This window comes from Sceloporus occidentalis, unplaced genomic scaffold (assembly GCF_023333645.1).
Source record: "Sceloporus occidentalis isolate IW3139 unplaced genomic scaffold, rSceOcc1.0.p SCAF_268, whole genome shotgun sequence".
NCBI classification, from domain to species: domain Eukaryota; kingdom Metazoa; phylum Chordata; class Lepidosauria; order Squamata; family Phrynosomatidae; genus Sceloporus; species Sceloporus occidentalis.
Window position 1 is genome coordinate 73,829 of NW_028317248.1, and position 71,697 is coordinate 145,525.

General features: G+C 43.8%; 2 protein-coding genes across 3 annotated transcripts; both read left to right on the plus strand.

Moving 5' to 3' along the window:
* The first annotated feature begins 4,767 nt into the window (after nucleotides 1–4,767).
* LOC149275735 (uncharacterized) lies at nucleotides 4,768–10,100 on the plus strand. The gene is made up of 3 exons (XM_089504371.1): nucleotides 4,768–4,809; nucleotides 8,379–9,469; nucleotides 10,094–10,100. Exons 1-3 carry the CDS (start codon nucleotides 4,768–4,770, stop codon nucleotides 10,098–10,100), a joined length of 1,140 nt encoding a protein of 379 aa, XP_089360497.1.
* Nucleotides 10,101–41,659: 31,559 nt separating this feature from the next.
* On the plus strand, nucleotides 41,660–52,272 carry LOC149275736 (uncharacterized). 2 transcript variants are annotated; one of them, XM_089504361.1, is made up of 4 exons: nucleotides 41,660–41,734; nucleotides 47,461–47,630; nucleotides 48,657–48,777; nucleotides 51,143–52,272. In XM_089504361.1, the coding sequence occupies exons 2-4, from the start codon at nucleotides 47,556–47,558 to the stop codon at nucleotides 51,790–51,792; spliced, it is 846 nt and encodes a 281-aa protein (XP_089360487.1). In that variant the 5' UTR covers nucleotides 41,660–41,734; nucleotides 47,461–47,555; the 3' UTR covers nucleotides 51,793–52,272. The 2 variants fall into 2 exon arrangements, with proteins under 2 accessions (XP_089360487.1, XP_089360488.1); XM_089504362.1 differs by lacking the exon at nucleotides 41,660–41,734 and adding an exon at nucleotides 43,528–43,597.
* Nucleotides 52,273–71,697: the final 19,425 nt, after the last annotated feature.

Here is a 71,697-nt window from a genome sequence, read left to right on the forward strand (position 1 = left end):
AACTCTCCTGCTTCCATCCTATGGAATCCTGGGATTTGTAGTTTGTTGTGGCATGAGAGCTCTCTGGCAGAGAAGGCTAAGTGTCCCAAAGGTACAATTCCAGGATTCCATAGCACTGAGTGGTTAAAGCGGTGTCAAAGTGCCTTATTTCTATAGTGCGGATGCAGCCTTCTTGGGAAAGGGGCTGATGCTGGGGAAAAGAGGAGGAATGCAGAAGGAAAGGAGGATGGACGGACGGACGGACGGATGGACGGACGGACGGACGGACAAACAAAGAGCCACCTGCAGCTGGACTGGCCTCCCTGAGCGGTCAAGACCTGAGCTGGGCTGTGGATGATGGGCACTATTAATATTAATATCTTTCACTATTGATTGAAGTTAAGGAGGGGATCAGGTTCCTCCTTTCAATAGCTTCAGGAAAATGTTTAGATGTTGTTAAGGTTTGGAAATCCTGTTTAGGGACATTTTTTGTTCTCACAGCCATCGGGTGCCATCATGAAAACGTTTCTGTGTTGTTTAGGTTCAGAAATCCTGTTTGGGGTCCCTTCCGACTTTGGGGCCTTTTCATCCTCCATTTTGGGTTCCCTGAAGGCCTCAAACTGCCAACTGCCAAGCACTGAGACTCAGGAGGCCATTTTGGGTGCAGGCAGCCATTTTGTGCTACTGGTGACTGTGGGAAATAATGTTCCAGAACCTTCTCTGAGGCCTCAGTTAAACAGAGGCCTCTCTTTCTCTCCTGAGGCTCCAGAGAGAGAAGGAGGCCAGGCTTCTTGGGCCAAAAGGAAGGCAGTGTGTCCCTTTGTGCCTCTGGCCCTCCATTTTGGAGTGAAGGAAGGAAGGAAGGAAGGAAGGAAGGAAGGAAGGAAAGAAGGAAGGAAGGGGTCTGTGGGAGTCTGAGCAAGGGAGGCAGGGACCCAGGGCCAGTGGGGAGGCTGGGCTTTGGGGGTTGGGAGAGAGAGGTGGGGAAAGAGACCCTCCCTTTGGGCCCTAGCTGGGGAGGGTCCACCGGTCCTTGCCTCCCCCTTTGGGAAAGGAGACCCCCTCAGCCCCCTGGACTCACTCCTGCCACTCATTCCTAGGACTGGGACTCAGAGGAGTTTCCTAGGCATTGTCACCTTCTGCCCTCCATGGCCATTGGCACTGACCTTTCCCCATTGCCTTCCCTCCCTCAGCCCTTGGACCTCCTCCTCCTTCGCACTCAGAGCAACCCTTCTCTACGGCTGAGGAGACGGCCTCTGACCCAGGGAAGCTCCAGACATAAAGGACTGCAGAAGAGACCTTTCTGGGGCTGCAGGAATCAGGGTCTTTGTACTGAAGGTAGGTCTCTATTCCTGGAGCTGAAAGAGGACATTTGTTTAAATGTTTCAGTCCAGAATGGTATGGAAAGGTTGCAGCTGAGAGACTGAGCCCATGATTTGCAGGCATTAAGTCCCAGATTCAGTCTCTGGCAGCACTGTCTTCCCAGAAGATGGAAGTGAGATTTCCAGACCCAGACACACAGTAAGTCCTTTGTGTGGGGACTGTGTGTGTACGTGCTGTTTACTAGAGCTTTGTGAGATATTTGTTTCATGGAATTTACATATGATTTCACTTCTCAAGAATGACCACAGTCCAGGGTGCAATGTTCCATCAAAGACCTATACATTTATAGACTTTTGTTTTTTCAAATGCACCACATTCAGCATTGTGCAGACTTTTTAAAAACATGCAAGGTAAAGTGAAGTGAATGTGATTTTGACAATAGGTTCATTCAGAAACAGTGCACACAAATGTACATGCATCAATTTCTGCGTGCCTTCAGGAAACAAAGAGAGGTGATGCACACCTCATGCTCCATCTCTGACCGAAATATAAACACAGCAGTTAAGCTCAGATAAATGGTCTCATTTGCAAAAAAATAAAATAATTATTTTCACCAGTGTGTAAATGAGGAGGGGCCATGATGAGAGGAGGCCATGGATCAGATCCTTAAGGTAATGCAGGTCTTATCCAGCCCAGGAGCTAGAGCTTCTCCACCTGGGACATAAAGAAGGTCCTCCACCTCTTCCTCTGTGTGAATGAGAAGTCAAATTCTCATCAGTGATGATGACACAGCCTGAAAAATTTGCATTCCTGCATTTAAAAATCTGAGGAGTCCTGAATCCTGTTGGTTAACCCTTGAGTGTAGACTCACTCAACCCATAAGTGACTGCTGATGTCCACATATAGATAAATCCAACCAATTCAGTGATTCTACTCTGATCAGGACTAAGCATAGGATACAGACTATGATTTAGGCCAGCATGTGCCTAGAACAGGATACTCCCAAGCCAAGATGGCCAGGCAACAGTTTGGAAAGTGGGCACTCTCCACATGGGAAGAGACACTCTCCGAATTGTGACTTTTTTGCATGCAGAAGGCTGCCATGGGAATTGGGTGCTTCCTTCCCATCAGCTCAATCCTCGGATGCCCCCTGATCCTGGGAGGAGGGCTGGTTACCATGGAAGGGAAGAAACTTGAGAAGAGAGAGCTCCTTTCCTGCCCTGCCTGGCCAGGGGCTTCACTGGTCAATGGAGTGCAACTGGTTTGGCCACTGGGAGAATGAGGGTCCACCATGGTGGGAGAGTTGAGTGTGAGGTATTAGAGAAGGATCCAGCTGTGTTTTGGTAGCCAGAAGGAAAGCATATGTGACCTGCATATGTCACCAGCAGGATGACGATCTTTGTGACTTTGAGTGCTGCAGGGTTTCTTGCCAAACCAAGCCTAACCCTGGTCTCTTTTCTCAGGAACTTCATCTTGGCCCCCTTGTACACTGCTTTGGGGTATCTTTTGCTGGACGTGATCCAAGTGCAAGGCCACCAAGACCTCTCTACCTAATGGCCGACACAGGGGCCAAGCGGAGGGAGTTGGGCTCCAAGAGAAAGAGGTTGCCGAGGTACAACAACTCTTTTGTAAGTTGCCACCCTGACTATTAATTTCTTTTTTTAAAGTTTTTATTGAAAATATTAAAAATTACAAATGACAAAAAGACATATGACAATCCAATTACATTATCAAGCAAACCCTTTTATCTATTAGACTTATGTAGATTTCTTTAAATAAACTTCCTGGTTCTCCAGATCTCTCCAAAAATAAAAACCATTTTATTTTAACTGAACTCTTATCTCTTTACCAACTATTTACCAATGGCTTCTTAATACTTCTGAATAAAGGCTTGAATACCCGTTATCACGTTACTTTTCTATACTTTTTTCATTCCACCTTATACCATATACTATGTTATCAATATCACCACTGTGTTGTTTATTTATTTTTCTTCATATATTTACCTTCATATGTTCTATATTTCATATTTTCCAATATCATTTCAACTCTTTTGGCATATTCTACAATACTCATCCCAAACATTCCACTCTTTGTAGAAATTATCTAATGATTTATTATTTACAAAGTAAGTCAATTTATTCATTTCGAAAAAATCTTAACATTTTCAATCCCCATTCTTCAATTGTAGGACATTCTTCTTTTTTCCATTGTTTTGCAAACACTGACCTTGCTGCTATTATAGCATAGAGAAGAATTTTCTGACTATTAGTTTCATTTGTGTCCCTGCTGGGCCACCTCATGAAAGCAAGGGAAGAACATACTGTCCCAGTGTGGCAGAGAGAGTCCTGGATAATCCTCTGTCACCTCATTTTTTCAGGGGCTTTGAAAATGTCCTAGTTCTCTCTCCTCCTCGCACTTTCTCCCTTCAGTTCAGTTGCTGCAAAATGTGTTCCAAGTTCAAAAGATGTGTGCAGCTCAACAACTCAAAAGAGGAGAAGGGAGGAGAGAAGGGGCAGGGTCTTGCCCTTGCCAGGAGTTGGGGGCCAAATCAAACTGCTGTACCCTTCCTCACTTTTGTGATCTTCATCATTAACAACTTTGGCCATCTTGACCCCCTTTTGGTGTTGCTTATCCAGATGTGTCTTTCTTTCCCCATCTGTGAAATGCTGAGGGATATGGAAGAATATATCTGGAGCTAAATTGAGGGTGGGCCCAGTGGCCCTCAAGGCCAGAGTACTCCCCAGAACTGTTTTTTAAAAATGAAATTTGCCTCTGAAATTAGGTGAGATATGGCTAAATGCACTATAATTCATTGGTGACTAAATGTACTATACATGTCTGGATAGTCAGTATCTTAATCAATCAATAATATCCCAGAAATGGCCTAAATTATATTCTTTATTATATTGTATATTATATTGAAAGGGTTCAAGACAATCTGGATCTCAGAGGCTGTAGCTTTTTGCTTGCTTGCAGAATTTAAAGTTTATTTGCTGGACTGAATTCTGAAGTGTTGAAATAATATTTGCAATGCACCATGTGCTTCCCCCCCCCCCCCCTTTTATTGGTCATTCTCTGGATGAGGGCTATTTTCTATTGCAGGTGACCTTTGCGGATGTGGCGATATATTTCACCGAGGAGGAATGGAAACTGTTGACAAAGAAGCAGAAACTTATGTACAGTTCTGTGATGATGGAGAATTATGAAAATGTGGCCTCTGTGGGTAAGGAAGCTGAATCCATTGCCCTTCCTGTGGAGACTGAGGGCCCTTTCATAATTCAATGTCAGAACGCTATAATTCCACTTTAGAATTATTGAATCAAAGAGTTGAAACAGACTGCAAGGACCATCCGGTTCAATCCTCTGCCATGCAGGAATAGACATTCAAACCATCTCCGAGAGATGGCCATCCCGTCTCTGTCTAAAAACCTGCAAAGAAAGAGCACCAAACTCTGAGGGAATATGGCGCAGTACAGACCGTCAACAAGCGGCGTACCAGCACCGGTATTAGGGTTGGGAAGAGCGCATCATGTACATGCTCCCTAACCGTAATACATACCAGCAGCGCCATAATGCCAGCGCCCTGTGTACATGGGCACTGCTATTATGATGTCACGCACGCACCATGTCTAAACCTGAAAGAGCTCCTTCTGGGCACGCACCTCGTTCTCACAGCCACCAAACGGCTGCGAGAATGATGGCAGGGGGAGAGGCCCCTTTCTGCCATAGCTCTGGCTCCCATGGTGTCCAGGGGCATGAAGCCCCAAGGACATCCATTTCCAGGCCACAGGGAAGCAGCATTTTGCCGCTTCTCCATGGCCTGGAATTGTGGTGGATTGGGGCCTCTTGGCTGCCAGTACCGCTGCCCTGGCCCAAATCCTCCGCGGAAAGGGGCAGCTGCAGACCACCCCTTTTCCATGGTCAGTACTGGGCCTATATTCCACTGTTGAAGAGCTCTTACTGTCAGGAAGATCCTCCTAAAGTTTAAGTGGAATCTCTTGTCCCTGTGGTTTGCATCCATTGTTCCATGGTCTTTTTCTGGAGTAGCAGAAAGCAAGCCTGCTCCATCTTGAATATGACATCTCTACAAATATTTCAACAGGGCTGTCATGTCCCCTCTTAACCTTCTCTTCTCTAAGCTAAACACACCCAGCTCCCTAAGTCATTCCTCAGAGAGCATGGTTTTCAGACCATTCACCGTTTTGGTTTTCCTTCTCTGGACATGCTCCAGCTTCTCAGCATTTGTTTGACTTGTGGTGCCCAGAACTGGACACAGGATTATTGCAAGTGAGCCCTACCAAAACAGAATAGAGTGGCATTATTATTTTCCTTGATCTTGACACTGTACTCCTATTGATACAGCCTAGGATCACATTGGCCTTTTCAGCTGCTGCATCACACTGTTGACACATGCCCAACTTGTGCTCTACTACCATTCCTAGTTCCCTTTCACACATTATTTAATTGTCAAAACATATTCCTGTGGAATCTTGGAATTTTTAGTTTTAGTGAGGCACTATTGTTCTCCACTTTGTAAGGCTATCCAACCCTAAACTGCTAATTCTGGAATTTTGTGGGAAGGAGCCATGGATATTAATGCTTTTTGCCCCTAAATGGTCCTCAGCCCATTCCTGAACAAGTTTCCTGGCTTTTGTTTCCACTTTTCCAGGCTCTGGAGAGGCTTTGTGGGAAAAAGGCCTCCCTTGGCCCTGCAATGGCCCAGAGAGGGCCCAGCAGTGCCAAATGGCCTCCACTTCCCCAAAGGGATGCTGTGGGATATTGAGGGGCAAAATATTATGCCATATTTTTAGGCAACACAATGTGGGGTTGCCTCAAGATCCTGTGGCGGCCAATGTGACTCTCCCCAGTCCCCAACAGTAGTCCATCCCTGTCTTGGAGTTGTCTTAAAGCTGTTTTAAGGCTCTCCTTGAACCTCACCAAAACTGGAATCCAGGTCCCAGCCCCTTTATTCTGCTTTTCCTAATGCATTATTTGTAAATTGATTGTCCTGCCTTTCTCAAGAAATGAGTCTCAAAGTGTCCCTTTTGTGCATCACACTCTGTGGGTGTGTGTCTGTGATAGAGATGGAGGCAATGTGAAAAACAGAAAAGCAGGAAAGAGATGGTGAAGGTGAAATGCTGAAGCAGTGCAGATGGGCAAGAGGCAGGGTTGGAGAGCAGAGGGAGTAAGTGAAGGGGATCAGGCCTCTGGGAGCCAGGAGGGGAAGGCAGGAGCAAAGCCAGGATTGCCTAGCTCTGTGCAGACAGGAAGGGATCTCTAGGAAGGGCCAGGAGAGGGGCCTTGGGGATTGGGAGGCAGCCACCAACTCGATAGATTTTAAGACCTGAACTGGTGAGAACTGGTTCAGGCCATTGTTTTCTAACATATTTAGCAATTATGAGCAATGTCTATGAAGAGGGACAGAAAAAATTTCCTTTTTCTCTGATGTTTCTTTTCCAACCTGAGCTTGCTTGGCTCCATGGTTGATTCCAGAAGTGCTTTGTTACCTGAAATGCTGGAGTCTGGGGAGGATACTCCCAAGTGCTATGCTTTTAGGGAAATTTCATGCTTAGCTCAAAGGAGAGATTGGGGCAACAGTGATCTCGGGATTCATCCCAACTATATCAGGCCCCAAAGCACACAGAATTCCAAAGGCATTTCAAATAGGTTTCTGTGTTTTATTTAAGGGGAAAGCAAAACACACACACACATACATCTAAGTGTTCATGAACATACACAAGAACTAGGTAACAAAGGTGGTCGTGGTGAATAGTGCAAGGCTTTGCTAATGGTAATACATTACCTAGATGGAACTTGATTGCAATTGCTGAGGGTCCAGAATGGGGAGAGAAGTCAGTAACTCCCATGACAAGTGAGGCTGGCGAGTGTAGTGAGGTGTTTAGCAATGTAAACCAATGGAGTGTCTCTCTGCAACAGGACTGATGCTGATGCTGGTTTAAATTGCTTTAGAATGTTTCCTGGGTGGGGAAAGAATTGTCTGAAACTGAATTAAATGCAGTGGGTCCTTGGTGGAAATTCTTCAGCCAAAAAGGATCATCACACTGGCTCTCAGGTCCTTCTTGGCTCTGAATTTGGGTCCCATTCACAAGCCAATGTATAGCACAATCTGAAGGCGACACTCCCAGAGATCAACAATAACATAGCAGAGAACAGAAGAAAATCTCCAGATATAGGTATTGGCAATGCACTGACTATTTGCCACACTTAAAAAGAACTCATAGACACAGTTGATTTCCTCCAAGTCCTTGGAGGTTCTTTATCTTGAGTTGGAATAGAAAACAAATATGTACCAGCTCTCCTCACCGACTTCCATCAACTTCATAATCTCTTCTACACCCAACTCCAACCCACATCAATCCGCATGTGAGCTGTATACTGTATTGGTTGTGAGTCATCTCCTGGTGTCACACAGCATGAAGCATCCTCTGCAGTTAACTTGCATCATGCCTTGGGCTCTGGATCAGGACTCTATGGCCGTCTCACAAGATACGATGCCACTTTTCAATCAAAATGTTTTAACATATATTTAATAAAAAATTTTAACTGCCTGATTTTCTGCTTCGACTGATTTCCTTATGGCAGTTTCCCTACAATCTCTTCTTTGCAAGCTCCTATAAGTTAGGATACAATCGTTATATGGATTTGGGGGCATCCAGAACAGGGTCATGTCGGGTCACTCACACCAACTTTATTAATTTAACCTGAAATAGGGAGGGGTGAACGTAGGGCTAAATCTTGGGGTAACACCTTCCTCTCTTAACGCTGAGATTCAGTCTTCTCTGTCATTGTTCTCCTTTACAGAAGAACTTGTCAGTCGTGAGCGAATCCACACAACAAAGAAGTTACATAAATGCCATCACTGTGGGAAAAATTTTGCTTACAAGTCAGTCCTAGTCATGCATCGGAGAGTCCACACAGGAGAGAAGCCATACAAATGCTGGCATTGTGGGAAATGTTTCTCTCAGAAGTCAGACCTAGTGAAACATCAGAGAGTCCACACAGGAGAGAAGCCATACAAATGCCAGCATTGTGGGAAATGGTTTTCTTCGAAGTCACCCCTAGTGACACATCAGAGAGTCTACACAGGAGAGAAGCCATACAAATGCCAGCGTTGTGAGAAATGTTTTTCTTCGAAGTCACCCCTAGTGACACATCAGAGAGTCCACACAGGAGAGAAGCCATACAAATGCCAGCGTTGTGAGAAATGTTTTTCTTCGAAGTCAGACCTAGTGAAACATCAGAGAGTCCACACAGGAGAGAAGCCATACAAATGCCAGCATTGTGGGAAATGTTTCTCTCAGAAGTCAGTCCTAGTGACACATCAGAGAGTCCACACAGGAGAGAAGCCATACAAATGCCAGCGTTGTGAGAAATGTTTTTCTTCGAAGTCACCCCTAGTGACACATCAGAGAGTCCACACAGGAGAGAAGCCATACAAATGCCAGCGTTGTGAGAAATGTTTTTCTTCGAAGTCAGACCTAGTGAAACATCAGAGAGTCCACACAGGAGAGAAGCCATACAAATGCCAGCATTGTGGGAAATGTTTCTCTCAGAAGTCACACCTAGTGACACATCAGAGAGTCCACACAGGAGAGAAGCCATACAAATGCCAGCATTGTGGGAAATGTTTCTTTCAGAAGTCAAACCTAGTGACACATCAGAGAGTCCACTCAGGAGAGAAGCCATACAAATGCCAGCATTGTGGGAAATGTTTCTCTCAGAAGTCAGTCCTAGTGATGCATCGGAGAGTCCACACAGGAGAGAAGCCATACAAATGCCAGCATTGTGGGAAATGTTTCTCTCACAAGTCACACCTAGTGACACATCAGAGAGTCCACACAGGAGAGAAGCCATACAAATGCCAGCATTGTGGGAAATGTTTTTCTCGGAAGTCAGTCCTAGTGACACATCAGAGAGTCCACTCAGGAGAGAAGCCATACAAATGCCAGCATTGTGGGAAATGTTTCTCTCAGAAGTCAGACCTAGTGACACATCAGAGAGTCCACTCAGGAGAGAAGCCATACAAATGCCAGCATTGTGGGAAATGTTTCACTCAGAAGTCAGTCCTAGTGATGCATCGGAGAGGCCACACAGGAGAGAAGCCATACAAATGCCAGCATTGTGGGAAATGTTTTTCTCGGAAGTCAGTCCTAGTGATGCATCGGAGAGGCAACACAGGAGAGAAGCCACACAAATCCCAGAAGTGAACTAACATTATTTTTGTCAAGAATTGTGATGTTTTTTGTTAGGTGTGTCTGTCTGTATGTCTGTTTATACTTTAAAGTTGTATTTTGTTAGGTTTAGGTTTTAATTGCTATTAGTATATATCATTGCTTTAGTTTATAAAATTGACTGGGGATTTTTGATCGTGGTATAGGTTAGCTGAATAGAGGAATCGGATTTGTTGCAGCTGGCTAGTATAGTTATGGCAATGATAGCTCTTGGAATTTGTGGGATGTTGGTTGATGAAAGTTAGAGGCCAATATTAACAGAAAGGGCTAGTCTCTGGGAATGGCAAAAGGGGCCTTGTTACCTGTGGGGCATAGACTGTGCGTATTGGAGGTGGGGGCTAGGTTTGGAAGAGAGTGGAGTTTTAGGTTTTGGGGTTTAAATGTATTCTTTGGCTTGGGGTGGGCAGTTCTGACTTAAATACTGAATTTCTGACTATGTGTTCTTAATAAAGTTCTTTGTTGTTTCAACACACTGTACTCATTGATGCACAGAAGTTCTGCATTTGCACAAATTTGACATTTTCTTCTTTCCTCAGGCCTTAGATCCTTTTCTAGCCACAAAAACAGAGGCAAACACACACACATTTATACACACACAGAGAGAGAGAGAGAGCTATATGTACAAAGCAGAGCCTTCCCAGCCTTTCCCTCCTTAGTCCAGCTCTGCAGCATGGGCTCCATTCTGGAAGGAAGGAAGGAAGGAAGGAAGGAAGGAAGGGCGTACTCCTTCCCTTCTTCCAAAGGCCGACAGTGGAAAAAGCAGCAGCAGCAGCAAGGGCCTTTCGATCCCTGTGCATGCTGAGGAGGGGCCTTTGGGGCATCTATGCATGCACAGTCTGAGCCCCTGAAGCCATTACTGCCCTCACAGTCTGTTCAGAGGGAGGGAGTGAAGTGGGGATAGCTCTCGTCCATACAGAGGAATGGCTGGAGGGTCTTCTGGGGAGAGTTGGGGTGTTGGAAGAAGGAAGGAAGCCCCTCTTCTTCCCCCAAAGAAAAGCAAGGGGTCTGCCAGGCCTCCTGTTCTTCTTTCCTTCCCAGCCCCTCCTTGGGGGATTCCTTGGGGCCCAGGTACTGGGGGGGGGGTGTATAAATAATAAATAAATAAATAAAACTTTTATTTGTATCCCGCTTTTCTGTGACGAGACAATCAAAGCGGCTCACAACACATTAAAATCCACATTTACAAAATTATGTCCCAAATTCCCCCCATTAAAACAGGATTAAACATGTTACAATTAAAATATCTATTAAAAACACAATAAAAAAATACAACGAGGACAGAGTGGTGGGCTGATACATGATGCGGGGGGAAGTCATTCTGTGGCCGGCACTTTTATTCAGGAAAGGCCTGCCGGAAGAGATCCGTCTTGACAGCTTCTTTAAAGTTGTCTAAGCTGGCAATTTGACGGATCTCGTCTGGCAGGCCGTTCCATAGTTTGGAAGCAATTGCAGAGAAGGCCCTGGTTTTTAAAGGCTGCAATAGATTTCTCCCAGAGGACCTGAGGGTGCGGGGCGGATTATGTGGGAGCAGGCGATCCCTCAAATAGGTTGGACCCAAGCCATGCAGGGCTTTAAAGGTTATAACCAACACCTTGTACTGTGCCTGGAAACGAATAGGCAGCCAGTGTAGAGATTTTAGGATGGGTGTTATTTGGTCACTCCTAGTTTTTCCGGCGACCAGCCTGGCTGCCATATTTTGCACTAGTTGAAGTTTCCGGACTAGGCACAAGGGTAGCCCCATGTAGAGCGCATTACAGAAATCAAGTTGTGAAGTTACCAGTGAATGTACAACAGTTTCTAGGTCCTTTACTTCCAGGAAAGGGTGCAGGGGGACCCTTGGAGAGAGGTATGGCCATGGAGGGGAGGGTGATCCAAAGGTAAAAAGGGCTTTGAGGAGCCCCCTTCCTCCTGCAGTGGGGCAGAGGAGAGACCCTCCCTTCTGATGCCTCTTTTGGGCGAGGTTTTTGTGCCAAATACAGAGCATCACACAGCATAGGCTTCAATAGCATTAGAAACAACATGGGGGGGGGGGGAGGTATCTCTGGGGGTGGGGGCTATGTCTGGGGGGAGAAGAGACGTAGAGGCCAAATCCAAGAGGAGGGAGATGGGGGGAAACAACTGACCCTCCCCTGGCAACCTAGGAACTTGGCTTGAAGACCCACAGGATTAGGCACCCCCACACATACATACCTTTCCCTTCACAACAACCTTGCTGAGAAGGACCAGTAGAGAGATCCTCAGCCCGAGAAAGAATGTCCCCCCTGGGGGGCCTTGGACCTCCCCCCCCCCAAAGGGATGTAGGTTAAGGGAAGAGAGTGAAGGAGTGAAGGAGTGAAAGTGCCAAGGGAAGAGAAGCATAGAGGGACGGTTAAAGGGGGGGGGGGGATCTGGGACATGACTCAGGCATCTTCCCTCCGGAACTCAATATTAGAGCCTTCCACCCCTCACTGTGATGCTTTAAATGACCATTTCACAGATAACATCTCTCAGATAAGAGCTGAATTGGACGCCGGCGTTATTGGAGAGGCTATAGATGAGGTGTCCAGTGACTCACTGAATATGCTGTTTAAATGACACATGTATCTTAAGAGGCCAGAAGCTGCACCAAAGCTACCCCCCAGTCCTTAGGACTGGAGCATGACTTTGGTGTGGCTTCTGGTATCTTAGGACGCATGCAGCATTTAAACAGCATACCTCCAAAGTGTTCCGAAGCAGCTTTATTTTGGCCTGTCTGTTCAGGCCCTTAGGGAGGGCTATTTTTCATCTTGCTCAAATGAAGCGGAGGCACAGCCACTTCTGAAAAAGCCCTCCCTTGGACATGAACAATTACAGACCGGTCTCCCATCTTTCATTTCTAAACAAGGTGATTGAGCTCTTCAACTCCAAGCAGTCTTGGATGAAACAAATTGTCTAGACCCATTTCAAACTGGCTTCAGGACCGGATACGGAGTCGAGACTGCTATGGTCACCTTAGTAGATGATCTCCGCTTGAGTACTGACGAGGAAGTGTGACTGCTGGTGTTTTTGGACCTCTCAGTGGCTTTCAGTACCATCAATCATGGTATCCTTCTGAAACACCTGAGGGAATTGGGGATCAGGGGCACTGCATTGCAGTGGTTCTGGTGCTATCTCTTGAGTAGATTCCAGATGGTGATGCTTGGGGACAGTTGGTCCTCTAAGAGGGAGATTAAATCTGGTGTTCTCCAGGGTGCCATCCTGTCCCAAATGCTGTTTAACATAAACATGAAACTGCTGGAAGAGATCATCTGGAGGCATGGAGTACGCTGATGACACCCAACTATACCTCTTCATGCCCCAGACCTCAGTGTCAACTAAAGAAGGCATCTCCCCTCTGAGTGAATGTCTTGAGAAAGCAATGGTCTATATGAGGAAAAACAGAGTGAAGCTGAATCCAGATGAGATGGAGCTGCTCATTGTTGGAGATCCTAATCCAGATATGGAGGTTTGTCACCTGTGATCCATCTGTGGACGGGGTCACACTTCCCCTAAAGGACTGTGTTTGCAGTTTGGGAGTGCTCCTGGATCCGTCGCTCCAGACATTGGCTCAGATAGATACGATGGCCAGGAATGTCTGTTATTAGCTTAAGCTGATACGCTAACTGCACCCCTTCCTGGAACCTGAAGAGCTGAAAACTATGATGGTAATATTCCTCCAACCCTGAGGCCAGGCCATCAACAACAGAACAATACACAGATTAACATGGGAATCACTTTTCCTTACCCAGGATCACACAGTATATATATATATACCCACTCTCTTCTAGATCAGCATTCTCTGAAGATGGCAGCCATAGATGCCAGCGAAACGTCAAGAATAAACTCTTCTAGAACATGGACAAAGCCCCAAAAACCCACAAAAAACTACTCTTGGTTTGATTTTTTTTTTAGCCAAACTTAAAATAGACCCATTGAAGAGCCTCTCTTTGATACTTGAACCTCTCAACTTTTGCATAGGGAAGATATTACATATTATACTATTTCTAGATGAAATGAGATTCAATCATTACAGGTGGAACTGACTGGATAGAAGTCAAATCAGAAAAAAATGTTTATAATGGAGTCTCAAAAATGTAATAATAACAATTTATTAAGCTTTCAGAAAGTTAACAACAAACCACGAGGAAATGCAGGAATATAGATCTATAGGCACTTCAGTGTTGCATTTACTATCATTATTGATTTATTGTTATACTTATTCCTCTGCGATGGTGTGTACAATATGATTTTAGGTAGAGTATTAGAATAAAAAAGAAAAGAAGTAGACCCATTGAAATCATTGAGAGACATGAGTCCCACCCAGCCCTCCTCCCATTGACTTCTTTGGGAATGAAGAAGGCTGGGACCAACCCTAGGACTGCAATTCTGACCCCATTTTCTTGAAGTTGAATCCCAGTGCTGAAATGATGATGAAGATGGTCATCATGGTCAGGATTATGATAATAATAAGACTCTTCCCTTCAAAACGAAAACCCTTGTGGAACCTCAAAGACTAATAGAGGTCCAAATCACATGGCAGAAATAATCCACTTAGAGTTCACTTTAACTGCCTTTGTTCAGCAATAGACAGTCCTGGGGATTGTAGTTTACTGTGGCACCAGAGCTCTGTGGCAAAGAAGGCTAAATGTCTCACAAAACTACAGTTCCCAGAATTCCCTAGCATTGAGCCAGGGCAGTGAAAGCAGTCCCAAACTGGAGTATTTATTCAGTGTGTTTTGGATCTCTGTTAGTCATTGTTTTCAGAAGGATCTGTGGTTTTGTTGACAAGAGATTTATTATTATTATTATTATTATTATTATCCCATTAACCCCCCCCATAAAGATACACAACTCAAATTACAATTTTTTTAAAAAATATAATTAAAACATTTAAAATAGTCATTAAAATAGAATTTAAAAGAATTAAACCAATTTAGGTCTCCCTCTGGAAGTGGAAGCAAAGGGACCTGAAAGTGACACGAAAAGGGAAGAAGGGAAAAGGGGAAAATGCTGAGGGGGATCTCTTTTCCTGGAGTTTGCGCCCATTGCTCCGTCTCCCGGTCTCCTCCGCAGGGAGGAAGGGAGAGTGTGGAATTCTGGGAGAGGCTGGCAGTTGGCTTGGAGCCTGAATAGGGTTCTAGAAGGCTGGTGGGTTTGACTGTTGGCTGGTTAGGAAAAACGGCTCCTTCTGGACTTTCTTGGCAGGAAAGGGAAGGTGAGGACCCCCAAATTTGGTTCCTATGTGAGAATGATGACTGAAGGGGGAACAGCTCCCATTTTGGAGTCAATGATTTGGGGCAGGACCGTACTTCTAACAGAGGCTTGGTTTTAAAAGACTGGTCTCTGTAAAAGGAGGGGGAACATAGAGAGTTATTGGTATTTTTATATTGTATTATGTGGTTATGGGTTTATGCTTATGATATTTTCATATGGTATCATATTAGATTGGGATTGATGGGGTTTCCTATTATACACACACACACACACACACACACACACATTGTTAAGCCATAATGTTAATTAAAACTGTTGTGTGGCTGAGTTCAGTGGTCCAAGGCCACAGGTGCAGTGGTTGAGAAAAGGCACCTCAGAGCTTAATTGTTTTTAGAAATGCTGCCAGGATCCCAGATGGGAGGACACTGTGCAGGAAAGGGCTATCCAATTAATTAGCTTTATTGGTTAATGGGGTGGGGTTCATTGATATGGTTATAAAAGTGATATGTTTATACTTTCTTTCTTTCCTGACAAAAAAGTCATGTCTATTGCATGTATCTTCTTCAATAAAAGCTATTCTTTTTCAAATACTGCCTTTTGTGTTGCAAGAGGGGCTGCAGTTAGGAGCCTGACAAATATCTCTCTCCCCTTCCATTCACCCTGCTTTCCCAAAAGAGCTCGAGAGCATACCAAACCAACCACAGAACCTTTCCCTGCTCTTGTGTAATGCCAGGTCAGATAGTCCAAGATCTCCTTCTGGACGAAGAGGCTGAGCTGGATTGTTTCATGGAGACCTGGCTGGGTGATGATTGCTCAGCCACCTGGGCTCAGGCCTGACCAGCCGGGTTCTCCATCAGTGAGCAGGTAAGGGGACGTCGCTTTGGTCCATCAAGACAATCTTGCTTTGGCCAAGATACGTATCCGTACGATGGACCACATCGAGTGTATTTGCCTCAGCTTAAAGACTAGGCAAAGTCTGGGGATTCTGTTGGTTTAATGTCCACTCCGTTGCTTAACAGACTCTCTAGCGGAACTGACACAACTGGTCTTTGAGCTGCTGCTGGATTCGCCTAGGCTTTTAGTCCTGGGTGACCGCAACATCCCCCTCGAGGCCGGTTTAATGAACGTATCTGGTACAGCTCGGGAGTCCACGGTCAGCATGACAAACATGGGCCTTTCCCATGTCTCTGAGTCTCTGAGCCCACGCACTGTGCAGGTCATGCTCTCGATGTGCTCTTCTGTACGGAACAGATACATCCATGGGGAGAGGTAGTCAATATCTCTGCATTGTCATGGACCATGGATCATTTCCTGGTCAAGGTCAGGCTGAAGGCCACTATTCCCCCCATCGTAGGTGGAAGACCTATTAAAATGGTCCACCCTTGAAGGTTGATGGAACCCACTAGGTTCCCAGAAGCCTTAGAGGGTTTGATGGCTGGTAATGCCTGCGATTCTGTTGAAGCTCTGGTCAATACTTGGAACAACAGTCCTACCAGAGCTATAGACACTAACGCTCCCAAGCCCCCTTTCCAACCCGCTTCAAATCTCAATTCATGCTATACTAAAGATCTCAAAATAATGAAGTGAGCTGGACAATAGCTAGAGTGCCGATGGCAGAAATATAGTCACATACCTGATAAGGGTTTATTTTAAAATCCTATAGAGTGGCAATAGATGCAGCTAAGAAGTCCTTCTACTCTGCATCAATGCTCCCAGACCCGGCGGGGGGGAGATATTTCTGGGGCTGTGGGTCTCTCTCTTGGTCCTCCTCTACAGGGTTGTTGCGAAGGAAAAGGTAAGTATTTGAGGGGGGTGCCCAATCCGGATCCTGTGGGCCTCTAAGCCTAGTTCCCAGGTTGCCAGGGAGATTGCCAGAGCTTTGAGGTCCCTCCGTCTCCCTTCTCTTGGCTTTGGCCTAGATTTGGCTCTTTTACCCCCCCCCAGAGCCCCCTCCCCCCAGGACTGCAGAGAAAACTTCTCCCCACTCCCCAAAAAATGTTGTTTTCAATGCTATTGAACCATATCCTGAGCGATACTTTCTATAAGGCACAAAACTCTTCCCCAAATGAGGCATCAGAAGGGAGGCTCTCTCTTTTGCCCCATTTTCCAGGAGGGAGGGGGCTCCTCAAAGCCCTTTTTTACCTTTAGATCCCCCTCCCCTCCTTAGCCAGGCCTCTCTCCAAGGGTCTCTCCTGCTCCGTTTTCTCATAATAACCCCCCAAGTACATGGGGCCTAAGAAATCCCCCAAGGAGGGGGCAGGGAAGGAAAGAGCGAGATGAGGCCTGGCAGTACCTCTGCTTTCCTTTGGGGGGAGAAGAGGGGCTTCATTCCTTCTTATAGCCCCCCAAGGGCCCTCCAGAAGACCCTCCAGACATTCCTCTGAATGAACCAGGGCTCTCCTCACATCCCTCCCTTCTCAGAACAGACTGTGAGGGCAGCAATGGCTTCAGGGGCTGAGACTGTGCATGCCTAGATGCACAGGCCCCTCCTCAGCATGCGCAGGGATTGCCAGGGCCTAGATGCTGCTGCTTATTCTGCTGGCGGCCTTTGTGGGAAAGGAAAGTATGTGCTGGGGGCTCAGTGGCCTCCCCTTCCTTCCTTTGAGGAGACCAAAATGTAGTCCAAGGTGCAGAGCTGGACTCAGGGGGGAAAGGCAGGAAAGGGAGGCTCTGCTTTGGAAATATAGCTGTCCCTGTGTATGCTGTGTGTGTGCGTGTGTGTGTTTGTGTTTGTTTGCCTCTGCTGTTCTTATGGCTGGGAATGGAACTAAGGACTGAGGAGAGAAGAAAGGGTCACTTTTGGGCAAATCAGATCTTCTGTGCATCAAAGAGTTCATTGTGTTGAAATAGCAAAGAACTTTATTGAGAACACATAGAAATTCAGTGTTTAAGCCAGAACTGCCCACTCCAACCCAAACAATACATTAAAACCCCAAAACCTAAAAACCAATGTTGGAAATGTGAGGAAGAAGTCAGGACATATTACCACTGTTGGTGGAAATGTAAAAAAAAAAGCGAAGAAATTCTGGACAGACATTTATCTTATGATAATAGAGATTTTGCAAATAAATCTAAATAGATCCCAAACTATTTTTGTTAAATATGATGGAACTGTAACAGAAATTTCAGGAAACTTAAAAATCTAGGCCTGACAGAGCAAAAGTATTGGCAAGAGGACCTAGTAATTGAAAATCCATAAGTTTATTTCCAATTGTCGACAAAGGAAAACATTGAACTCAGTGGAATTCAAGTTCCAAAAGCTGAGACCCCGAACAAGACAAAATGGCTCTTTTGATATTATTGAAGACAAAGAAGCTTCTTCAATACACCTGATTGGCTAATTACAATTTAAACATACAGAATTCTTACAATCAGAACAGAAATACATGCATACATTAAAACTGCATCATCACTCCTTACCCCCTCCTTTAGCCTTCCTTCTATCCTTGCTTCTGAATGTCAACTATGTATCCTTATCTCAGTAGTTTATGTTATGTCTTTTTACTGGTGCCAGCTTCCATCCAGGTCAAGACGCACTCCTTATTCCTTTGCTCTAGTTTTCTAAACTGCAAGCCTTTATTTCAAAAACCATCTCTCTGGCTGACAAAGGTGACTCCATCTTTCTATAGTTTTTTATTTCAACAAGGAATTTCCACCACATTCCCCCCCTTTTGATGTTTCATCAATATTTCATATTGCATGATACTATCAACTATTAACTATGTTTATATGACACTCTAAACTCAGAACACCACAAACCTGTCTAGCAGTTACCAAAATATTAATATTCTTACCATCACCAGGCAATAACATCTTCCAGTCGGTCCAATTTCAGAAAGACAGTGTATAGCATTAGTTAAACACACATATTCTCATTGCTTTTAACCCTTTGACACTTTTGTTGGATCTGATTCTCTGGAGTTTACTCTTGACACCAAGCTAATCTTCTAATAGTGATGTATTGTGTATTTGTTTCATGATTCAATAGGAAAACTCCACTATAAAGAATATTGTATCTGCTGTCAGAATCACCTCTCATTGAGAAACTATAATTTTTAGCCTGATGTTACAGACTCTTGCCAAGCAACTGTTACTATGCTTCTCTGGACTACTCTCATAACAGAATAGGAATGCCCAGGGTGCCGCATGTTTCAGATGTTCCTCCACTCCAGGGGCATCTTCCATCTCACGTTTCCTCAGGGAGATCACTATGGAATAGCTCTTGTTGTGTAATGCCATTTAATCAGAATAGATCTGGCCTTCACACTTTAAGACTATCTCCAGATGTATAAAAGTCTCCCTCCTTTCAAAGAGCGTCCTGAGAAAAAACTTACCATGCTTGACTTGAATTTTATGCCAATTCCACACTTAACAATAGGAATCCTGACGACAAACACAATTATGTCTTTGATCATGGAGCTTGATGAGCTTATTTCTTCTTTTCAATAGGGTTGCTTTATTAACTTTATTGTGAAAATCATATGTTATTGCTTATGTCAGGAACATATGTGCATGTATATGTAGGCTTACGTTTTGGGATGTGATTTGATTTGAGAATATGTATGATTGAACTTTATCACTTTTAGCATTAATCACTTATAAAAACCTCAGACAACAAACAGAAACATGAATAAAGAACACAAACAAGGAATATAGACAAGAAAAAGAGGCAATGTCTCTGAAAAAAATAATATTTTGATGGAGCTTCAGCTCAAACTTGATTGAAGTCCAAGGTGGTGCCCATTTCAGCTTCCGGGGTGTGAAAATGGGACATGCACCTGTATGTGTATTCTTTTTATTATTTTTGTGCATCACTTATAACAAACATATAGGAAATCACAAAAGAGAAAAGGGGTGATAGAGAGCATTTGAAATCTTTCTTTCAGAGGAGCTGGCGCAGAGCACCTGAAGTCCTGGAAAGGTGCAGCCTAGCTTTTCTTGATTGATGGCGAAGTAGAGCCCACTCAGCTTCCGGTTGTAAGTGGGGCTTAAACTTCGTTCCTCTTGTCTGTGCCCCCCCTTTTCCCAGGCAAAGGAAAAGCAAAAACACTGAAAAATACTAATTGACAAGTTATTAGACTGTTATGAATACATTAAAGGTATACTTTAGCCACATTTCATTAACTCCCCTCTTATAGGCTTTGCTAAGATATTTCTCTTCTAGAATTTATGTCTCACTGCTATCTCTAACTAACAACAGATCCCCTGGATCATTCTTGGGTCACCCTGAGCTCTTTATGCTTTAGGTTTTTATCTATGCCTGCATCTTTGGACCTTTTGAATGCTTTTTTTTAAAATACATATGTAACCTTAATTTTACAGACTGCATTTACATGTACATACTGAATATGAAACTTTAACTCTGACCCAATGTACTCACAGCTTTATCTCATTTGAATCCACAACAGTTTGACAACTGAACAGGGAACAGGAAAAAACAAAACTATGATAGAGTGACTTCTTTGCTTTTTTACTCAGGACTCAGAAAATCAATTCATGCTCTTTTTTTAGTCACTCCTCTCAGGCCAAAATGATATATTCTAGCTTGGAATTAGGATACAATTTCACACATGCTGGCTTGAGTTTAACTTGATTAACTTTGATTACGTCTGGCAGTGGAAACCAGAATTTGAATTTGTAAAGTGTTTCCAAATTTTCTCTTGCTACAATATAGTAGGATACCAGTTTCTTTAATACTTTCATATCGTTCCTTATTCCATTCCAGAACCACATAATAATTCAACATAGGATCAACTGGCTCGCCATGTTATTTTTTCAAAATAACAAAAATTATAAATTTCAATGAGTGTGAATCAAATTGACAATCACTAATTAACCAGAATATAACAATTATATTCTGGATCTCTGGGTTCCAAAATCACAAAAAGAAACTTCGAGTGCTTTCAAAAACACATTTAGATATTATAAAAATAAAATAAAAATTCAAGCTAAAACAATATACAAAAACCATTCTCAAAACTTAAAAATATAAAAATAGTTCTCAGCATCTGTTATAACAAAAAATCATTTCAAAAACTTTAGGCCAGAAATTTAAAACAAAAAAAACCAATTATTGCAGTCAATAATCAGGAATAAAAACAAATCAAAATATTCAAGAGCAAAATTAAAAATTAAAACCAGGAACAAAGAATGATTTAAAACAAGCCAATTTAACATGACATTAGAAAGACTTTGCAGGCATCTTTGAGCTCAAAAATACAAAAGCTATGGCCTCAAAAATTAGCAGTTGAAATAAGTACAAAACAAGCACACAATATTCAGAAAAAGCAAAAATTCAATAGGCCAGGGAATAGGCCAGGAAACTCATGGATCACAACTTAAAACTCAAAAAAATAAAAAAATAAACCAATTCTAACCAAAACTTTGCATGACCTCAGGCATTCGAATGCTCATGATTGCAACAGCTGTTTCAGCCTAGCACAGCTGTAGCCTTACAAAACCAAAACATCCTAACATTTCCCAGGCTTCAAAAGAATTCAGGCCTAACACACTAATCTTATCAACTTTAATTGGAAAAATAATTTAGCTGGATTGCCAATCAGAAGATTGCAGGTTTATAATTTAAAACCCAAAAAGCACAATGGAAAGACTTCTGCAGAATTCAAAAACAGAAAGTCTCTTTGGTCTTCACTTAAAAACAATTGCATTTAAAAAACATATACAAATTTCCAAAGGCACAACTTAAACTTCATTTTAAAAACCCATGAGAGCATCTTGAGGCCAGAAAATAAAAACAAAATATTGAGCAAAAAGCTGCTTGCCTGTAAATTAAAAATACCAAAAACAAGCTTGCATTCTCTGGTCAGATAGAATCCAGTCTGGCTGCTATTGATGTAATATGAACTCTCTCTACAAACACACACACACTTCCCACTCAAAGAAAAACAAACCAGCTTAATGCAATCTCTTTTAACAAGCATCTTCATAGATCACCCTTAACAAGACATTTACTATTTGTTCATCTAAGTCTAAAGCACAACATCTATTCTATGAACTTAAGGAAAAAACCCTTTGCCTTTAAAAATAGTCTACAAAAATCTCAGCCAGAGGGGAAGAGAAATTTTTTTTAAAACAAGCTTTGAACTTACAACTTACAACGCTGTGCTGCTCCATCTCCTTTAGCCACAGCCAGGAAAAAACCTCTCACAAACAGTGTAGCCAACAAGCCTCGAAGATAATTCCCCAAACGTTTGGCCAAAACTCACCAAATACTTAACTTTCAAAATTACTATTAAAACCAATTACCAAAATCACACCAAAAGCTCTGAAAAGTACCCATGTTGGTGTGAAAGTCACCAGATTGGGAACACGAAACTCCATTCCAGGTTTTCTTTCCAACATAGCTTCTACTGTTGCTTTAGCTTTAGCCAAAGGAAAAGTTTTACAATGCAAACCGTGGGCTTTCCCTAACCCCCCTTTCTCTCCCTAACTCCAGCCAGAACTCAAACCGCTTGTCCATCTGCACCAAACCCATTTCTAAATCTTTCTCAGCCACTTAAACATACTCAAACCTTCTGCAACATTCTTGAGCCTTCAATTTCAATTCAAACCTTGTTTATACTTTCCTCTGTAAACATTTTCCAACCATTTTGCTTGCTAACTCGCTCCATAAGCTTTCTCCTTTCACACACCATCATTTTCACATCCTCATACCTTCAAACATTTTCTTTTATCTTTCTCACAATTTCCTCCACTCTTAGATAACTTCCAACCACAGTCCAGTTCACAAAATCAGGCCACAGCTGAAGCTTACTGGCTAAGCTTAAAACTCACTATTTTATTATTACTATGCCATAACAACAACACCACTATAAAGCACTTATTTCTGCCCATCTTCTTAAAACTTTCACTGACAAAGGGACTTGCAATGTCTCTGGGAAGGCACAGGCTTAATATTCAATTTAGATATGCATTCAAATTTAAGGCAGAACTTTCCCAAAGGCACTGATCATTTAAAATCATAAAAACCTCAAGTTAAAACACCAATTTTCCAAAATTTATCTACAATATACACAAAGGCAATTTCCAATTTTTATAATTTAAACAATTTCAATTTCCCCAAACAACCTGTTTCTACCTCTGGGTTGCTCCTGGCCACTGTCTAACACACAAAGCTAATTCAAAACCCTCTTTTCTTGTCATGTGGGGGCCTTCTTCCCTGATTTGCACCTCTCTCTACAGAGTCTATCTCTATCTTTTCTATCTCTTCCACAATTTGGGCCAAATCAATCTGAATCTTGAACACAGCTTCTTTAATACTAGTTAATCTCTCATCCTTTTTAAACACCAATTCTCTGCAACTATTCAACCCAGGTGGGCTTTTTCCAACAGTCTTATACCAATAGAAAATATACAAATAATCATTGAGTAACCCTCTTTCTGGCTCCAATGTTTTAGAATACAACTGCAAGACAATGTCAATATCTATACAACCCTCTCGCGGCCAATTTGGCAAAATCTGACTCCAAACATCTTTACACAAAAAGATTAATCGCTCCTTTTTCAAATGTTTCCCCATGCCTTTCCTAAAACATTCATCAAAATGACCAACCATGTAATCCAAAGGAGTTTTACCTCCCTCAGCCATTCTTAGACACAAAACAACAAAAGACCACAAGCACAATTTCAACAGGCGCAAACACTATAGTACACACTGGACAGATTGCAAAACCCACAAATCTCAGACACTACATACAGACAAATTCCACACGTTATATACCCACGGTTTACTCTTTACTGGAACTCAACAGTCTTTACTGAAGCCTCCACCACAACCAGACAGAATGAAACAAAATATCACAACCATAATTTATACTCACAATAGACCAATGCTCTCCTCCAACTCTCCACCAGCACCTAACTTCTAGCTATTTAAAACAAAATACCACAGAAGGGAAAGGTTTGCCACCACACAAAAGGTAAAACAATTTATTGGCACTTGGAGATCAGTAGATTAACTACCCCAGCACAACTGAGCAAGTGCCTTATACTTCCACACTGATCCCACACTTTGGCAATCAATACTTACACCACAATCTACCTCCTTTCAGTTCCCAGTTCCTTGCTTATGTTCCCTAGGGGCCCGGTTCCTGAGTTTTGGCAAGAAGGCTTCTCTGGGCAGAACCTTTGCTACTGGCTCAGCTAACACAGGGAGGGGGTCCTTTCTCCCACTCGCATCCAAAGATTTGGACCGGTCAACGAGGCTCCCTTTTTAGTGCACTTTTCCCTATATTTTATACTTTACCTGTTCCTGAAGAGATGATTCTTTTTCTATTTTTTCTTTTCCCTTTCCTTTCCCCCCAGTGAATTTTCAAATTACTAAATGGTCTCACATAGGCTAAACTCTGTTCCTACCACTGAGCCAATCCTTATGTTCAGCCCTTCCAATCAAGATGTTGGATGGCGCCAGGGCCTTCTCACAAGGGTCCGCTCAATGCCAAAAACACACAGAGCCTGCAGGAAGATAAGTTCTTCCACTCTTTGCCAATTCTTGCTTGCCTTTACTCCTGGCTGGCTCGCCAAATATGTAACAGAAATGTCAGGAAACTTAAATTTCTAGGATTTGCAGAGCAATAGAATTAGCAAGAGGACCTAGTAATTGAAAATCCATAAGTTTATTTCCAATTGTCGACAAAGGAAAACAATGAACTCAGTGGAATTCAAGTTCCAAAATCTGAGACCCCGAACAAGACAAAATGGCTCTTTTTATATTATTCAAGACAAAGAAGCTTCTTCAATACACCTGATTGGCTAATTACAATTTAAACATACAGAATTCTTACAATCAGAACAGAAATACATGCATACATTAAAACTGCATCATCACTCCTTACCCCCTCCTGTAGCCTTCCTCCTAACCTTGCTTCTGAATGTCCTTATCTCAGTAGTTTATGTTATGTCTTTTTACTGGTGCCAGCTTCCATCCAGGTCAAGATGCACTCCTTATTCCTTTGCTCTAGTTTCTCTAAACTCCAAGCCTTTATTTCAAAAACCATCTCTCTGGCTGACAAAGGTGACTCCATCTTTCTATAGTTTTTTTATTTCAACAAGGAATATTTCCACCACACCTCCACCTCAGACTCAGAGGACAGACCTGGCTCCTGGCAGCAGGGCATGGCAAGCCCTCACCTGGAGCGCCACCTTCATTTCAAACCCCAAAGGGGGAAAGTTCCCAGAGACCTTCCCTGCAGAGTCTTGTAGGGCCAATTGGCTGTGAGGTTTGAGGTGCTTCTGGTGAGATGCAGTTGTAGGGCAACACATTTGGAAGGCACCCATTTGGGGAAGAGGAAGAGAGAGGGAGGTGCGGCGGAGAACAGGAGCTGGAATCACCTCTTCCTCTGGATAGAACTGGATTGCAGCTCCCAGCAGCTTCTAGCAAGCATGACCAATGGTGAGGGAGAGTGGGAGCTGCAGTCCATCAACATCTGAAAATCTACCTGATTCCCATCCCTGTTGGAAAGGTTGGGTTGCTTTTAAGGAGTTTGCGGAGGGTGGCTTGCCCCCAAATTTGTTGGGCAATCAGCTCAGGACTGGCATCTCTGCCAGGATGATGTTCCTGCCACCCTCATGCTTGACCTCGCCTGAGCCAGGGAAGAGCTGCCACACTCTGAGGCATTCCTAGTATATTTGTGCAAATCATTCATCAATCATCCCTCTCTTCCACAGCCTTTTTTGGTCCAGCGGAGCTGCTGGACAAGCAGAAGAGGGCGAGGCTTGCTTTCTCTTGCCAGACCCAAACTTCAGCATCCTTCCCAGCAGCGCACTAGGTGATGCCCCCCGCACCCTCCTGGCAATGCCTATGGCCATCTTTCTGGCCGGGGCAGTCAGGCACTGGGCTGTCTCCCTTCCTGACCTCTCACACCAAGTTATAGCCGGTGCCCTGACTGAGGTGCTCTGGCCAGTGCTGGAGGAAATGCTTGCCTTTGCGTGGAATGGGAATCTCTGGCTTCAATAATCTTATTCAAGAAGAATATGCAAAGATTCCAAGGAAGTCAGTGAGCATGTGAAATAAAAGTACTGTCAGTCCTCGGTATACGCTGGGGTTTGGTTCCAGGACCCACGGTGGATGCCAAAGCCCATGCATGCTCAAGTTACAGTGGACCCTTGTTATACGCTGGGGTTTGGTTCCAAGATCCCCTGTGTATTACAAAATCCGTGTATGCTCAAGTGCCATTCAATACAGTGACATAGCAAAATGGTGTCTCTTATAAAGAATGGAAAATCAAGGTCTGATATTTGAAATTTATACTTTTTTTATCATTTTCAAACCGTGTATGCTTGAATCTGTGTATAAAATAATCCATGTATAAGAAGGGCTGACTGTACCTTAAATACAAGGGCATACTAAAATAGTGTCCCTTAAATAAAATAAAATAAAAAGAGTTACTTTTTGGAACTGATAAATTTTGAAAATATTTTCAAGGTCTGGATGCTTGAATCCGTGGACAAACATCCGTGGAAATTAGCTGAGAAACAAAGCAGTCCCAGATTGCAAGCAGACCTCTAGAAATTGCCTTTGGCATCCCAGGGAGCCTCCACAGCTGGTCCAGAAACAGTCTAATTTTATGTTATCTAAGCAGAAAGGCAGACTAGTCCATCTTCTGGGATTAAGCTGGAGCCACGTCTAGCCAGCAAGAAAGGTCTGAAAGAGAAACAGCATGGTGCCATGGACTGAGGGCTGGACTAGGACCGGGAGACCAGGATTCGAATCCTCACTCAGCCTTGGAAATCAATGGGTGAGCCTGCATATATCACACTCTCTCAGCCTCAAAGGAAGGCTCTTCTGAATAAATATGGACATAAAAGAGACCCCTACGACTAAGTATTATACAGCGGTTTGAGTATTGGCCTAGTACTCTGAGAAAGTTTAAATCCCCACTCGGCTATAGAAACTCACTGGCTGCCCTTGGGCAAGTTACACTTTCTCAGTCTCAGAAGAAGGCAATGGTAGCAAGGTTTTTACCAGAGGACCTCAAGGTGTGGGGCGGATTGTATGGGAGAAGGCGATCCCGTAAGTAAGGTTATAACCAAGACCTTGTACTGTGCCCTGGAATTAATAGGCAGCCAATTAATAGATTTTAATATAGGTGTGATATGGTCACCTCTAGATCTTCCAGTGACCACTCTGACAGCCATATTTTGGATTAGTTGAATTTTCCAGACTTGGTACAAGGGTAGCCTAGCACATTACAGAAGTCAAGACGTGAGGTTACCAGAGCATGCATTATAGTTTTCGGGTCTACAGGTTCCAGGAAGGGGCGCAGTTGGCATATCAACCAACGCTAATAACAGGCACTCCTGGCCATCGCATCTATCTGAACTCACATCTGGAGCAACGGATTCAGGAGCACCCCCAAACTGCAAACACAGTCTTTTAGGGGATGTGTGACCCCATCCAGGAATGGTTGACAAACCTCCATACCTGGATTAGGATCTCCATCAAGTACCTCGGTCTTATCTGGATTCAGTTTTAATCTGTTTCTCCTTATCCAGCACATTACTGCCCTAAGACATTCATTCAGAGGGGAGATGCCTTCCTTAGTTGATGCAGAGGTCTGGGGCATGAAGAGATATAGTTGGGTGTCATCAGCGTACTGATAGCACTCCACTCCATGTCTCCAGATGATCTCTCCCAGCGGTTTCATGTAGATGTTAAACAGCATTAATGACAGGATGATGCCCTGAGGAATCCCAAATTTAAACTCCCTTTTAAAGGAACAACTGTCCCCAAGCATCTTTGTCTGGAATCTACTTGAGAGATAGGACCGGACCCACTGCAATGCATTGCCCCCGATCCCCAATTCCCTCAGACTTTCCAGAACGATACCATGGTCGATGGTATTGAAAGCCACTGAGAGATCCAAAAGCTTCCACAGGGTCACACTTCATCTGTCGGTGTTCAAGCAAAGATCATCTACTAAGGCAACTATAGCATTCCCGGCTCCGTATCCCGTCTTGAAGCCAGTTTGAAATGGGTCTAGATAATCTGATTCTCCCTCTGCACCAAACAAAGCCCACTGGACCTAGGATAGATTCACTGCAGCTCCCCTACACAACAGATACTCCATGTCTTCTTAGTGTGGTGGGGGATTAGAGGATAGGGAATTGGAGAGGGCCCTGGTTATGTCCCTGTAGCTAGTTGTGAAATGAGGGCATCACAAACAAACAAACAAACAAATAACCTGCTGAAACCTCCAGAGTTCCCCAGTGCTTTTCCCCATCATCAGCCCCTTTCCCAAGAAGGCTGCATCTGCACTATAGAAATAAATCACTTTGAAACTGCTTTAACCACTCAGTGCTATGGAATCCTGGGATTCTACCTTTGGGACACTTAGCCTTCTCTGCCAGAGAGCTCTCATGCCACAACAAACCAAAATTCCCAGGATTTCACAGGATGGAGCCAGGAGAGTTAAAGTGGTTTCGAACCGGATTATTTCTGTAGAGCAGATACAGCCTAAATCGGTTGTAAAAGGATAGAAGCACCCAAGTCTTGTTTTTACTCTCCAAATAATGGTTTTCCTTTTAAAAAATAAGTAGTTTGTTTTAGTCTGTAATCCTTATTTTGTTGTTCTTGTTTGTTTCTATTTTTATTTGGTCATTTGAGATGACTTCCTTCTTGAGTGAAAATCTCTTAATAAGAAACTGGAGAGACTTTTAAAACCTCCCAAAGGAGCTACTTTTGACCTCTTTTGGGGGACTAGCCTCCTCTTAGAAGCCAAAGCCCAATGTTTGTGAAGAAGAAGAATAAGGCTTGTATTAAAACTATCCTCCCCATTTCTGATCCCTTTTAAAACCCATGTTCCCCAGAAGAAGCAGAGCTTTGTAATAAGAAAACCCTCTCTGAAAAGAGACACAAAGGCACACAAACAGACACACTTCCTTCCTTTTGGCCCAAGGAGCCTGGCCTCCTTCTGACTCTGGAGCCTCAGGAGAGAAAGAGAGGCCTCTGTTCAACTGAGGAGGCCTCAGAGAAGGTTCTGGAACATTATTCCCCACAGTCACAAGCAGCACAAAATGGCTGCCAGGACACAAAATGGAATTCTGGGAAATGTAGTTTTGTGAGACATTGGGCCTTCTCTGTCAGAGAGCTCTGGTGCCACAATAAACTCCAATTCCCAGGATTCCCTAGCACTGGGCCAGGGCAGTTAAAGCACTCTCAAACTGGACTATTGCTGCTGTCTGTTTTGGACCTTTCTTGGCCGCAAACTGTCCATATCCTGCAATGCATCTCCTAATTCTGTTGGCAGTCCCTCCCTCCCAACACTTTCTCATTTCCCCCCAAAACCAGAGCAAAGCTGGCAGATGGAAAGAGGTTTTAAAGCAGCATTTAAATCTGCATTATATGCTTTTAAACGACTAAATGTCCCAAATGCTATTATCAGTTTTGTAGCTATTATTACAGAAAGACGTAGATTGCAAACTCCTCAAGTACCTTTATTTTCTGGAGTGAGATGGGCTTTTCCAACTGACTCTCTGTGATGATCTCCGGTGGTCCAAGCAGCCAAACTGCGGTTCTGTAATAATAATAATAATAATAATAATAATAATAATAATAATTTTATACCCCTCTCTTCAGCTAAAAGGCTATCAGAGTGTCTTACAAACTGTTAATTAGACATTTAGGCATTATGGCTCTTAGCCCAGCAGACCCTTAAATTCCTTAAATCATACTGCCATCATCCAGTGAATCATAAAAGGACTTCCCTTAACCTACACTGGGACCAGTTAAGGAACCTTATTTCTCCTTCTTTACTGATCTTCCCAAGCATCAACCGAGCCAAAAGACGTGTAAAAGGAGCGTCGAGTAGTAGATACTCTAAGGAGGTATTTATTATAGCTAACAAAATATAAGTAAAAGATAAGTCATACAAGATATTAAGAGTCTTGCAGGTACAATATTTGTAAGTATATATTATTCAATTCACACAAGCTATTAAAGAAATAAATAAACCTAAGCGTCCAATTCTGAGACTAACTTCCAAGACCCGCTCTTTAACTCTCTCTCTTTCGATCTCCAACCGACACAATTCCCCCAACTGTCTCTTGGTCTCTCAGGCCTTATATCTCATTCTCACGGAAGCTTCCAGAAGAACCTTTATCTTGCTCTCTGATTGGTCAAGAGAGCCTTACATAGCAGTGATGTCATTCTGCGTTTGCATAGACTTCCCTTTACTGCCTGAAGAAAACCTCCATTGACTGGAGCCCTGTTATTACAACAACAACAACAACAACAACAACAACAACCCCTCTTTTACTTGGAAGAGATTCACAACTATACCTTGTTTCCCGGCTGGGAAGAATAGGAGAGTTCCAGAGGTTCCCATTTCCACTAAGATTAGGAGCTCCCAAATTCTCATGGAAGAGGTTTCCTAAGGCATGTGCCAGGACAGAGCAGGGAACGGGCTCCTCATGGGTGAATGGCCGTTTGTCAGCTGAACTTGAGGCTCAGGGTCCCTAAGAAGGAGAGGTGACCAGGCCCCCCCAGAATCCCCTCTGAGCCTCCAGGAGAGCAAGGCTCAGGGAAGGGACAGTCTGCAAGGGGCTGAGAGCCGCTTGGACTAAACCTTGAGGGCACTTTCCTAAAAGCTGGCCAGGATTGGTTTCAGGGGCTGGCATTTTCCTCTCAGAGGACCATCAGGATCTCAAAGACCACTCCCCATTTTGGATTTTGTTTTTTTACTCTGCTGCCCTCAGTGGAGACTTGCTTACTCCTAAGGTGCCATAGAGATGAGCATGGAACGTATAGAGAAGATGGCTTTTGCAGTCTTTTCCACCATTGAGCGTACCTTATGTTGTCTTCAAGCCTGTCAAAAGAGAGCAGGAAAGTAACCAGTAGGAGAAATCAAAGTCCCACATTTGCTTCCATAAGCTCCCCCTGAAGCTTTTCCCAGCATGCCCTAGTCCTCAGTCTCCCTCCCAGGCTCCAGTGTTTCCTAGAGAGATGGAAACCTTCAAGGGAGAGTCTTTGGGAGTCAAGCCAAGCTCTCCTCTGCTTCCCCAAGGCCTCCTTCTCCATCCACTGCTGGTCTTTGGAAGGAAGACCTAGACTGCTCCTGGGAAAGTTACTTTTGGAGGGACAGGGACTCCCAAAACCTCCCAGTCTGGCTCTAACATTAAGTATGTCAAATATCTGCAATGAACTGGGCCGAATGTTATGTCAGGAGTGGGGATTCTGTGGCTCTGTATCCCCATTAAGAAAAAGACTGAATCTCCATGACTGGTGCTATGTTTCATACTCTTGGGATGGGCAGCCAGAAAAACAGAATGCTTCAAAGAATTCAAAGGTTTATTGGATGGAGATAGAAGTACAAGATGCCATATGATCTGAATCAAAAACAGCATCAAAAACTATTTCGCAATTCCACTTTCTCTCCTTTCTGGAAATGCTGATGCGTCAAGGGCTGGATCCTAAGCAAAACAAGACATAAGGTTTGAACTGCTGTGCAATTCAGAGGTCAAGGTGCAATTGTACATGGTTTTTGATATAATTTACTATTTTCAAGGTGTAATTGTATGAATGGTTTAATTTTTTAAAAATAATTATAATTTTAATCCCTTTGCATTGTTTTGTACTGTATTAAGTTTGCTGTTAGCCACCCTGAGTCCCTATATTGGGAGAAAAGATCGATGTATAAAAATAAAATAAATAAACTGGAGATCCCTTGAAGATCAGTGGGTTTCTTGGTGTAAATAGCCCTCCACCAATAGAGACAGAGACTGACTGAGTCTGTCCAGAATTGCTATGGGTCATTTTTGGCACCTGGGTTGTGTCTCCATTGCCCAAACCTAGCACTTTGAAACCATGAAACTTAAAGGACTCTGTCCAGCAGAATCCTGGGATTTCATCTTTCATGAAGTACTTAAAAATATAGCAACTCTCATGAAGGACTGCACTTGGGCTCTCTACCAAGCATCCAGTTCTAAGCACCCCATTCCCAGGTTTCTCTAGGGTGGATCCACAGCCGTTAACATGGCACCAAACTGCTACAGTTGGATAATATGTATAGGACTTTGGTTGCCTACTTTCTGGTGTCCCTCCATCTCTCTTATAGGCGGGTTATAGACCGCCGCTTTGAGGCGGTCTGCCGCCGCCGCCGTTTGCTCCGTAAGGGAGCCGTCGCAGCCACACCGCGTGGCTCCGTTACGGAGCAAAAAAGAAGCTCCAAAATGGAGCTTCTTCTTGCGGCGCCCTAATGACGTCGCGAGGCGCCAGGGGCGCATTCGCGACGTCATTAGGGCCATGACACATTCGGACGCACAGCGTCCGATACGTAAAGATGGCGCTGCCCGTATGAACAGGGCGCCGCCATCTTGTACGTATTCTATGCGTACTAGGGTTAGGGGATGCGGAAGCACCACCGCTTCCTAACCCTAGTACATATAGAATACGTACTAAATGGCGGTCTGTAACCCGCCATAGAGTTGTGAATTCAGGTCCTGAGGTTTGTGAGCTAAAACTTAGAACCTGGGGCAGGGCCTCTAGCGATCTCATTCAGCCAAATGCATAAATTAATAACCACAGCAGCTCACAGCTTGTCATTCAAATCTACTCAATATACTTTCCTGTGTGGAAATGAGAGAAATTTTAAAGGTCTGTTCCCAGATCAAGGGGAAATGATGGAGTTATTCTTTCTCTCTCATTTCGCGAGACGTGATAAAGCACATTAACTTTAGCCTCCTTGCTTCTAGCCAGATGGTGGTTGCAGAGTAGAGAGGTGAGCCCTTGTACCACCAGAACTAGGAGAAAGCAGGAAACTGAGCAAATCCATAGACCCTACAATCTTTGTGCGTTGAAGCAACCAATGAATCAAGCCTTGCAAATTATAATAAGCTACTGCTTTAGCAGCTGAATGGATATTTGCACAGGACCCTTTCCTTTTGCCTGGAGTTGGGCTTCCTTCAAAATGGAGAAGAGGCTCCCTTATCTTCTTCCTGAAGATGATCCCTGAAAACTAGAAGCTCAGTGCCAGGCCCTGATATATGCATCCCTACTGTCCCATGGAAAAAGAGCAAGAAAACACACACGTTACAGGAGAAAAGAAATAATCAATCAATAATTTTATTACAATCAAATCAAAAATGAAATAACATATATAACAAAACTACTCAGTTTTAAAAACAACAATAGGGAGTTAAGAGGTCCTGGGGAAAAGAAGGGAAATCAGGATTTGACTTGAGAGTTAGCGAATGTTTTGTGTTTCAATGAAGGGCTAGAAAGGAGACAGAAATGCATCTTCAGCATCCCCTTTTATGGTTGCAAACAGTTGAATTCTAGCAGCACTTCATTAACACTAATGCTGATGCTTCCGTAATTAATGCTATCCTTCACAGATTCTAGCTATGCAATGAAGAATGAGAATGGTCCAAATAATGCAAAGGTATATTGAATGTTCCTGTAAAGGCAAGGTGCTTTCAAACCAAAAACCTTGAAGCAGAAGTGGCATAAATAAAGATCATAATAGAACTTTACAAAATACAACAAAATGTAAGGTTTGTTTTCCAAAAATGTATTTCCAACCATTAACATTTCTACACTTTCTCTCTAGTGTTAATTTTGAGGCCTCTAAAAGTGTGAATTCTGAGAAAATTGTTTAACACAGTCTTACATTTCTATGGCTTCTTTCCTATATGAATGCTTTGGTGATGTGTAAGGTTGGTACCTGAATGAAAACACTTGCCACACTCCTGGCATTTGTATGTTTTCTCTCTTGTGTGGACTCTGTGATGAACCATGAGGTTTGATTTGTCTGCAAGGTATTTTCCACTCTTCTGGCATATGTAAGGTTTCTCTCCTGTGTGGACTCTCTAATAAACCACAAGTTGCGTCTTCTGAGCAAAGCATTTTCCACACTGCTGGCATTTGTATGTTTTCTCTCTTGTGTGGACTCTGATGAACCATAAGGTTTGATTTGTCTACAATGTATTTTCCACGCTGCTGGCATATCTATGGCTTCTCTCCTGTGTGGACTCTGTATGCAACACAAGGTGCGTCTTCTGAGCAAAGCATTTTCCACACTGCTGGCATTTGTACGGTTTCTCCCCATTCTTTCATGAGTCTCAAATTCGTCTAGAAAGAAGGCCAAAGACAGACAAGGCTCAGCTCAGCATTAAGAGAGGAGAGACCTCACAATCTACAATGGAGCTAAGGAAGCTCAACTAGGAAAACAAATATGAGATGTAACAGATAAACTTATGGATTTTCAATTACTAGGTCCTCTTGCTAATTCTATTGCTCTGCAAATCCTAGAAATTTAAGTTTCCTGAAATTTCTGTTACATATTTGGCGAGCCAGCCAGGAGTAAAGGCAAGCAAGAATTGGCAAAGAGTGGAAGAACTTATCTTCCTGCAGGCTCTGTGTGTTTTTGGCATTGAGCGGATCCTTGTGAGAAGGCCCTGGCGCCATCCAACATATTTGGCGAGCCAGCCAGGAGTAAAGGCAAGCAAGAATTGGCAAAGAGTGGAAGAACTTATCTTCCTGCAGGCTCTGTGTGTTTTTGGCATTGAGCGGATCCTTGTGAGAAGGCCCTGGCGCCATCCAACATATTTGGCGAGCCAGCCAGGAGTAAAGGCAAGCAAGAATTGGCAAAGAGTGGAAGAACTTATCTTCCTGCAGGCTCTGTGTGTTTTTGGCATTGAGCGGACCCTTGTGAGAAGGCCCTGGCGCCATCCAACATCTTGATTGGAAGGGCTGAACATAAGGATTGGCTCAGTGGTAGGAACAGAGTTTAGCCTATGTGAGACCATTTAGTAATTTGAAAATTCACTGGGGGGAAAGGAAAGGGAAAAGAAAAAATAGAAAAAGAATCATCTCTTCAGGAACAGGTAAAGTATAAAATATAGGGAAAAGTGCACTAAAAAGGGAGCCTCGTTGACCGGTCCAAATCTTTGGATGCGAGTGGGAGAAAGGACCCCCTCCCTGTGTTAGCTGAGCCAGTAGCAAAGGTTCTGCCCAGAGAAGCCTTCTTGCCAAAACTCAGGAACCGGGCCCCTAGGGAACATAAGCAAGGAACTGGGAACTGAAAGGAGGTAGATTGTGGTGTAAGTATTGATTGCCAAAGTGGGATCAGTGTGAAAGTATAAGGCACTTGCTCAGTTGTGCTGGGGTAGTTAATCTACTGATCTCCAAGTGCCTATAAATTGTTTTACCTTTTGTGTAGTGGCAAACCTTTCCCTTCTGTGGTATTTTGTTTTAAATAGCTAGAAGTTAGGTGCTGGTGGAGAGTTGGAGGAGAGCATTGGTCTATTGTGAGTATAAATTATGGTTGTGATATTGTGTTTCATTCTGTCTGGTTGTGGTGGAGGCTTCAGTAAAGACTGTTGAGTTCCAGTAAAGAGTAAACCGTGGGTATATAACGTGTGGAATTTGTCTGTATGTAGTGTCTGAGATTTGTGGGTTTTGCAATCTGTCCAGTGTGTACTTTTAAATCCTAATCTATAGTGTTTGCGCCTGTTGAAATTGTGCTTGTGGTCTTTTGTTGTTTTGTGTCTAAGGATGGCTGAGGAAGGTAAAACTCCTTTGGATTACATGGTTGGTCATTTTGATGAATGTTTTAGGAAAGGCATGGGGAAACATTTGAAAAAGGAGCGATTAATCTTTTTGTGTAAAGATGTTTGGAGTCAGATTTTGCCAAATTGGCCGAGAGAGGGTAGTATAGATATTGACATTGTCTTGCAGTTGTATTCTAAAACATTGGAGCCAGAAAGAGGGTTACTCGATGATTATTTGTATATTTTCTATTGGTATAAGACTGTTGGAAAAAGCCCACCTGGGTTGAATAGTTGCAGAGAATTGGTGTTTAAAAAGGATGAGAGATTAACTAGTATTAAAGAAGCTGTGTTCAAGATTCAGATTGATTTGGCCCAAATTGTGGAAGAGATAGAAAAGATAGAGATAGACTCTGTAGAGAGAGGTGCAAATCAGGGAAGAAGGCCCCCACATGACAAGAAAAGGGGGTTTTGAATTAGCTTTGTGTGTTAGACAGTGGCCAGGAGCAACCCAGAGGTAGAAACTTATTGTTTGGGGAAATTGAAATTGTTTAAATTATAAAAATTGGAAATTTCCTTTGTGTATATTGTAGATAAATTTTGGAAAATTGGTGTTTTAACTTGAGGTTTTTATGATTTTAAATGATCAGTGCCTTTGGGAAAGTTCTGCCTTAAATTTGAATGCATATCTAAATTGAATATTAAGCCTGTGCCTTCCCAGAGACATTGCAAGTCCCTTTGTCAGTGAAAGTTTTAAGAAGATGGGCAGAAATAAGTGCTTTATAGTGGTGTTGTTGTTATGGCATAGTAATAATAAAATAGTGAGTTTTAAGCTTAGCCAGTAAGCTTCAGCTGTGGCCTGATTTTGTGAACTGGACTGTGGTTGGAAGTTATCTAAGAGTGGAGAAAATTGTGAGAAAGATAAAAGAAAGTGTTTGAAGGAATGAGGATGTGAAAATGATGGTGTGTGAAAGGAGAAAGCTTATGGAGCGAGTTGATAATGGTTTGGATAATGGTTGGAAAATGTTTACAGAGGAAAGTATAAACAAGGTTTGAATTAAAATTGAAGGCTCAAGAATGTTGCAGAAGGTTTGAGTATGTTTAAGTGGCTGAGAAAGATTTAGAAATGGGTTTGGTGCAGATGGACAAGCGGTTTGAGTTCTGGCTGGAGTTAGGGAGAGAAAGGGGGGTTAGGGAAAGCCCACGGTTTGCATTGTAAAACTTTTCCTTTGGCTAAAGCTAGAATAGTAGAAGCTATGTTGGAAAGAAAACCTGGAATGGAGTTTCGTGTTGCCAATCTGATGACTTTCACACCAAAATGGGTACTTTTCAGAGCTTTTGGTGTGATTTTGGTAATTGGTTTTAATAGTAATTTTGAAAGTTAAGTATTTGGTGAGTTTTGGCCAAACGTTTGGGGAATTATCTTCGAGGCTTGTTGGCTACACTGTTTGTGAGAGGTTTTTTCCTGGCTGTGGCTAAAGGAGATGGAGCAGCACAGCGTTGTAAGTTGTAAGTTCAAAGCTTGTTTTAAAAAAAAATTCTCTTCCCCTCTGGCTGAGATTTTTGTAGACTATTTTTAAAGGCAAAGGGTTTTTTCCTTAAGTTCATAGAATAGATGTTGTGCTTTAGACTTAGATGAACAAATAGTAAATGTCTTGTTAAGGGTGATCTATGAAGATGCTTGTTAAAAGAGATTGCATTAAGCTGGTTTGTTTTTCTTTGAGTGGGAAGTGTGTGTGTGTTTGTAGAGAGAGTTCATATTACATCAATAGCAGCCAGACTGGATTCTATCTGACCAGAGAATGCAAGCTTGTTTTTGGTATTTTTAATTTACAGGCAAGCAGCTTTTTGCTCAATATTTTGTTTTTATTTTCTGGCCTCAAGATGCTCTCATGGGTTTTTAAAATGAAGTTTAAGTTGTGCCTTTGGAAATTTGTATATGTTTTTTAAATGCAATTGTTTTTAAGTGAAGACCAAAGAGACTTTCTGTTTTTGAATTCTGCAGAAGTCTTTCCATTGTGCTTTTTGGGTTTTAAATTATAAACCTGCAATCTTCTGATTGGCAATCCAGCTAAATTATTTTTCCAATTAAAGTTGATAAGATTAGTGTGTTAGGCCTGAATTCTTTTGAAGCCTGGGAAATGTTAGGATGTTTTGGTTTTGTAAGGCTACAGCTGTGCTAGGCTGAAACAGCTGTTGCAATCATGAGCATTCGAATGCCTGAGGTCATGCAAAGTTTTGGTTAGAATTGGTTTATTTTTTTATTTTTTTGAGTTTTAAGTTGTGATCCATGAGTTTCCTGGCCTATTCCCTGGCCTATTGAATTTTTGCTTTTTCTGAATATTGTGTGCTTGTTTTGTACTTATTTCAACTGCTAATTTTTGAGGCCATAGCTTTTGTATTTTTGAGCTCAAAGATGCCTGCAAAGTCTTTCTAATGTCATGTTAAATTGGCTTGTTTTAAATCATTCTTTGTTCCTGGTTTTAATTTTTAATTTTGCTCTTGAATATTTTGATTTGTTTTTATTCCTGATTATTGACTGCAATAATTGGTTTTTTTTGTTTTAAATTTCTGGCCTAAAGTTTTTGAAATGATTTTTTGTTATAACAGATGCTGAGAACTATTTTTATATTTTTAAGTTTTGAGAATGGTTTTTGTATATTGTTTTAGCTTGAATTTTTATTTTATTTTTATAATATCTAAATGTGTTTTTGAAAGCACTCGAAGTTTCTTTTTGTGATTTTGGAACCCAGAGATCCAGAATATAATTGTTATATTCTGGTTAATTAGTGATTGTCAATTTGATTCACACTCATTGAAATTTATAATTTTTGTTATTTTGAAAAAATAACATGGCGAGCCAGTTGATCCTATGTTGAATTATTATGTGGTTCTGGAATGGAATAAGGAACGATATGAAAGTATTAAAGAAACTGGTATCCTACTATATTGTAGCAAGAGAAAATTTGGAAACACTTTACAAATTCAAATTCTGGTTTCCACTGCCAGACGTAATCAAAGTTAATCAAGTTAAACTCAAGCCAGCATGTGTGAAATTGTATCCTAATTCCAAGCTAGAATATATCATTTTGGCCTGAGAGGAGTGACTAAAAAAAGAGCATGAACTGATTTTTTAGTCCTGAGTAAAAAGGAAAGAAGTCCCTCTATCATAGTTTTGTTTTTTCCTGTTCCCTGTTCTGTTGTCAAACTGTTGTGGATTCAAATGAGATAAAGCTGTGAGTACATTGGGTCAGAGTTAAAGTTTCATATTCAGTATGTACATGTAAATGCAGTCTGTAAAATTAAGGTTACATATGTATTTAAAAAAGCATTCAAAAGGTCCAAAGATGCAGGCATAGATAAAAACCTAAAGCATAAAGAGCTCAGAATGACCCAAGAATGATCCAGGGGATCTGTTGTTAGTTAGAGTTAGCAGTGAGACATAAATTCTAGAAGAGAAATATCTTAGCAAAGCCTATAAGAGGGGAGTTAATGAAATGTGGCTAAAGTATACCTTTAATGTATTCATAACATTCTAATAACTTGTCAATTAGTATTTTTCAGTGTTTTTTGCTTTTCCTTTGCCTGGGAAAAGGGGGGGCACAGATAAGAGGAACGAAGTTTAAGCCCCACTTACAACCGGAAGCTGAGTGGGCTCTACTTCACCATCAATCAAGAAAAGCTAGGCTGCACCTTTCCAGGACTTCAGGTGCTCTACGCCAGCTCCTCTGAAAGAAAGATTTCAAATGCTCTCTATCACCCCTTTTTGCTTTTATGATTTCCTATATGTTTGTTATAAGTGATGCACAAAAATAATAAAAAGAATACACATACAGGTGCATGTCCCATTTTCACACCCCGGAAGCTGAAATGGGCACCACCTTGGACTTCAATCAAGTTTGAGCTGAAGCTCCATCAAAATATTATTTTTCAGAGACATTGCCTCTTTTTCTTGTCTATATTCCTTGTTTGTGTTCTTTATTCATGTTTCTGTTTGTTGTCTGAGGTTTTTATAAGTGATTAATGCTAAAAGTGATAAAGTTCAATCATACATACTCTCAAATCAAATCACATCCCAAAACATAAGCCTACATATACATGCACATATGTTCCTGACATAAGCAATAACATGATTTTCACAATAAAGTTAATAAAGCAATCCTATTGAAAAGAAGAAATAAGCTCATCAAGCTCCATGATCAAAGACATAATTGTGTTTGTCGTCAGGATTCCTATTGTTAAGTGTGGAATTGGCATGAAATTCAAGTCAAGCATGGTAAGTTTTTTCTCAGGACGCTCTTTGAAAGGAGGGAGACTTTTATACATCTGGAGATAGTCTTAAAGTGTGAAGGCCAGATCTATTCTGATTAAATGGCATTACACAACAAGAGCTATTCCATAGTGATCTCCCTGAGGAAACGTGAGACGGAAGATGCCCCTGGAGTGGAGGAACATCTGAAACATGCGGCACCCTGGGCATTCCTATTCTGTTATGAGAGTAGTCCAGAGAAGCATAGTAACAGTTGCTTGGCAAGAGTCTGTAACATCAGGCTAAAAATTATAGTTTCTCAATGAGAGGTGATTCTGACAGCAGATACAATATTCTTTATAGTGGAGTTTTCCTATTGAATCATGAAACAAATACACAATACATCACTATTAGAAGATTAGCTTGGTGTCAAGAGTAAACTCCAGAGAATCAGATCCAACAAAAGTGTCAAAGGGTTAAAAGCAATGAGAATATGTGTGTTTAACTAATGCTATACACTGTCTTTCTGAAATTGGACCGACTGGAAGATGTTATTGCCTGGTGATGGTAAGAATATTAATATTTTGGTAACTGCTAGACAGGTTTGTGGTGTTCTGAGTTTAGAGTGTCATATAAACATAGTTAATAGTTGATAGTATCATGCAATATGAATATTGATGAAACATCAAAAGGGGGGAATGTGGTGGAAATATTCCTTGTTGAAATAAAAAACTATAGAAAGATGGAGTCACCTTTGTCAGCCAGAGAGATGGTTTTTGAAATAAAGGCTTGGAGTTTAGAGAAACTAGAGCAAAGGAATAAGGAGTGCATCTTGACCTGGATGGAAGCTGGCACCAGTAAAAAGACATAACATAAACTACTGAGATAAGGACATTCAGAAGCAAGGTTAGGAGGAAGGCTACAGGAGGGGGTAAGGAGTGATGATGCAGTTTTAATGTATGCATGTATTTCTGTTCTGATTGTAAGAATTCTGTATGTTTAAATTGTAATTAGCCAATCAGGTGTATTGAAGAAGCTTCTTTGTCTTGAATAATATAAAAAGAGCCATTTTGTCTTGTTCGGGGTCTCAGCTTTTGGAACTTGAATTCCACTGAGTTCATTGTTTTCCTTTGTCGACAATTGGAAATAAACTTATGGATTTTCAATTACTAGGTCCTCTTGCCAATCCTTGCTCTGTCAGTCCTAGAAATTTAAGTTTCCTGAAATTTCTGTTACATATTTGGCGAGCCAGCCAGGAGTAAAGGCAAGCAAGAATTGGCAAAGAGTGGAAGAACTTATCTTCCTGCAATTCCTGAAATTTCTGTTACACAGAGACTCCCATAAGGTCACCATAAGACCTGGAAACAACTGGAAGGCAGACCCCAAGAACAACATTGGGAAATAGGTGCAAGCCTTGCCTTGGGAAAGTGTAATGACTGGGCTCCAGTCAATGGAGGTCTTCTTCAGGCAGAAAAGGGAGGTTTATGCAAATGCAGAGTGACATCACTGCTATGGAAGGCTCTCTTGACCAATCAGAGAGCAAGATGAAGGTTCTTCTGGAAGCTTCCGTGAGAAGGAGATATAAGGCCTGAGAGACCAAGAGACAGTTGGGGGAATTGTGTCGGTTGGAGATCCAGAGAGAGAGTTAAAGAGTGGATCTTGGAAGTTAGTCTCAGAATTGGACGCTTAGGTTTATTTATTTGTTTTAATAGCTTGTATGAATTGAATATTATATACTTACAAATATTGTACCTGCAAGATTCTTAATATCTTGTATGACTTATATTTCAGTTATATTTTGTTATTTATAATAAATACCTCCTTAGAGTATCTACTACTCAACGCTCCTTTTACACGTGTCTTGGATCGGTTGATGCTTGGGAAGATCAGTAAAGAAGTGGAAATAAGGTTCCTTAACCGGTCCCAGTGTAGGTTAAGGGAAGTCCTTTTATAAATCACTGGATGGAGGCAGCGTGATTTAAGGAAGTTAAGGGTCTGATGGGCTAAGAGCCATAATGTCTAAATGTCTAACAATTTGTAAGCCACTCTAATCGCCTTTTAGCTGAAGAGAGGGGTAAAAATATATTATTATTATTATTATTATTATTATTATTATTATTATTATTACAGGGTCGCAGTTTGGCTGCTTGGACCACCGGAGATCATCACAGTGAGTCAGTTGGAAAAGCCCATCTCACTCCAGAAAATAAAGGTACTTGAGGAGTTTGCGCTCTACGTCTTTCTGTAATAATAACTACAAAACTGATAACAGCATTTGGGACATTTAGTCTTTTAAAAACAAATAGTGCAGATTTAAATGCTGCTTTAAAACCTCTTTCCATCTGCCAGCTTTGTGCTGGTTTTGGGGAGAAATGAGAAAGTGTTGGGAGTGAGGGACTGCCAACAGAAATAGGAGATGCATTGCAGGCTATGGACAGTTTGCGGCCAAGAAAGGTCCAAAGCACACGGCAGCAATAGTCCATTTTGAGAGCGCTTTAACTGCCCTGGCCCAGTGCTAGGGAATCCTGGGAATTGGAGTTTATTGAGGCACCATAGCCCTCTGACAGAGAAAGCTCAATGTCTCACAAAACTACATTTCCCAGAATTCCCGAACACTGAGCCAGGGCAGTTAAAGCGGTATCAGATTGGATTATTGCTGCAGTGTGTTTTGGAGTTAGGTGAACCTTGTCAAGTCACACTCTCTCAGCCTCAGAGGATGGCAATGGCAACCCCTCTCTGAAGAAACATACCAAGGAAACCCCATGATAAGGTTGCCTCAGGGTCGCCATAAGTTGGAAAAGACTTGAAGACACCCATGAAGAACAGAAAAAAGTCTGCAGTTATTTCACAGGTTGTACATGGGAATGGGAGGCAGTGTGGTGCAGTGGTTTGAGTGTTCGGTTACAACTCTGGAGGCCAGGGTCCAGTGCCCGACTCCTCCATGAAACCAGCTGGGTGCCCTTGGGCAAGAAGTCACACTCTCTCAGCCTCAGGTAAGGCAATGGCAAACCTCCTCTGAACAACTCTTGCCAAGAAAACCCCAGGAGAGGCTCCCCAGAAGTCAGCAATGACTTGGAGCCACACCACAAAAAGCTACAAAGCCTCAAGAAAGAGCCAGCAGGGTTTAGTGGCTGGAGCACTGGACTATGACACTGGAGCCCAGGGTTTGAATGCCCTCTTGGCCACAGAAACCCACTAAGTGACCTTAGGCAAGAAGTCGCACTCTCTCAGCCTCAGAAGGAGGCACTTGCAAAACCACTTCTGGACAAATCTTGCCAAGAAAATCCTGCGAAGGGCTTCCCTTAAGGTTGCTATAATGTCTAAATGTCTAATTAACAATTTGTAAGACACTTTGAAAGCCTTTTAGCTGAATAGAGGGGTATAAAAACATTATTATTGTTATTGTTATTGTTATTAAAAGCATGCAAAAGACTTCTCTTAGGGTTGCCATAAATCAGAAACAACTTGGAGGCACACAACGACAACAAGAGGAGTAACACCACTAACAGGGCTTAATCACACCTCACAAGACAGATAGGGAGAAAGAAAGAAAGAAAGAAAGAAAGAAAGAAAGAAAGAAATAAAGAAAGATTTTGCCATTGTTTCTGGTCAAGAAGACATGGGAGTTGTAGTCCTAAGTTCAGAGAGATTGGAATGTCCTTAACTGCAGGGCAGGACCCCTCCTCTTTCTGGCCATGTGGATGCTGGGAGATCAAGTCCAGGAAATACACTTTAAATCCCATTGGCAAGATAAAAGACTACTCTCTTTCAGATCCAGTTTTCCCCAAATCCTTTATGAAGCCAGAAACCCCTTTGTTCGGATGCGAATCCCGAATATCTCAGGACGGCTCTCTATCTCCCAAGACCCCCTTCCTCCAGGACTCCTTCCTCTCTTCCCCTCAGTCTCTCTCTCTCTCTCTCCCTGAAGGCCTCAAACTGACAACTGCCAAGTGCTGAGGAATAGGCAGACATTTTGTGTTCCAGTGGCCATTTTGTGTTTTGGCAGCCATTTTGTGTTCTAGTGGCCATTTTGTGTTTTGGCAACCTTTTTCTGCTCCAACGGCCATTTTGTAAGGTAGGCTTCATAGGCTCCTAGGGCTGGAAGGGAGCCCCAAGGGCCAAACAGTCAGCCCCAATCTGCCCTCCAAGTCCTCCGAAGAGATGGCCATCCAGCCAGAGACTCCGCCAATGCTCTTGAAGGCAGCGTATTCCATAGATTTGCTAAGAGGTAATGGGGGCCCACAGTCCCATGGGAACTAGTCTTTACTACCCCACTTTGGGAGAGGAGACCCCCTCAGCCCCCTGGACTATTTACTACCAGGAGTTACTATGACTGGGACTCAGAGGAGTTTCCTTGGCATTGTCACCTTCTGCCCTCCATTGCCATTTGCCATGTGGTCTATTCCAACTCTCCTGTGACTCTATGGTTCTTTAATGCTCTTTAATGGATGCTCTTAGTGAAAGGGCCTGAGGGGAGGAGCAGGGGGTCTGCATGATTTAGGTCCCCCCTGGAAGGACTCCAGTCATCCGCTCCGTCCTCCAAAGGGCAAGAGGGGGCAGGGAAAGGCTGGGAGTTTGGTGGGAGAGAAGAAGAGCCCCCAGTTCCCATTTCAAGGAGAGGAATGGCAGTTGTGGGGGGCAGGCCTAGTGGGGGGTCAGGAAGGAGAGAGAGGAGGAGGGAAAGGGGGCCATGGGAGGAAGGATGAAGGGCCTCAAAGGATGCTTTCTTCCCAGGAGGGGTCTTGGTCCGTGGCATTAAGGGACCACCCCCCCCCAAGTAATTGTGGCCACGGTCTTCCCTTCATCCCTCTCCTCTGATCAAGAAGGAGGTCATGGAGGAGCTGGGCTCTGCTGCCTGGAAGAACAAAACTTCAACGTTTTAATCTTAATTTGTTTTAAGTTGAACTTTTTGAAAAAATCCTTTTTAATTTTTCTTTTAAAACATCACATTTTCACTAAATCTTCACTATGTATCTGTAAATACATTTAGGTTGTGCCTATGATATTGTTATTTGAAGGTATCATTTTAATTTTGCTAGTTGTTTATTTCACAGCTATTAGCATTACATTCAGTGGAATATGGGAATTATGATTTTCAAGTAACATTAGTGGGAAAAAAGCACTACTAAGAAGTCTGTATGGCGTGAAATGGGAGGAGGAGGCGGTCAAACCGGGTGACACCAACCCTAGGGACCCCACAGATCTGGCCCCATCTCCTGCCAAGGTGGGAAATGCTATACATTAGGTATTTCCCCACAAAACCAAAGCAGAGGAAAAGCTTTCTTTAAAACATTATCTCTCACAAAATGTCTGAACAGAAATCCTCAGCTCCCCCTCGAACTGGGCCCTCTCCGTAAGTCTGTGGTGGGGCAGAAGTGGGACTGTGCCACAGGAGAGGTGACCAATGCAGGCAGGATTCAGAAGACAAAAGGCCAGCAGCCGCTTTGTAACCCTGAACCCATTGGGAAGGGAATATAGCCCAGTGGTTGGAGCAGCTGCTTTGCATGGAGAAACTCTGAGGTTCTGGCTTCCCAGCCTCTCCCTCCCTTCTCCGGACCCTAACACCAGCCCTGGAGACCCACGACTGGCCCTCCCTCTGGACCCCATGGCTCTATTGGAGGAGAGACCCTCAAGCCGGGTGACCAGATGTCCTCCCCACAAAGGAGGACAAGGCACTGCAAAGTGGAAGACTTCAAGGAAATGGAGTGCATGACCAAATAAAAGCTAAAAACCTTCAGAGAAATGTACATTCATGCTTCCTAGGCTAAAAACGGAGGACCTTTTGGGCCTCCTCCTGGACAGAAGGCTGAAATGTAGGACATGTCCTGGGAAAGGAGGACAACTGGTCAGCCTGCATGTAAACTGACTTTTCTGCTTCCCACTGAAAACACCTTTCCTTCTCCACAAAGTCCTCCAGCAAGATTTCCTCTTTTGCTTTGGCTCAGGAGGAGAAGGCAAAGCAAGGCCCCCCAGAGATTGTTGGACTGCAGTTCCCAGCATCCCCCACCAGAGCATCCCTCAAACCCCTATGGAGCCCCACTCTTCTGCTCCAGGGGAGCCTTGGCATCCCCCAGGACTCAGGACAAGGCAGCCTCCCTGGGAGCAAAGAAAGAACAACTTTATCCATAGTATCCCAACATTTATAAACTTGACTGGAAATTTTCGTGTATGTTATTGATATTCCCATGACTTCATTTAGTGTGTATTTTAACAGTCAACAATAGAGCCTTTAATGTATTCCTCTTTAGTTAGCCCCTGTACATAAAATGCACCAAAAGGGATGCAGCTCATCCTGGGAATTGCAGTCTCCAACAGTCCTGCAGCTGGAACCGCTTCTCTCAGTTCCCCAGTTGCTCAAGGCTGTTTCTCAATGGTCAGGACTCTGTAGTAGGGCTGTAGTAGGGGACCCAATCTACTCCTGTCAGTCCCATAGATATTGATCTGCTCATTTTGTATTGATTCTGTGCTGCCTAGATGGGGAGAAAATATTAATATCTTCCACTATTGATTGTATTGAGGTAGAGGGATCAGGTTTCTACTTTCAATAGAAGGATCAGAATAATTTTTAGGTGTTGTTAAGGTTTGGAAATCATGTTTGGGGTCCCTTCCAACTTTGGGGACCTTTCATCCTCCATTTTGGGGTCCCTGAAGGCCTCCAACTGCCAACTGACAAGCGCTGAGGGAAAGGCAGCCATTTTGTGTTCTAGTGGCCATTTTGTGTTCTTGCAGCCATTTTGTGTTCCGGTGGCCATTTAGTGCTGCTTGTGACTGTGGGGAATAATGTTCCGGAACCTTCTCTGAGGACTCTTCAGTTGAACCGAGAGGCTCCTCTTTCTCTCCCTGAGGAGAAGGACACCAGGCTCCTTGGGCCAAAAGGAAGGAAGTGTGTCCCTTTGTGTGTCTTTTCTGAGAGGGTTTTCTTACACAGCTCTGCTTCTACTGGGGAGCATGGGTTTTAAAAGAGATTAGAAATGGGATGGATAATTTTAATAGAAGCCTTGTTACTATCTGCAAACATTGGGCTTTTGGCTTCTAAGAGGAGGCTTGCCCCCAAAACTAGCCCAAAAGTAGCTCCTTTGGGAGGTTTTAAAAGTCTCCCCAGTTTTCTTATTGAGAGATTTTCAGGGAAGAAGGAAGGAGGCAGACCAGACCATCTCATATTATTACCAAATAAACATAGAAACAAACAAGAACAACAAAAATAAGGATTAGACAGAAAAACAAACCGCTAACATTTTAAAAAAGCAAAACCATTTATAACAGGATAAAAATTCGACTTGGGTGCTTCTATCCTTTTACAACTGACTTAGGCTGTATCTGCATTACAGAAAGAATCTGGTTTGAAACCACTTTAACTCTCCTGGCTCCATCCTGTGGAATCCTGGGATTTGTAGTTCGTTGGGGCACCAGAGCTCTCTGGCAGATAAGGCTAAATGTACCAAACGTAAAATCCCAGGATTCCATAGCACATGAGTGGTTAAAGCGGTGTCAAAGTGCCTTATTTCTGCAGTGCGGATGCAGCCTTCTTGAGAAAGGGGATTATGCTGGGAGAAAGTATTGGGGACCTCTGGAGGCTTCAGCAGATGATTTATTTATTTACTTATTTATTTATGATGCACATTTATTTATTTATTTATTTATTTATGATACTTCTAGCTACGGGGGCATAACCAGGGCCCTCTCCAATTCCCCATCCCCTCGTCCTTCACCACTCTAATAAGGCATGGAGTATCTGTTGTGTAGGGGATCTGCAGTGAATCTATGCTAGGTCCAGGGGTTTGTTTGGTGCAGAGGGAGGAAGGGGATACCCACCTCTGCATCGGCCCAAAGGAGGCATATGTCACCTGCGTATCTCACCAGCAGGATGCTGTTCTCTGTGTCTTTGAGTACTGTAGGATTTCTTGCCAAGCCATTCCTAACCTTGGTCATTTTTCTCAGGAACCTCATTTCGGCCTCCTTGGACACGGCTTTAGGGGCCTCTCTTGCTGGAAGTGACCCAAGTGCAGGGCCACCAGGATCCCCCTGTCCACCTGATGGCCAACACAGAAGCCAAGCAGATGGAGTTGGGCCCCAAGAGAAAGAGGCTGACGAGGTACAACTACTCTTTGGTGAGTCACTATCCTATGAGCTTCATCTGAAGTCCTAAATGGCCTCCCTCTCTATGTTAACGGCAAGATGGATGGCTGACTGGGGGTTTTTAAGTTGTTTTAATTTGTACAATGTATGTATTGTTTTATTATGTTGTTCACCGCCCTGATCGATGGAAGGGGGGTATATAAATAAAAGTTTTATTTTTATTATTATTATTATTATCTGGGTCACTGCTGGGCCAATTTATGAAAGGAAGCATATAAAATACTGTCCGAGTTTGGCAGAGACAGTTCTGGTTAATCCTCTGTCACCCATTATTTCGGGGGCTTTTCAAATGTCCTGGTTTCTCTCTGCTCCTCCCACTTTCCCCCTTCTTCAGCTCACTTCATTTTCTGCTTAATGAGTGCCAAGGAGTTTGCACCCCATCAACTCAAAAGTGGGGAGGGGAGAAGAAAGAAGGGGGCAGGGACTTGCCCTTGATAGGAGTCTGAGGCAAAAGCAAACTGCGGTGCCCTTCCTCGCTTGTCTCATCTTCCTAATAAACAACTTTGACCATCTTCACCACTTTCTGGCATTGCTTGTCCACATGTGTCTTGTTTTTCCATCTGTAAAATGTTGGGAATATGGGAGAATGTCTCTGGATCTAAATTGGGGGTGGCCCCATGGCCCTCAAGCCCACAGTGCTCCCCAGAACTGCTTTTTAAAAATGACATTCACCTCTGAAATTTGGCAACACATGGCTAAATGCACTATAATCTTTGGAGGCTAAATATATAATACGTTTTGGTATAGTCAGTATCCTAATCCATCATCAATATCCCAGCCATGGCCTAAATTATATTGTTTATTATATTGTATATTGTATTGGAAGAATTTGAGACAAACTGGATCTCAAAGGTAGTAGGTTTTTCTTGCTAACAGCAATTAAAGTTTATTTCCTGGACTAAATTCTAAGGTGATCCAATAATTTTTGGGAAGCATCATGTGCTTCTCCCTCCCCTTTTATTAGTCATTCTCTGGATGAGGGCTATTTTCTATTGCAGGTGACCTTTGCGGATGTGGCAGTATATTTCACTGAGGATGAATGGAAACTGCTGACGAAGAAGCAGAGACTTATGTACAAGGATGTGATGATGGAGAATTACGAGAATGTGGCCTCTGTGGGTAAGGAAGCTGAATTCATTGCCCTTACTATGAAGACTGAGGGCCCTTTCATTCTACATTATCATGGCACTATGATTCCACTTTAGAATTATAGAATCATAGAGCTGGAATAGACCATAAGGATCATCTGGTTCAACCCCTTGCCATGCAGGAAACACATTGAAAGCATCCCCGACAGATGGCCACCCAGCCTTTGTTTAACGATCTTCAAAGACCTTTAAAGACCTTCAAAGAAGGAGTGCTTTAGAAATTAATAATAATAATAATAATAATAATAATAATGAGACGCCACCATTCTCTGAAGGAGTATATTCCACTGTTGAATAATTCTTAATGTCAGGAAGTTCCTCCTAATCTTTAGGTGGAACCTCTTTTCCTGTGGTTTGCGTCCATTGTTCCATGTCCTTTGTTCTAGAGCAGCAGAAAGCAGGCTTGCTCCATCCTCAGTATCTCTTCAAATATTTCAACAGGGCTATCATATCCACTCTTAACCTTCTCTTCTCCAGGCTAAACATTCTCAGCTCCCTAAACCACTTCTCATACAGCTTGATGGTTTCCAAACCCTTCACCATTTTCATTGCTCTCCTTTGGCTTCACTCCATCTTCTCAACATCCTTTTTGAATTGTGGTGACCAGAAGTGGACACAGCATTCCATGTGAGGGCCTGACCAAAGCAGAATAGAGTTGCACTATTACTTCCCTTCATCTATAACATAGAATCATAGAGTTGAAAGAAACTAGAAGGGCCATCCAGTCCAACCCCCTGCCATAACATTATACTAGTATTGATTTGTCCTAGGATCACGCTGGCCTTTTTAGCTGCTCCATCACACTGTTGACCCAGGTTAAAGTTGTGGTCTACCAGGACTCCTAGATACCTTTAACACGTAGTTTAAGTGTCATAGCAACTTACTGGGAAATCTTGGAATTTGTAGTTTAGCGAGGCACTATTGCTCTCCACTTTCTAAGGATTCTAAATATCCTAATTTAAACTGTCAATTCTAGGATTTTGTGGGAAGGAATCATGGAGATAAATGCTTTTTGGCTCCAAATACTCCTCAGCCCATCCCTGACCAGGTTTACTGGCTTTTTTGGCCCCTCTTCCAGCCTTTTGAGACTCTGGAGAGACTTCTTGGGTAAAATGCCTCCCTTGGCCCTGCAATGGCTTGGAGAATAGTGGCAAAATGGCCACCACTTCTCCAAAGGGATGCTGTTGGATAGAATCATAGAATCGTAGAGTTGGAAGAGACCACAAGGGTCATCCGGTCCAACCTCCTGCCATGCAGGAACTCTCAGTCAAAGCATCTCTGACAGATAGCGATCCAGCCTCTGCTTAAAGAGCTCCAAGGAGGGAGACTCCACTGCACTCCGAAGAAAGATTGTGTTCCACTGTCAAACAGCCTTTGCTGTCAGGAAGTTCCTCCTAATGTTGAGGGGCAAAATATTATTCACACACCTCCGAAGAGAATACAATGTGTGTGGGCGGGTGCCGTTGAGATCCCTTGGGGGCAATGTAACCCCCCCCCCAATCCCCAACAGTAGTCCAGATGTGTTAAGGCTCTGGCACTTGACCCTCCCCAAAATTGGAGTCCAGGTCCCAGACCACTTGCTCCGTCTTTCCCAATGACTTATTTGCTATTACAGTGGAACCTCGGGATACGAAATACCCGGGTTACGAATTTTTCGGGACCCGAAAAAATCCAATTGGAAATTATTGATCCGGGTTACGAACGTTTTTTCGGGTCCCGAAAAAACTTTTGGTGCTTTTCGCCGCGATTTTGCACCAAATCGCGGCTTTTCCCCATTAGCGGCTATGGGGATTCGGCTTGCGAAAGCCGTTCGGGTTACGAAAGCAGCCGCGGAACGGATTATTTTCGTAACCCGAGGCTCCACTGTATTTGTATATTGATTATCCTGCCTTTCTCAACAAATGGGCCTCAAAGTGTCCCTTTTATGCATCACTCTTTGGGTGTGTTTCTGTCTGTGATAGAGAGATGGAGGGAATGTGAAAATGTGACTCGGCACTCTATGGCAGTCCACAGGATATGATGCCACCTGTCAATCAAAGTATTTTTGCACATGTTTAATGCAATATTTTTTCAACAGTCCTTTGACTATCTGCTTCCACGGATTCCCTCAAGGCAGTCCCCATCCAGTCTCTTCTTTGCTAGCTCCTATGAATAAGGATATACTTGTTCCATGGATTTAAGGGGCATAAGCAGCAGGGTAATGCTTGGGTTATTCACAGCAACTTTATTAATTTAAAATCAAATAAGGAGGGGTTAATGAGAGATAAATCATGGGGTAACACCTTCCTCTCTTAACTCTGATTTTCAGTCTTATCTGTCATTATCCTTCTTTACAGAAGAACATTTGAGTCATGAGAGAATCCACATAGGAGGGAAGCCACACAAATGCCAGCATTGTGGGAAATGTTTTTCTTGGAAGTCAAGCCTAGTGACACATCAGAGAGTCCACACAGGAGAGAAGCCATACAAATGCCAGCATTGTGGGAAATGTTTTTCTTCGAAATCAAACCTAGTGATCCATCAGAGAGTCCACACAGGAGAGAAGCCATACAAATGCCAGCATTGTGGAAAATGTTTTTCTTTGAAGTCACACATTGTGGAACATCACAGAATCCACACAGGAGAGAAGCCATACAAATGCCAGCATTGTGGGAAATGTTTTTCTTGGAAGTCAGTCCTAGTGATGCATCAGAGAGTCCACACAGGAGAGAAGCCATACAAATGCAAGCATTGTGGGAAATGTTTTCCCCGGAAGTCAAACCTAGTGACACATCAGAGAGTCCACACAGGAGAGAAGCCATACAAATGCCAGCATTGTGGGAAATGTTTTTCTCGGAGGTCAGTCCTGGTGATGCATCAGAGAGTCCACACAGTAGAGAAGCCATACAAATGCAAGCATTGTGGGAAATGTTTTCCCCGGAAGTCAAACCTAGTGGCACATCAGAGAGTCCACACAGGAGAGATGCCATACAAATGCCAGAAATAAACTAACATTATTTTTGTCAAGTAGCAATACAAAGAATATAGTTTTAATCCTGTGGTGATAAGAACAGGCCCTTGTGATGTTGTGTGTTTGGTTTGTCTGTCCATATGTCTGTTTATGTTTTAAAGTTATATTTTGTTACGTTTAGGTTTTAATTGCTATTTATATAGACCATTACTTTAGTTTATAAATTTGACTGGGGATTATGGGTTGTGGAATAGGTTAGCTAGAGAGAGGGGTGTGATTTATTGCAGGTAGTTAGAATAGTTATAGGAATGATAGCTTTTTTACTGTGTGGGATGTTGGCTGAAGACAATTGGGGGCAGATATTAACAGAAAGAGTTAGTTTCTGGGAATGGCAAAGAGGGCCTTGTTACCTGTGGGCCATTGACTGTGGGAATTGGAGGTGGGGACATGGTTTGGAAGAGGGTGGAGTTTTAGGTTTTGGGGCTTTAATGTATTCTTTGGCTTGGGGTGGGAAGTTCTGACTTAAACACTGAATTTCTGATTGTTTTCTTAATAAAGTTCCTTGTTGTTTCAACACACTGGACTCATTGATGTACAGAAGTTCTGCATTTGAACAAAGTTGACCCTTTCTTCTCTCCTCAGCCCTCAGCTCCATTCCCAATCATAAAAACAGAGGCAAACACACACACACACACAGAGAGAGAGAGAGAGACAGAGCTATATGTACAAAGCAGAGCCTTCCCAGCCTTTCCCTCCTGAGTTCAGCTCCGCAGCTTGGGCTCCATTCCGGAAGGAAGGAAAAAAGGCCGTAGTCCCTCCCTTCTTCCAAAGGCCAACAGTGGAATAACCTGCAGCAGCAACAAGGGCCTTACGATCCCTGCACATGCTCAGGAGAGTCCTTTGGGGCATTTGTGCATGCACACTCTCAGCCCTGAAGCTCGCAGCCTGCTCTGAGGGAGGGAAGTGAGGAAAGCCCTCGTTCATATGGGGGAATGGCTTGGGGGGGGTCTTCTGGAGGGGTTGGATTGTTGTAAGAAGGAAGGAAACCCAGATCTCTTCCCCCCCCCCCCCCCAAAGAAAGGCAAGGGGCCTGCCAGGCCTCCTCTCCCTTTTTCCTTCCCTCCCACCTCCTTGGGGGATTCCTTGGGCGCAGGTACTTGAGAGTTTTTATGAGAAAAGAGGGCAGGGGGGACCCTTGGAGAGAGGCATGGCTATGGAGGGGAGGGGGATCAAAAAGGAAAAAGGTCTTTGAGAAATCCTCTTCCTCCTGGAAAGTGGGGCAGAGGAGAGGATTTTTGTGCCAAATAAAGAGCATCACACAGCATAGGCTGCAATAGCATTGGAAACAACATTATTCGGGGGAGGAAGTTTTCTCTGGGATCCTGGGGGGAGGGGGCTCTGTCTGGGGGGAGGCAGAGAAGAGCCAAAATTTAGGCCAAAGCCAAGAGGAGGGATATGGAGGGACCCCAAAGCCCCTTCTGGGGAGACTGACACCGCCCTGGCAATCTGGGAACTAGGCTTAAAGGCCCACAGGATCTGGATTAGGCACACCCCATATACATATCTTTCCCTTCACAACAACCTTACAGAGGAGGACCAGCAGATAGACCCACAGCTCCAGAAAGAATCCCTCCCTCCCAATTCTGGGATCATACTGAAAGGGCCTTGTGTGCCCTTGAAGGGATATACATTAAAAGAGGAGAAGGAAGGAATAAAGGAGTGAAAGTACCAAGGGAAGAGAAGCATAAAGGGACTGCTGAAGTGGGGTGGGGGGGGGATCTAGGACCTGATTCAGGCAACTTTCTCCGGGAGCCCATTATTAGAGCCTTCCACAGCTCACTATGATGCTTTAAATGATTATTTCACAGATAATATATCTCTGAAAAGAGCCAAATTGGATGCCAGCATTATTGCAGAGGCTATAAGTGAGGTGTCCATGAGTAAGATCATACTGGATCAATTTGAATCTGAATACTGAGGACATGGACAAGCTCCTTGGACGTGTGAAGACGACAACTTCCCTCTCGACCCTTGCTCTTCATGGCTGGTCATTCAAGGAGGAGATGCACTTAGGACTCACTTGAGATGTATCATAAATGCATCTCATCCATCTTGCTTAAAAGTAGCGCTGTTACAGCTGTTTATGGAAAAGCCCTCCCTAGATCCCTTGGACATGAACAATTACAGTCCGGTCTCCCATCTTCCATTTCTAAGCAACATGATTGAGAGGACAGTTCCTCTTCATCTCCAAGCGGTCTTGGATGAAACAGATTATCTGGACCCATTTCAAACTGGCTTCAGGATGGGATACAGAGTAGAAACTGTTATGGTTGCTTTAGTAAATGATCTTTGCTTGAGTATGGACAGGTGAAATGTGACTCTGTTGATGCTTTTGGATCTCTCGGTGGCTTTCAATACCTTCGACCATGGTATCCTTATGGAAAGCCTGAGGGAACTGAGGATCGGAGGCAATGCGTTGCGGTGATTCTGGTCCTCTCTCTCACGGAGATTACAGATGGAGATGCTTGGGGACAGTTGTTCCTCTAAAAGGGAGTTTAAATCTGGCATTCCTCAGGGCACCATCCTGTCACCAATGCTATTCAACATCTACATGAAACTGCCTGGAGTGATCATCCGGATGCATGGAGTGGGGTGCTATAAGTACGCTGATGAAGCCCAGTGATATCTCTCCATGCCCCAGACCTGAGTGTCAAGTAAGGAAGGCATCTTCCCTCTGAATGAATGTCTTGAGGCAGTAATCGGAAAGATGAGGAAAAATAAATTGAAAGTTTATCCAGATAAGACAGAAGTACTTGTTGTTGGAGCCCCTGACCCAGGTATGGAGATTTGTAAACCAGTCCTGGATGGGGTCACACTTCCCTTAAAGGACTATGTTTGCAATTTGGAGGTGCTCCTGGATCCTTTGCTCCAGATGTCAGCTCAGATAGATGCAATGGCAAGTTGTGCCTGTTATCAGCTTCGGTTTTTCAAAGTCGTGGTTTCTTCCAACCTTCCATTACACGTCACCTCTATTCCTTTCTTTTACTATGATATGCCAGCTGTGCCCTTTCCTGGAACCTGAAGATCTAAAAACTCTGGTGCACTTGCTGGTAAGCTCACGTCTTGACTTCTGCAATGCGATCTACAAAGGGCTTCCCTTGCACCAAGTCTGGAAACTTCAACTAATCCAAAATATGGCAGCCAGAGTGGTCACTGGAAGATCTAGAAGTGACCATATTAAACCTATACTAAAGTCTTTTCATTGGCTGCCCATTAATTTCCGGGGACAGTACAAGGTCTTGCTTATAACCTTTAAAGCCCTTCATGGCTTGGGCCCAGCTTACTTACAGGATCACCTCCCATACAATCCACCCCAACATTAAGGACCTCTGGTAAAAACATACTGCAGCCAGCAAAAACGAGGTTCTCTTCAGTTACCCAGAGTACCTTCTCTTCTGCTTGCTATAGGGAAAGGTTCTCTTGTGGGGAGATTGTATACAATCTGGTTAAAACATGATATGGAATCTGAGGTGGTTAAAGAAAACATGGTTCAATGGCCAAGAAATCCAGGACATAATATTGAGATGCAAGAATGGGAGTTAACTTGGGAAAGGAAGATAACATACACAGCTTCCCAAGCCCTAAGGGAAAACAATTGCAAAGTACTTTTTCCGATAGTATTTGAAACCTGAAAAAATACATAAAATATCTTAGAATAGTTCAGATAGATGCTGGATCTGCGGAAATGGAAAGGATGCATTTTCCCATCTCTGGTGGTTCTGTGTAAATGTGAAAGAATATTGGCATAAAGCACATTGTATAATATCTAGAATGTTGCAAGTGAACCTAAAATAGGAACATTGGGTCTTATATGTGAGATGTTCATGTTTAGCGATGTAGGTGGGAATATCCTATAATATGGGTTGATTCCCTCTCTTGCTTCGAAATAGGTAGGAAAAACAGACTTGAAGGAGCCGATGACACCAGAAGGAGCAACCCTCTACATCCCTCAGTCAATATTATAGGATAGAAAACAAACTCAGAGAGCATTCAATGCAAATATAAGCATAATCAATAGAAGCTATCAACCAGCCTTGCAGCAGAGCCAAGGGAAACAGCCTCCTCATTTCTGGGTGGGGAGGATATTCCCACCTCCATCGCTGAAAATGAACATCTCACAGGTAAGACCCAGTGTCCTTTTTCCAGCGATGGAGGTGGAAGCATCCTATAACATGGGACTTACCAAAGCTCCCCGACCAACGGATGGGTGAACGGAGGCATGTCACTTATGTGAGAGCCACAAGATGTGTCTTCCAGAGGAAGCCTCTTTGATTCAAGGCCATCCAACAGTGGTGGCATGTAAATGTGGAAGATGAAGGTCATGTCATGTCCTACATTTATCTTAGATGGATGTGATGGTTGCTAGTGCAGAGGAAGTAGCTGCACTGTAAATGGAGTGATCAACAACTGATCCCAACAGAGATACTCTAATCTTCTTATAGCATGTTAAAATGCATCCAAGACAAGCCACAATTTTATCAAATCCTTGTTTTGATTGTGAGAAAAAGAAGTTGAAATCATTTCTTGAACCAAGTTATTAGAAATGTTGGTTTTGTCATCAGTGACTTGGATTGGGTCAGTCCTTTGGTTCACATGAACCTTTAATGTTAACTTGTGAATCTGAATCAGAATTGAGCTGTTAGTAGTTGTGGTTGAAAACAAGCACTATTGATTATAGCTCAAGCCAGTTTATATTGTGGAGGAGAGATTGTTGATCCTATTATTTATTTATTTATTTTGCTTATTGGGAGTAACAAAATGATTTCTGTCGCCCTAAGCTGGCATCCACCATTATTTGGAACTACAGCAGGGCCCAAATCAGACAATCCCTGTCGATTGGCGACAACAACCACTATTCAAAGGGGTTTGAACCTATTTTGCAAATGTCAGAACAGGTGATTTATTTGTGCCATCTGTTTTTGATAGAGCTAGAGGAACCACTCTAGGCTCCTGGCATGAAATCGTGTTCATGCCAAACTGTTAACTGAAGCAGATCAGGAACTGTAGGTGCGCCAGCAACACTAGGCCTGAAAACTGAGGACAACCGACCTGTTTGAGGGTGTTCTTCATGGATCCTACCCTTTCTTTGGTCAGGTAGACTCTGGTCAGCAACGTGTCGACAACCAAAGTGTTGTAGCTTCTGAAATGGAACTAGGTTGTTCTTTTCCTGAGTTACCGGAAAACCATGTCTGGATAGGAAGAAAAGCACAACTCGACATCTATTATATCCTGTGAAAGAGAATCAGATCTGGTCAGGACATTGTGAAGTTATGGGTATAAATGAAGGTCCCACTATTTTCAGTGTGTCCCTATCAGTGTAGTGAGTGTCACTGAAGAAAACAACAACAGACTGAATGGTAGAGCCTTGTATGGAAAAAACTTATCCTGGTAAGCAATGTGTAGATAATTGGGATGCAGAAGCAAACTACAACTAAGAGCAGGGACACATGAAAGCATGGAGCTGAAGGGCCTCCAGGATTTTCTGGAGAATCTCCAATCTGAACCTGTATAAATATTTTTTATAAACCAATTGACCCTGGAAAGGAGCTGGAAGGTGGTGGCAGAGGAAGGGTCAACATTCGCCCCTCAAGTGAAAAGTTGGAAAGTGAGCCATTAAAAACCTATCTGCAGCCCAAATAAACCTTTAAAATTTTGACCCTTACAGCAGGCCTGCTCTAGACTGAAACCAACTGAACAGAAGAGAGGAACAGGAAAAGGCTCTTCTCTTGTGGTCCTTCTTTCTTGAACAGAAAAACGAAAGCCCTCTAGCTGGGATTACGCACAAGGCTTATTCCAAAAGTAGGTGTGGGAATTCAGGTGTCAGGGTTCTACAATTCCCAGCATGCTTCTTTTATTTGTTATGCTGTCCAAGGGGCTGATGAGAGCTGCAGTCTCTCAATATCTGGTGGGCTACAGAATGTCCAGTTAAAAGAGAAACAACTGTATGCAATGAAGGAAACAGAGTCAGAGCCCCCTTCCTTCAGGTTCCAGCCTTCACTGTGCAAAGAGATTCAACACCAGAGCTAGTCTTCTTTTTCCTGAAAAGAAGCAAATTTATATTCACACGTACGCACATACACACACGCACACACCCTCCCTTTAATCCCCCCTCTGAAATCTCATGGTCCCATGGAGACTCCCAAGGGGGGAAAGGAGGCCTGGTAGCCCTAGGAGACTTACTACCTTTTTGGGGAGGAAAGAGGAGGAGAAGGAGGCCTTCTTTGCTTCCAGCCCCCAAGGCTAGCTCCCTAAAGGAGACCCTGTTTGCCCTCAGTCACCATTCTCACATAGGAACCAAATTTGGGGGTCCCCCATTGAGGCCCCTACCTTACCTTCCTGCCAAGGAAATCCAGAAGGAGCCCTTTTTCTTAACCAGCCAAAGGTCAAACCCACCAGCCTTCTAGAATCCTATTCAGGCTCCAAGCCAACTGCCAGCCTCTCCCAGAATTCCACACTCTCCCTTCCTCCCAGCAGAGGAGACCGGGAGACGGAGCAATGGGTGCTAACTCCAGGAGAAGAGATCCCCCTCAAAATTTCCCCCTTTCCCTACATCTGGAGAATGAGACTATCAAGCATACAATGATAAGATGGACACAAGATATAGGGAGTCCCATACTATTGGAGGATTGGGAAAACTCCTGGAGAGTAACTAAAAATTTACTGCTTGTCAAAACTACAAGGAGAATTATGTAAAGATGTTTTATAGGTGTGTAATGACTGGGCTCTCCAGTCATTTGGGGGACTTCTACTGAACCACAAGGGTTAATCTATTCTAGGGGGAGGTACATGCTAATGAGAGCTGACATCACATGCTAATGAGCTGTGACATCATAGCTGATGCAAGGTCTAACTGACCAATCAGAGAGTAGGACCGCGAGATTCAAGAACTTTCTAGGGGAAATCTTTAAAAGGCCCTTTGCAGCCATGCGGTTCTTTGTCTCTCCCTCTCTCCTCTTGGGGAGAAACCATGCTTTCCTTTGTTCTCCATCTTTGTGTTTGTTTGGGGAAACCAGCGGTGTGCTTCCACAGAAGCAGGCAACAGCGATGCCAGTGGAGCTAGGCCATGAGGGCCAGCTCCTTGTATCTGAAAACTCAACACAGACTACAAATCCCATCACTGCGTGAGTAGTTAGGAAAATGTGTTAGATAGCGCATCTAGGCTTTTATTATGTTTTATCCAAATAGCTTGCCTGAAATGAATACTTTGTAAATATGCTTTCTGTACCTGCAAGGCAAGGAGGCTTTGCATGAATGATATCTTCATATCCTATTCTATTTCTTTAAAATAAATATCTTTCTTTAAAAGTACCTGTTGTCAATCTCTGCTCCCGGACACATGCCTTTTAGCTCGGTTGCTGATTACTGATTGCTTAAACTAGATCTCTCTCCCTAGCAAGTCCCAGTGTATGCTTAGGGAAAACGTAGTTCATTGAGAGTCACTGGGTGGTGGCAGCACAGACTACAGGATCTCAAGAGGTCCCATTCAACCCAGCAGGGAGTGTGAAGGGAGACCTAGCAGATCCTAGAAGGGAAGTGTTCAAAGGGACTCCCTGGGAGTAAGAGCCACGCACAGGGCATTGCTCCCAGGGATCACTACAATCACAATGGGCCAGTCTCATTCGTTCAGGTAAGGAGGACCAACCTGAAGTCACAATGGGCCCGTCTTAATCTCTAAGGCAACAAGAATCAGCCTGAGGTCACAATGAGCCATTCCCAGCCTTTCAGGAAAGAAGCATCAGCCTGAAGTCACAATAGTCCTATCTCCATCCATCAGGAAAGGAGATAGTCCTGAAGTCACACTGTGCCAGGCTCAATCTCTCAGGCAATGAGCATCAGCCTGAGGTCGTAAAGGACCAGCATCAATCCTCCAGGTCTGGAGTGACAATAGTCTCATCTCATTCCTGCAGGAAAGGAGCACCAGCCTTAAGTCACAATAGTCCCATCTCAATCTATCAGGCAAGCAGCATCAAACTGAAGTTACAATGGGCTAGTATCAATCCTTCAGGTAAGGAGCAGCAGACTGAGGTCACAATGGGACAGTCTCAGTCTCTCAGGCAAGCGGCATCAGCCTGAAGTTGCAAACTGTGAGATCTAGAGTCAATCCTGTTCTCAAAAAAATCAAACTCATTTGAAACAAAAGAAGCTTTATTGATGAATCCAGGCAGAAACATCCATTAACACCTTTTTGCAAAGTCTGAAGTCCAAAGGAACTTGCTCAACCCCTCCCTAAGCCAGCCCCCAGTTCTCAAGCTAAAGCAACACAAGCGGAGGTTGCATAGATACCAAGGTTGCCTATACTTCCCTTCCCTTCTCCCAGACAGCCTCACCTTGAAGAGCAGTGTTCCCAAGCCAGCTTCACTCCTCCTTGATAAACAGTCCAGCTGCAACCTCATCCCCTCTCCAAACACCCTCCTTCATCTAAAAGCCACTCCAACTGTCCTTCTATAATTTTCCATTATGTGCTTTCTATAACCAGTTACTACTATAACTACAACTATAACTGTAAGAAGGACCCCTAATCTGGGAATGGAGTTATGTCAACCAGTTCTGGATGGGTCACACTTCCCCTGAAAGACTCTGTCCGCAGTTTGGGAGTCTCCTGGATTCATCACTTCATCTGACGGCTCAGATGGATGCAAAGGTCAGGAGCAGTTGTTATCAGCTTCGGCTGATAGGCCAATTGCGCTGCTTCCTGGAGCAGGGAGACCTTGAAACAGTAGTACATGCGCTGGTCACCTCAGCTTGACTTCTGTACCGCACTCTGCATGGGGCTACCCTTGTGCCAAGTTCAGAGACTTCAGTTGGAACAGAATATGGCAGCCAGGTTGGTTACGGGCACTTCTAGAACTGCTCACATTACACTGGTTCTTAAATCCCTCCACTGGCTGCCCATTAGTTTGTGGGCAAGATACAAGGTGTTGGTTTTAACCTTTAAAGCCCTACTTGGCTTGGGTCCTGACTACTTGAGGGAGTGCCTCCTCCCATACAATCCACCCACAGACTCAGGTCCTCTGGGAAGAACCTGCTGCAACTCAAGAAGACCAGACTTTCAGCAGTGACCCAGAGGTCCTTCTCATCAGCCGCTCCCAGGCTCTGGAATGACCTCCGGATGAGGTCCCTCATAGTTCCACCTTGGAAGCCTTTAGGAAAGATCCCTTCAGGCAGGCCTCTCCAGACTGGATTAGATCTATTGAGTTGTTTCTGACTCCCCATGACACTTATCCTTGCCATTGTTACTGTTATGGAAATTACATCTTGGAGGTGTATTCTGCTGAATACGGAGCCTCCAGACCGCCCACCCCGGGGGCGTGGCTCAGGAGATGGGGCTTCCACATGGGGGGCAGTGAAGACGCCTCACCTGGGGCCGTTTCTGACCCGCAGTTTCCAAACCGCCGCCTCGGAGGACGCTGCAAAGAGAGAGGCAGCTTCCTCACGGGCGGCCAAAAACGGAGCTTTTTTTTTTTCCTTTGCCGGCTGGCGGATGCGCAGCTGCGCAGCTGCAGCGCTAAGCAGCTGCAGCAGAAAGCCTATGGGCACATTTAAAGTGCCCAAGCCCCTTTAAAACTTTTTCCCCCGCTCTGCCCAAGAACAATGGTGGTCTCCTGCCAGCTGGTGATCAGCTGGTGTTGGCATCCTTGCCCGCTTGCACTTTGCCAGTGTCACCAGCATCATGGATGCCTCCTCTCCTTTGGTCCCCGCGCTCCTGCTGAATCTGCAATGCACAGCCACAGCTGTCGCCGCTGCCACCGCTGTCCCCCTGCCATCCCCCATCACCTCCCTTGTACATATGTAAATATTTAAAGTTTTAGGGATTTTTATTGTTAGGTGAAAATGGCACAGGAATGTGTGTAGGGGCTTACTTTAAAGTCCAAACTTTCCAAGCAGCGCATGCGTACATGTTGCTCTAGGGTTAGGGTTAGGGTTAGGGTTAGGGTTAGGGTTAGGGTTACGAGTCTTAAAATGCGCTGCAGCTGTGCTGCAGCTTCCACACCTGCATGGCAGCTGACGCTGCACTTAAAGCCTGACTGCAAACTGCGCATGTTCCAGGACCCCGACTCATTATGCGACGCAGCAGACACGGAACTTTTAAATGGGCAACTTAAATTAGCGGCGTAGCAATTCTGGCGTACCGGTGCAGCAGCTTACAGACGGAGCTGCGCAGCTGCGCATCAAATGGAAAAGAAGCGGAGAAAAGCAGCACCTTTTTAATGCCGCCTCTTCCGGCTTGGGGCGTGCGGGGGGCGTGTTCATGGCGGCATTCAGGTAAGGCCCGTCTGAAGGCTCTACCTTCATGACGTCATGAATACACCCCTTTTTGCCCGTCTGTATCCCGCCGATGTATCGTTCCTGCCCTCCCCTCTCACCTTCAGAAAATGACCCATTTCTTGCTCGAAAAAACTTTTTTACTGTATTGTGTTTTGGATGTTTTACATTTTCTTACTGTTTATTAGCTTTTTAAGGGTTGATTAATGTTCTTATAATTGGGAGAAGGGTTGGGGTTTTTTGAATTTTAATTGTAGTTCTGAAATTGTATGTTATTTTATTACTGTAATCCACTTTGATTCCTTTGAGAAAAGATGGAATATAACAAAATAATAATAATAATAATAATAATAATAGCATCCCTTCAAGGGGCTCTAATGCCTTTCACTATGCTCCCAAAACGTGAGGGGGATGTTTCTGGGGCTGTGGGTCTCTCTCTTGGTCCTCCTGTGCAGGGTTGTTGTGAAGGAAAAGGTAAGTATGTGAGGGAGGCTGCCCAATCGGATCCTGTGGGCCTCTAAGCCTAGTTCCCAGGTTGCCAGGGGATTGCCAGAGCTTTGAGGCCCCTCTGTCTCCCTCCTCTTGGCTTTGGCCTAGATTTTGGCTCTTCTCTCCCCCCCAGAGACCCCTCCCCCCAAAAGTGTTGTTTCCAATGCTATTGAACCCTATTCTGTGTGATGCTTTCTATTCGGCACAAAACTCTTCCCCAAATGAGGCATCAGAAGGGAGGGTCTCTCATTTGGCCCACTTTCCAGGAGGGAGGGGGCTCCTCAAAGTCCTTTTTACCTTTGTATCCCCCTCCCCTCCATGGCCATGCCTCTCTCCAAGGGTCCCCCCTGCCCTCTTTTCTCATAATAACCCCCCAAGTACCTGGGCCCCAAGGTATCCCCCGAGGAGGGGGCAGGGAAGGAAAAAGGGAGAGGAGGCCTGGCAGTACCCCTGCCTTTCTTTTGGCTAAGATGAGGGGCTTCTTTCCTTCTTATAACCTCCCAAGGCCCCCCCAGAAGACCTTTCAGCCATTCCTCTGAATGAATAAGGGCTCTCCCCACTTCCCTTCCTCCCTCAGCAAAGACTGTGAGGGCAGCCATGGCTTCAGGGGCTGAGGCTGTGCATAGACAGATGCCCCCAAAGGCCCCTCCTCAGCATGTGCAGGGATTGCCAGGGCCTAGATGCTGCTGCTGATTCCGCTGGCAGACTTTGCAGAAAAGGAAGGTATGTGCCGGGGGTTAAGCGGTCTCCCCTTCCTTCCCTCCTTTCTTCCTTTGAGGAGATCGCAATGAAACCTTGGGTTTCATTGCGATCTCCTCAAAGGAGTCTCCTAGACTCAGGAGGGAAAGGTAGGAAAGGAAGGATCTAATTTGGAAATATAGCTGTCCCTATTGGTGTGTGTGTGTGTATGTGTTTGTCTCTGCTGTTGTTATGGCTGGGAATACAGCTGAAGACTGAGGAGAGAAGAAAGGGTCAGTTTTGGGCAAATTCAGAACTTCTGTGCATCAAAAAGTCCATTGTGTTGAAATAGCAAAGAACTTTATTGAGAACACATAGAAATTCAGTTTTTAAGCCAGAACTGCCCACTCCAACCCAAACAATACATTAAAACCCCAAAACATAAAACTCCACCCAATCCTAGCCCCCACCTCCAATTCCCACAGTCTATGCCCCACAGGTAACAAGGCCCCCTTTGCCATTCCCAGAATCTAGTCCCCTTTCTGTTAATACCGGCCTCCAACTTTTTTCAGCCAACATCCCACACACTGCATAAGCTATCATTCCCAAAACTAACAAAAGCCAGCTGCAAAAAATCCCAGCCCCCCAGCTACCTAACCTATACCACGACCCACAATCCCCAGCCAAATTTACAACCCAAAGAAATTATCTATTCTATTAGTAATGAAAACCTAAACTTCACAGAATACAACCTTGAAACATAAACAGACATATGGAGAGACAAACATTAGTGGGAAAATCACAAGGGCCTGTTCTTAGCATCACTGGATTGCAAATATATTTTTTGTATTCCTTATTGACAAAAATAATATTGGTTCATTACTGGGACTTGTGTGGCTTCTCTCCTGTGTGAACTCTCTGATGTTTCACTAGGCTTGACATCTGAGAAAAACATTTCCCACAATGCTGGCATTTGTATGGCTTCTCTCCAGTGTGGACTCTCTGATGTATTACTAGATTTGATTTCAACAAAAAACATTTCCTACAATGTAGGCATTTTTGTGGCTTCTCTGCTGTGTGGAATCTCTGATGTATCACTAGATATGACTTCGTAGAAAAACCTTTCCCACAATGCTGGCATTTGTATGGCTTCTCTCCTGTGTGGACTCTCTGATGTGTCACTAGATATGACTTCGTAGAAAAACATTTCTCACAATGCTGGCATTTGTATGGCTTCTCTCCTGTGTGGACTCTCTGATGTATCACTAGATTTGATTTCAACGAAAAACATTTCCCACAATGCAGGCATTTTTGTGGCTTCTCTCCTGTGTGGACTCTCTGATGCATTAAAAGGACTGACTTGTAAGCAAAATGTTTCCTACAATGCTGGCATTTATGTGATTTCTTTCCTGTGTGGACTCTCTCATGACTCAAATGTTTTTCTGTAAAGAAGGACAATGACAGATGAGACTGAAAATCAGACTTAAGAGAGGAGGGATGTTACCACATGATTTAGCCCTCCTTATTAGAGATTAAATTAAGAAAGTTTCTTTGAGTAACCCAAGCATGACCCTGCTGATTATGCCCCTAAATCTATAGAACGATCGTATCTTTACTTATAGGAGCTAGCAAAGAATGGGGACTGCCTTGAGGGAACCAGTGGAAACAGGTGGCATCATATGCTGTGAGATGGCCATAGAGTCCTGAGTCAGAGCCCAAGGCATGATGCAAGGTAACTGCAGAGGTCCCTTCATGCTGTTTGGCACCAGGAGATGACTCACAACCAATACACTATATAGCTCATATGTGGATTGGTGTAGATTGGATTGGAGTTGTGTGTACAAGAGATGGTGAAGTTTATGGAAGTCAGAGAGGAGATCTTGCAAATATTTGTATTATTTTGCAACTCATGATAGAGAACCTCCAATGATTTCGATGAAATCAACTGTGTCTGTGACTTATTTTTAAGTGTGGAAAGTGGTCAGTGCATTGCCAATATCTATATCTGGATATTTGCTTCCATACTCTGCTATGTTATTGTTGAGCTGCATCTGGGAGCGTCACCCTCAGATTGTGCTATATATTGGCTTTTCAACGCGATTGGAATTCAGAGCCAAGAAAGACCTGAGAGCCAGTGTGCTAATCCTTTTTGTCTGAGATATTAGCACCAAGCACCCATTGCATTCAATTTGGTTTCAGACAATTCTTCCCCCCCAGGAAACATTCTAAAGTGATTTAAACCGTTTTGAACACTCAGTTTCTGCCCCCAAGTAACAATTACAGTATAAATATCTGCCCTGACTGGCTGTTCTTTGACTTCAGTCCAATTACAGACAGACAGTCTGTGGGTTTACATGGCTAAGCACCTCAATGCAGTCGCCAACCCCATTTGTCACAGGAGCTCCTGACTTCTCTTCCAATTTCAAACCCTCAGCAATTGGAATCAAGATCGGCCTAGGTAAAGTATTACCATTATCAAAGTCTTACATCTCTTGACCACTCCCAATTGTTATCTAGTTCTAGTGCACGTATGTGAAGGCTTAGGTGTGTGTGTGTGTGTATGTGTGTGTGTATTTTGCTTTTCCTGTAAATAAACCAGAAAACCTATTTTAAATGCCTTTGGAATTCTGTGTGCTTCTGGGCCTGGCACAGTTGGGCTGAATCCTGAGGTCGCTCTTTCCATTCTATAGCTCTCTTTTCAGCTAAGTACCAAACTCCCCTAAAAGCATCGCATCTGTGGGTGTCCTTCCAAAACTCCAGCATTTTGGGTAACAAAGGGCCTCTGGAATCAGCCATGAAGCTAAGCAAGCTCAGGATGGAAAAGAAACATTAGAGAAAAAGCAGGTTTTGTGTCCCCCCTGTCTTCCCTTCATAGATATTACTCATAACTGATCATAGAATCATAGAATCACAGAGTTGGAAGAGACCACAAGGGCCATTCAGTCCAACCCCCTGCCATGCAGGAACTCTCAATCAAAGCATCCCCAAAAGATGGCGATCCAGTCTCTGTTTAAAGACCTCCAAGGAGGGAGACTCCACTACACTCCGAGGAAGGATTGTGTTCCACTATCAAACAGCCCTTACTGTCAGGAAGTTGGCTTTGATTCTATAATTATAAGTGGAAACCAAGCACTCTGACAGTGAATGATGAAAGGGCCCTCAGTCTTCACAGGAAGGGCAATGGATTCAGGTTCCTTACCCACAAAGGCCACATTCTCATAATTCTCCATCATCACAGAACTGTATGTAAGTTTCTGCTTCTTTGTCAACAGTTTCCATTCCTCCTCGGTGAAATATACTGCTACATCCTCAAAGGTCACCTGCAATAGAAAATAGCCTTATCCAGAGAGTAACTAAGCGAAAGGGGAGGAAAGCACATGGTCCATCGCAAATATTATTTCAACACTTCAGAATTCAGTCCAGGAAATAAACTTTAAATTCTGCAAGAAAGCAAAAAGCTACATCCTTTGAGATCCAGTTTGTCTCGAATCCTTTCAATATAATATACAATATAATAAACAATATAATAAACGATACAATTTAGACCATTTCTGAGATATTATTGATTGATTGATTGATTGATTGATTGGGATACTGATTACCCCAACACGGAAAGTACATTTAGTCACCAAGGAATTATAGTGAATTTAGCCATATCTCTCCTAATTTCAAAAACAGTTCTGGGGAGTACTCTGGGCTTGAGGGCCACTGGGCCCATCCCCAATTTAGGTTCAGAGAAATTCTTCCATATCCCTCAGCATTTCACAGATGGGGAAAGCAAGACACATATGGACAAGCAACACCAGAAGGGGGTCAAGATGGCCAAAGTTGTTAATGATGAATATCGCACAAGTGTAGAAGGACACAGCAGTTTGCTTTTGCTTCCGACTCCTGGCAAGGGCAAGACCCTGCCCCTTTGTCTCCTCCCCTCTCCCTCTTTTGAGTTGATGGGCTGCACACGTCTTTTGAACTTGGAACACATTTTGCAGTAACTGAAGTGAACTGAGGAGAAGAGGGAAAGTGGGAGCAGGAGAGAGAAATGGGTCATTTTCAAAGCCCCTGGAAAAATGAGGTGACAGAGGATTAAGCAGGATTCCCTCTGGCAAACTGGGACAGTTGTTCTCCGCTTGCTTTCATGAGCCGGCCCAGCAGTGACCCAGATGAAACTAATAGTCAGGATGGCAATTTACCAAAGAGTTGTTGCACCTCGGCAGCCTCTTCTTCTTGGAGCTCAACTCCCTCCGCTTGGCCTCTGTGTCCGCCATCAGGTAGGCAGGGGGTTCCTGGTGGGCCTGCGCTTTGGTCACTTCCAGCAAAAGATACAGCAAAGCAGTGTACAAGGGGTCCAAGATGAAGTTCCTGAGAAAAGAGACCAGGGTTAGGCTTGGTTTGGAAAGAAACCCTATAGCACTCAAAGTCACAAAGATCGGCATCCTGCTGGTGATATACGCAGGTGACATATGCCTCCTTTGGCCCAATTGAGAGGTGGGCATCACTTCCTCCCTCTGCACCAAACAAAGCCCCTTGGACCTAGCATAGACTCACAGCAGCTCCCCTACACAACAGTTACTCCATACCTTGTTAGATTAGCTGGGGATCAGGGGATGGGAAATTGGGAAAGGCCCTGGTTATGTCCCCATAGCTAGATGTGAAATGAGGGCATCACCTGCTGAAACCTGCAGAGGTCCCCAGTGACCCTCAGAAGAAAATGTCTTTGTTTTGCTTCTGGCTATAGAAACACAGCTGAATGCATCTCCAATACCTTGCACCCAACACTCCCACCAGGCATGGAATGGTCATGCGGGATGGCTTCCACAACTCTATGGTAATACCTGGGTCATTGAATGGCCAGTTGCAGCCTGATTCCACCTGGAGCAACACTGGAGCATAGAAGGTTCTGCTGGGTCAGGCATGTCTGGCCTGGTGGCCCCTCATTCTCCCAGTGGCCAAACCAATTGCCGTCCATCCCCCAGAGAGGCCCCCGGTCAGGTAGGGCAGGAAAGGAGCTCTCTCTTCTCTGGTTGCCACCCTTCCATGGGATCCAGCCCTCCTCCCCAATTCCCATGGCAGCCTTCTGCATGCAGAGAAGTCACAATTCAGAGAGTGTCTTTGCCCATGTAGAGATTGCCTATTTTCCACACTATTGCCTGGCCATGTTGGCTTGGGAATGTCCTGTTCTAGCCACATAGATTCATAGAATCATAGAATCGTAGAGTCGGAAGAGACCCCAAGGGCCATCCAGTCTAACCCCATTGTGCCATGCAGGAACTCTCAATCAAAGCATCCCGACAAATGGCCATCCAGCCTCTGCTTGAAGACCAAGGAAAGAGACTCGACTGCACTCCGAGGAAGGAGTCTGTTCCACTGTCGAACAGCCCTTACTGTCAGGAAGTTTCTCCAAATGTTGAGGTGGAATCTCTATTCCTGGAGCTTGCAGCCATTGTTCCGGGTTCTAGTCTCTGGAGCAGCAGAAAACAAGCTTGCACCCTCCTCAATATGACATCCCTTCAAAAATTTAAACAGATCTATCATATCACCTCTTAACCTTCTCTTCTCTAGGCTGAACATCTCCACCTCTCTAAGTCATTCCTCATAAGGCATGGTTTCCAGACCCTTCACCATTTTAGTCGCCCTCTATGATTCTATGATTTGTATCCCAGGTGGAGAAATTACAGCCCCTGGGCTGAATAAGACCTGTATTTCTTCAATGATCTGATCAATGGCTTCCCCTCATTAGGCCCCCTTCCCCATTTAGACACTGGTGAAAATAATCATTTCATTTTTACAAATGAGACAAATCTCTGAGCTTAACTGCTGTGTTTGTAATATAATAATATAATAATAATACATTTATTTATATACCGCCTTTCCAAAAAGATCAAAGCAGTTTACAAATTGACAATTACAAAATGTGTGTGTTTGTGTGTGTCAGTCATAGCAGGAGCATGAGGTATGTACCTCCTCCCTCTGCTTGCTAAAGCCACACAGAAATTGAGGTATGTACATTTGTGTGCATTGTTTCTGAACAGATCTATTGTCAAAATCACAATTTCTTCACTTTTCCTTGTATATTTTTAAAAAAGAAGCACACTGCTGAATATGTTGCACTTATACAACAAAAATCTATAAATGTATAGGTTTATGAGTGAAGATTGCATCCTGGATTACGCTCATTTTTGGGAAGTGAAGACCTATGTAAATTCATTATATAAACCCAGTGAAACAAATACCTCAGAAAGCCCTAGTAAACAACACATACACATAGTCCCCATAAAAGGGACTCACTGGTGCACTGTGTGTCTGGGGTCTGGAAATCTCACTTCAAACTTCTGGGAAGACAATGCTGCCACAGACTGAATTTGGGGCTTTATTCCTCCAAAGCAAGGTCTCACTCTCTCAGCTGCAACCCTTCCATACAATCCTGGACTGAAGCATTTAAACAAAGGTCCTCTTCCAGCTCCAGGAATAAAGGCCTACCTTCAGTACAAAGACCCTGATTCCTGCAGCCCCAGGAAGGCCTCTTCCGCAGTCCTTTATGGCCGGAGCTTCCCTGGGTCAGAGGCCGTCTCCTCAGCCGTAGAGAAGGGTTGCTCTGAGTGCGAAGGAGGAGAAGATCCAAGGGCTGAGGGAGGGAAGGCAATGGGGAAAGGTCAGTGCCAATGGCCATGGAGGGCAGAAGGTGACAATGCCTAGGAAACTCCTCTGAGTCCCAGCCATTCTAGGAATGAGTGGCAGGAGTGAGTCCAGGGGGCTGAAGGGGTCTCCTTTCCCAAAGAGGGAGGTAAGGACCGGTGGACCCTCACAGTCACAAGCAGCACAAAGTTTCTTCCAGAACACAAAATGGCTGCCTCTGCCTCAGCACCTGGCAGTTTGAGGCCTTCAGGGAACCCAAAATGGAGGATGAAAGGGCCCCAAAGTCGGAAGGGACTCCAAACAGGATTTCTGAACCTAAACAACACAGAAAGGTTTTCCTGATGCACCAATGGCTGTGAGAACACAAAAAGTCCCCAAAGAGGATTTCCAAACCTTAACAACACCTAAACATTTTCCTGATGCTATTGAAAGGAGGAACCTGATCCCCTCCTCAATTACAATCAATAGTGAAAGATATTAATATTGATATTAAGAGTGCCCATCATCCACAACCCAGCTCAGGTCTTGACCGCTCAGGGAGGCCAGTCCAGCTGCAGGTGGCCCTCTGTCCGTCCGTCCATCCTCCTTTCCCTCTTCATTCCTCCTCTTTTTCCTAGCATCAGCCCCTTTCCCAAGAAGGCTTCATCCGCACTATAGAAATAAGGCAATTTGACACCATTTTAACCGCTCATTCCTATGGAATCCTGGGATTTTACCTTTGGACACTTAGCCTTCTCTGCCAGAGAGCTTTCATGCCACAACAAACTACAAATCCCAGGATTCCACAGGATGGAAACAGGAGAGTTAACACACTTTAGAACTGGATTATTTCTATATTGCAGATAAAGCCTGGGTCGGATGTAAAAGTCTAATTATTATCCTGTTAAAAACGGTTTTGCTTTTTTAAAATATAAGCAGTTTGTTTTTCTGTCTAATCCTTATTCTTCTTGTTGTTGTTTGTTTCATTCTTGGTAATATGAGTTATTCTGGTCTGTCTCCTTCCTTCTTGCATAAAAATCTCTTAATAAGGAAACTGGGGAGACTCTTAAAACCTCCCAAAGGAGCCACTTTTGGCCTTTTTTGGGGGGACTAGTCTCCTCTTAGAAGCCAAAGCCCAATGTTTGTGAAGAAGAAGAATAAGGCTTGTATTAAAAGCATCCTCCCCATTTGTGGACCCTTTCAAAACCCATGATCCCCAGAAGGAGCAGAGCTGTGTAATAAGAAAACCCTCTCAGAAAAGAGACACAAAAGACCCACAAAGAGACACACTTCCTTCCTTTTGGCCCAAGGAGCCTGGCCTCCTTCTCTCTCTGGAGCCTCAGGAGAGAAAGAGAGGCCTCTGTTCAACTGAGGCCTCAGAGAAGGTTCTGGAACAATTTTCTCCACAGTCACAAGCAGCACAAAATGGCTGCCAGAAAACAAGGAGGCAGGGGCTGAGATTCTAGCCAATCAGGGCCAGGGATGGTGGGATGGACAGGAATTCCAGCCAATCAGAGCCAGAGACTGTGGGAGGCACAGGGAATCCAGCCAATCAGGGCCAAGGATTGTGGGTGGGACTGGGATTCTTGCCAATCAGGGCCAGGGATGGTGGGAAGGACTGGGATTCCAGCCAATCAGAGCCAGAGACTGTGGGAGGCACAGGGAATCCAGCCAATCAGGGCCAGGGATCGATGGATGGACTGAGATTCCAGCTAATCAGGGCCAGGGATGGTGGGAGGGACTGGGATTCAAGCCAATCAGGGCCAGGGATGGTGGGAGGGACTGGGATTCCAGCCAATCAGGGCCAGGGATGGTGGGAAGGAGTGCAATTCCAGCCAA

Bases quoted from the DNA above. Each gene is read 5' to 3' on its own strand.
- LOC149275735 (XM_089504371.1), top strand. From the start codon at position 4,768: ATGGCGCAGTACAGACCGTCAACAAGCGGCGTACCAGCACCG. The intron at 4,810-8,378 runs GTATTAGGGTTG...TTTTCTTCGAAG, and splicing joins CAAGCGGCGTACCAGCACCG to TCACCCCTAGTGACACATCA.
- LOC149275736 (XM_089504361.1), top strand. From the start codon at position 47,556: ATGGCCAACACAGAAGCCAAGCAGATGGAGTTGGGCCCCAAGAGAAAG. The intron at 47,631-48,656 runs GTGAGTCACTAT...TTTCTATTGCAG, and splicing joins CGAGGTACAACTACTCTTTG to GTGACCTTTGCGGATGTGGC. The intron at 48,778-51,142 runs GTAAGGAAGCTG...CCTTCTTTACAG, and splicing joins CGAGAATGTGGCCTCTGTGG to AAGAACATTTGAGTCATGAG.